Source organism: Triticum urartu, chromosome 7A (assembly GCF_056163025.1).
Source record: "Triticum urartu cultivar PI428250 chromosome 7A, HENAU_Tu73, whole genome shotgun sequence".
In the NCBI taxonomy this organism is placed as follows: Eukaryota; Viridiplantae; Streptophyta; class Magnoliopsida; order Poales; family Poaceae; genus Triticum; species Triticum urartu.
Window position 1 is genome coordinate 752,876,593 of NC_141879.1, and position 72,089 is coordinate 752,948,681.

General features: G+C 44.0%; 1 protein-coding gene and 4 pseudogenes across 4 annotated transcripts; 3 read left to right on the plus strand and 2 right to left on the minus strand.

Annotated features, from left to right (window-relative positions):
- Positions 1-9,027: 9,027 nt before the first annotated feature.
- LOC147962844 (G-type lectin S-receptor-like serine/threonine-protein kinase At2g19130 pseudogene) lies at positions 9,028-11,639 on the minus strand (annotated as a pseudogene).
- An 18,286-nt stretch (positions 11,640-29,925) lies between these two features.
- LOC147962845 (ABC transporter G family member 1-like) lies at positions 29,926-34,526 on the plus strand. Of its 4 annotated transcripts, XM_087534499.1 has the most exons (9): positions 29,926-30,422; positions 30,976-31,055; positions 31,126-31,590; positions 31,692-31,778; positions 31,978-32,109; positions 32,204-32,392; positions 32,485-32,571; positions 33,785-33,818; positions 34,020-34,526. In XM_087534499.1, the coding sequence occupies exons 1-9, from the start codon at positions 30,050-30,052 to the stop codon at positions 34,451-34,453; spliced, it is 1,881 nt and encodes a 626-aa protein (XP_087390625.1). In that variant the 5' UTR covers positions 29,926-30,049; the 3' UTR covers positions 34,454-34,526. The 4 variants fall into 4 exon arrangements, with proteins under 4 accessions (XP_087390625.1, XP_087390624.1, XP_087390627.1 ...); XM_087534498.1 differs by having other exon boundaries at positions 33,785-34,526; XM_087534501.1 differs by lacking the exon at positions 33,785-33,818 and having other exon boundaries at positions 34,020-34,150.
- Positions 34,527-39,689: 5,163 nt separating this feature from the next.
- On the plus strand, positions 39,690-42,203 carry LOC147962846 (uncharacterized; annotated as a pseudogene).
- Positions 42,204-49,122: 6,919 nt separating this feature from the next.
- LOC147962847 (uncharacterized) lies at positions 49,123-49,949 on the plus strand (annotated as a pseudogene).
- A 12,784-nt stretch (positions 49,950-62,733) lies between these two features.
- LOC125522949 (G-type lectin S-receptor-like serine/threonine-protein kinase At2g19130 pseudogene) lies at positions 62,734-65,355 on the minus strand (annotated as a pseudogene).
- Between the last annotated feature and the right edge of the window lie 6,734 nt (positions 65,356-72,089).

A 72,089-nucleotide genomic window follows, 5' to 3' on the forward strand; every position in this document is an offset into this window, starting at 1 on the left:
ATGAAAAACACCTCCCCCAGCTAACATCGTTTCTTCCTCTTCTCTCGTTGCCTCCACCCACAAACCCTAGCCCCCTCGTCAGAGGTCAGACAGCCGCCACATCCCTCACTCGTCTCTCCCTCGACAACAGAGCCGCGCCTCCAACCTCCCTTCCTCTTACCACGCCAAACCAGCTCCCATGGCGGCCACAGGGGCGAGGCGGGCGCGGCAGCTGCGGGCGGAAGCAATATGGGTTGATGGAGGGTTGGGGAGGGGCGGTTGTAGGCCGGGTCGGCGGTTGGGGGCGAGCGCCGGACAGGCAGAGGGAGCGCCTTGGTGGAGGGACAGCGAGGCTCGTCGGCTGGGCGACTTCGAGCGCTCGACAGGCAAAGGGCGACTTGCTCGAGGGACGGCCAGGCTCACTGGCTCGGCGACTGCGAGTGCCGGATAGTTAGAGGGAGTGGCTTGGTCGAGAGATCAAGGTGGGATTCACACACCTCTGCGGTACTTACGAGTTCATCTGATTACTCAAAATTTCTCAATGTGTCGTTTTCTTCTGTGATCTTACATCCATATCCTTATTCAAACAGGCCAAGGAGCCCAATGTACATCAGAACTGATGCTTTTGACAACAATATTCTGAGATTTTTTGCAATATTTGTAGGAACACAATCCATAGCTTTTTTTAGATAAAAGCTAGGCTGAGGCCCGACTTTATAAATAAAGCCACCGGGCAGAGTTAAACCATAAGACAGACGACGTGAACATAACGAGAGTAGCACCCAACACGCAAGAAAGGAGCAAGTATCGTACATGGCTCCCAGGCCAGTACACGGCGCGCAGGCCGGGAAGACAAAAGACGCCGAACATAGGGCCATCAACACCTAGCTGCCGGCGCGCAGGGGGGGGGGGATAAGGAGATAGCAGAATCCCGAATCTTGGAAACCATCATATCAAGCACGTCTCGATCCGTCTCCTTAATCAATAATCTCCACTGCTGCAAGAACACACAAGTTTTAAATAAGCAATCAGTAGGTTTAACAGGGAAAACATGCTCGATAGTAAATTTGTTCCTGGTCGTCCACAGGGACCAGCACATGGCAGCAATACAAACCCAGAAAATTCTTTTTTGGGCCCCGACCAGATTGTTGGCCAAAAGACGAAGCTCAGAAAAGGAAGATGGCCTCCAAGAAATGTGCAGCCAGGATCTGATGCAGTACTAGAATAACTTAGCTAGAACACAGGAGAAGAAGATATGCGAACTATCTTCTCTCATCCCACAGAGAGTGCAACGATCAGACCCAGGCCCATTACGCTTGCGAATCTGATCACCGGTCGGGAGCCGCCCGCGAGTAGCTTGCCAGAGAAAGATCTTGATCTTAGGAGGAATGCGCGCCCTCTAGATCCACTTAAATTTGGAAGAGACAGAACCCGAAATAAGTTTACCATAAAGCGATTTCACCGAAAACCAGCCAGAAGACGAATGAGGCCACACCACCGAGTCCTCCTCCTCCGAGAGCACAGGGAAGAAGGCAACAAGGCGCTGCCAGTCCACCAACTCTTCAGGAGAAAGAGTGTGCCGGAGATGCAGATCCCAATTATTGGAAGAGAGCACAAAGATTGAGATCTCATAATTAGGACAGTAAGAAAAAAAGTAGGAAAAGCGATAGCCAACGTGGTCGAACCACACCACCAGTCGAGCCAGAATCTAGTGGACCTAGCATTGTGAACAACAAACTTGACGAGACCCTGGAAAGTAGGTCTAAGCTTAACAAGATCTCTCTCCAAAACTGGGATGCACCGGAAGCCCGAGCGAACATTGGGCTAGAGTGAGGAAAGTACTTTGCTTTAAGAATGTTAAACCAGAGAGGTCTGTCCGAGGTAGTGGTCATGATCTTCCACCACCATTTGATAATTAAGCATTTGTTCATGACAAGAGTATTGATGATACCCAGCCCCTTAAGGCCTTTGGGTTTACAGATCAGATCCCACTTGACCAAGCGGTACTTGCGTTTATTGTCCGCCGAGTTCCAGTAAAAAGCACCTCTGTGTTTGTCAAACCCGGCGTGCGTACCAATCGAAAGAAGATAAAATCCCATAAGGAACATAGGAAGGGAGGAAAGACAAGTGTTAATCAGAGCTACTTTACCGGCCTGGGTATTGTACCTGCCCCTCCAGGGCATAACGCGATTGCCCACTTTGGCCACCATGGGAGCAAAGTCTTTAGCAAGGAGTTTATCAGTAGAGATGGGGAGCCCAAGGTATTTGAGAGGGAAGGAACCAAGAGAGCAGTTCAAGAGGCGAGCAACGCGCAAAGCCTCAACGTCCGAGACACCAGTAACAATGACCTGCTTTTAGAGAAGTTGATCTTAAGCCCGGAGAGGGCTTCGAAGGAGAGCAAAAGCAACTTGAGGTGGACGAGGCAGTGGTCGTTGAGTTCCACCATAATAATCGTGTCATCAGCATATTGTAGATGTGTAATCCCCTGGGGAATGAGATGGGAGCTAACAGGAGTGATGTGGCCGGACTCCGCTGCCCTAGATAAAATATTAACTAAGGCATCCGCAACGAAGTTAAAGAGGATAGGAGAGGCAGGGTCCCCTTGTCGAAGGCCTCTAGAGTTTTTAAAAAGTTGCTAACTTTCCCGTTAACCAAAATAGCAGTGTGGCCACCCATGACCAACTGCATGATACGATGCACAACCCCACCATCAAAGCCTTTAGCAAGCAATACTTGTCGTAAAAAGCCCCAGCTCACAGAATCGTAAGCTTTTTCAAAGTCTAACTTAAGAATGACTGCCTTACTGCCAGACTTGTGGATGTCATGAACGATCTCGTGGAGGCAAAAGATCCCATCAAGAATAAAATGCCCCATAACAAAAGCAGATTGGGTCAGCGAGAGAGTACGATGCGCCACAGGAGTGAGACGAGTAGCCAGGCACTTGGCGGGGAACTTGGCAAAATTATTGATAAGCGTAATAGGCCGGAACTGAGAGATAAGCTCCGAGCTCTTAATCTTAGGAATAAGGGAGTTGACCGCATAGTTAAGCCTAGAAATATCCACCGTCCCCAAACAGAATCCTTGAATGACAGCACAAATTAGGTTCTTAAGCTGCGGCCAGAAAGTTTTGAAGAAAGGGATCGAAAAACCATCCGGACCAGAAGCAGAATGTGCGTTAGAACTGGTGATGGAGGTAAAAATCTCCTCTTCAGAGAAAGGGATCAACAGATCGAGATTTTCCTCCAGGGAAACCCTATCCCCATGGTTCCAGAAGGCAGGGGCTAACTTGAAGCCTTGATCCGGTTTGGCAGACAGAAGGGAGGAGAAGAATTGAACAATGTGGTTCATGATGATATCCTAGTCTGACACCCTGGCCCCACCAATCAATAAGCTATCAATCATGCATTTACGCCGTCTACCGTTAGCAATAGCAAAAAAATACGCAGAAGGAGAATCTCCTTTAAGCAACCAATTGATCGAGCCGCGTTGGAGCCAGTAAGCCTCAGCGAGGCGGTGCAATTTCACCAACGAATGTTCGAGGGAGAAGCGTAAGGACCAACCAGAATCAGATAGACCAGAAGAATCAGCCCGAGCGTCTAAAGCCTCAATCTGAGTAGTGAGAAGCGCTTTGTCTCTACGAACTTGCACCGCATGATTAAGAGACCAGCCCCGCAAAAATAGTCACTCCTTTGAGCGGCCACGTGGACTTGAGGGGCTCTAGCATCCTCCCAACATGTTTCTTCTCTTTTGCAAGACAGGTTGTCCTCAATGCGTTATATCCAGGAGGCACATAGCCACCCATTTCATTATTTGCGATAAAATTGTAGGACTCCCGATAGTAAGGATTTCTTGCTAGATTGAAGGGAACCCCTATAGACAAAATAACTAGTAAACAACTATGCTTAAAAAAAGACAACAATAATTGACATTGTAATGCAAAGTTGCATACCTCCGGTGATGAACATTCTTGCAATGAGAGCATCAGCTTGTTGTCGAACCTCTGCATGAAAACTTTCTGAAATCCCAGATTGCTTTCCTGTTGCCTTCCTTTTCCTTGATGATGCCAATAAACCAGATTCCTCAAAGGGTGGTAGAGGAAGTGTGTTCCTAGTTTTACCATGTGAAATAAATAGAGCAGTTGCCTTATCTTCCTTGTGAAGTTCCTCGAAGAGAGGTGGTGTTATCTTGGTACAAGAGTTTATGCCTGCATTTAGTATCTTAAGAAGATGCGCTCTTATATATTCTTGTATAGCTGCCTGGGAAATCATGCATACAGAACTGGCAACGGAAACGTGTGTTGCCTCCTTGACCTGATGGATCTCTTTCTAGTTTTGTAGCATGCTTCCAGAATGGGTATTTCGGATTGACAACACCATTCTCAACCTCTTCCCCTGCACCATCAACCTCAATGCTGTTGCTCGCAGTACCACCGACTGAAGATTGGCTTGCTGCCATGCTACTCCCCGCAGATGACATGGTGTATACTTGTATCTTCTTTCCTGGCAATAGGAGGCAGCAGCAACATCAACAAGTAATTTTACCCCACAAACATCAACAAGCAGCAAGCTAGCAACATCAACAAGCAATTTTATCGAACAAGCAGCATCCTTAGCAAGCAGTTTTATCCAACCAACATTAGCAAAGAGGAACAAATCTAACTATTAGTCTATTATTTTGTACACCTATGACTATGAAAGTACTATTACTAGCTACATAAACGAATCAACGATACGTCAAGCCAGCAGCAGCCAAGCCCCAAGCATACATCAATGGATCAACCATACATCGGTACAACATCGGGGATCGGGGAAAATATTTACCTAGAGGCGGCGGCGGAGAAGAGCAGAAGACTAGGCAGAGTCCAGACAGTTGGGGTGGCGGCAGCGAGCCACTCCAGGCAGCAGCGGCGGCGAGTCACTGGCGGCGGCGGCAGCGGCGGTCCTCAGTCGGACCCTTCTGGTGTGGTGTGGTCGACAGAAGGTGCGAGAGAGGTTAGGTTTAGTCGCCGACTCGTCGTGGGCTATTGGGCTCGCCGGCTCGCTCGCTGCGCTCTGCCGCCTCGCCGTGTCCCGCGCGTTTCGCAGCCGTATCGCCATTTTTTTCTTTTCTTTTTAAATCAAAAAGGGGATACTTCTGCGATACCTGTATTTAAGCCGTATCTGGCGTATCGGAGTATCGGCGGCGTACTGAACGGCGATACAGAGATTTCTGCCGTATCGGTGCTTCGTAGCATATCCTTTGGTAGGATCAACTGAGGAAAGGAGGAGGAGGAGGCAACGCATACACATACATATGCAGATATTCGTACCACATAGCAAGAGCTTCAACCACCTTGCCAGCGTCGGCCGGTAGCTTCGATGATCGCGAGTATGCCACATATTTTGTCAGGATCTCCATTTCATAAATGAGCTACTGCCAGTCTCACATATTTGTCGCAAGGCATTATAAAGTACCCTCCTAACTGAATAACAGATTACCCAACATTTTTTTTGATCTGATACACGCTACAACAAAAGCATTGTTATCAGAAGCAAAACACATGCCTCTGTAGGAGCTACTGCAAGTCAGTTTATAGATCATGAAGAAGAAAGATGTCGTTAGTGAACATGGCTAACTAGCACAAGAATTTGGATGCTTTGACGCATATACAAAGTTTGGATGCGCATCTTGCTGCTCCTGGATAACAATAATTGCATATAGAAAATTTGTATACATGCACTAAATCGTTGGTGGCCACCTTGCTGACTTGCTCCCGTGGATACCTCACCTGACAGGGCTTGGATCTGGTCCGGTCGTGGTGGTCCTCCGCCTGCTCTCCTCCACCATCGGATCCAGCAAGGGCAGGCTACGGTGAGGATACCCACGGCGGGATCCAGTGAGATGGACGGCGAGGAAAGGCTCAGGGCACCACACGCGTGGCTCGACCTTGGCTGCTTTATCTGCAGCGCTGCGCCGCTGATGCAATCGCTCGCTCGAGAGATACACAGGGAGGAGATGAGGGCTTCTTGAAGAGTCATCATATTAAGTGGCCCAAAAGATCGCAGCGGACCGGTCAAAATAAGTAGGACACACCCTGAAAACCTATGCAAATGTTAACGCCCACACGTGTGGCAATGAAGCAACATGGTTTAAAAGCCTTCATTACCATTCATTTTGCCACGTCAAAACATATGACATCAGCGGGAATTTTTTTGGTTTTCGGCTTAAAAATGTTTTATCTCCTAATTAAAAAAAATTCCAATTTCACCATTATCTGTCTCGACGAGATCTTCAAAACTAGATCCCATGTTAATATGTTTTGACGATTTTTTGCTCAAAAGTTGCCTTGATGTTTACACCGTAGTTGTCAGTGTTTACACTAAAGTTGCCATGTGGCAATTTTAGTTTATAGAGCATGGAAATTTTAGTGTTTTGACCATGGCAATTCCAGTACTTTGACCATGAAAATTATTTTTTATATGAACCATGGCAATTTTAAGTGCATGTATCATGGCAATTTTAGTTTATGGTTCATGGCAAGTCTAGTTTCTTAATTCTTTGTTTTATAATATGTAAAAATTTACTTTTAAATATAGAAGAAAATAGCTAACATATCATGGCAACTTCAGTGTAAACACCATGGCAATTCATGTGCAATAGACATGACAACTTTTAACCCCGCAAAAAAGTCGTCGAAACATATTGATATGAGATCTAGTTTCGGAGATCTCGTCATGATGGATTTAATGGTGAAAACGGATCTTCAATCAAAATTTTCATTTAAGAGATAAAACATTTGAGAAACTGAAAATCAAAAAAAAATTCCCACATGCATGCATGCGGTCACATGACACATTCTGTGTGTTATAAGGCGTGTGAGCGGATGTCACTCCCACCACATGTGTGAGTGTTATCAGCGTCCAAAACCTACCCACAACGATCCCCACAAAAACTGTAGGAAAACAACTGTCAAGTTGTGGTAAATTCTAATCACCCATGTACAGTAAAAAAATTCAAAATTATGTAAAAAGTTAAACTCTACACCCTTTAGTTTCTTAGATTAGTATATGTTGCTAGCCAGTTTTCATCAACCAACAATAGGATAGTTGGGGCACCGCTAGGGTCACCTTTGTTAACCTTAATTAGTGAGAGAGTCTCTCACTGTGCCTTTTTCAATTAAATGAATAAATGGTTGTATATCATATGCTTACAACCCTAGCCACTTTGCGTCTAGAGCAAAGTAAGAAAAAGATTGAAAAGAGATTACAAAAGTGGAAATGGAAGGTTTGTGCTTCTCCTTGACCCTATAGGTAAGGAGAGGGAGAACCCAGGAGGAGGAAATTCTCTCCTTCCACTATGGAAGGAGGTAAGGATTCCCTCCTAGTAGGAATCGTCCTAGAGGCCTGCCATGCCCTATGGTGCCTCTTGTGGGCCCTATGGGGACCACTAGGAGTTGTCATCTCATAACGGCGCTTCACAATTTTCTATCACAAATAAAATCCTGAATTATTTGGATGTCTATGGTACCCATTCCGAGACCACCGAAAACATTCCATATTTAGACCCGAACTTTCCGAAATCATGTTATACCTTTCCATAATAGCTAGAACCCGGAAAGTAGTGGCTACTCTTGGGTGTAGTACACCCGAGTTAGCAAAAAAATTGAAAAAATGTGATCAAACATTGTCCAAAAAATATAAAATTTTGGGACCTGCAACATTATCAGATGTGTGAGGTTCTTGCAAAATTTCATCTAAAAATAGCATATGAGGAGCTCTCACAAAAAATAACAAAATCACTACTCAAACAGTGCACAAAACTTTCAGCAGTGATTTTGTTTTTTTCGTGAGAGCTCCTCGGATGTTATTTTTTGATGAAACTTGGCAAGAATTTCAAACATACGATAAACTTTGATGTAGCAAAATTTCAGATTTTTTGGATTTTGCTTGATAAACTTTTTTCAAAATTTTGCTAACTCGGGTGTAGTACACCCGAGAGTAGAAAATCCAATCTCCTTCCGCAACCATCTGAAACACTTACAGAACTATACGTAACTCTTTCGGTGCTCTTTTAACTCATTTCTCATTTCTCCAATAATCAGGACTAGAAACCGTTAAGCGTGTGACCGTACAAGTTTGGAAATAAGTGGACATGTCTCGGAACACCTTCTGGACAATAGTTAACAGCGGGATCTGGACACCCTTATTAACTCCCGCATATTCACAAAGTTCTCGAGTTAACCATTTTTACGAATACCATTCCCTTCGCTTCGCGGTACGTTTACAAACCTTGAGGTGAGCTAATCGATATCCCCGTGATAAACTCCTTGATCACTATAGCGGTTATCCTCGTTACTAGTTTTGTTCTCTTTACTCGTATTCATGTTCCGTATCCCGTGATCATAATCACACGTGTCTGGCCAGACGATAATGACACCCTAACACCGAGTGGTCCCAGAGAGTATCTCTCTATCATGAGAGGTGCAAACCCACTATTGATATCGAGATACACATTTCCGGTATACCTGTAAGTTACTTCTATTTAAGTCCAGTTACAAAAGTGACAATCGGTAACCCCAAAGTAACCATTTGGTATGTTGATATACAATATTCTCATGGGCTAAGGAACTATGCAACCATGAACAAGCTATATGAAATACCTATAACATAACAACGAAGACATCTTTCAATAATTCATAAGTTGGGTCTATCCAACTCCGTTGTTAGCATGACAATAATGTTCTCATATATTGATAGGATACTCACAATGCTCATGATTAGGAAAACAAGATCATCATCAATACATGAGATTGTCTTAGAGGCATGATGAGGGATGAATTGGTGTTTACATTTCCACAAATGTATTCAGGTTTTCCATTGAATCTCATATTCAAGAACCAACACACTTGTACAACAGAAATATAAACTTAATAATGAACATGGAAATGACATAATAACATTTTTATTGCCTCTAGGGCAGATTTCCATCAGTTACAAATTTATGCAAAAATAGTTGTTTCTTCAATCATAATCATTACAATTGTATAACAATTACAAATTTAGCCTTAAAGATAGTCATATATTATAACATCGCAACACAACTAGTTCCCCTGATACAAAAAGATTAGGAGCATTTTTTATGTGCGCTTCCGACCATAGCTCATAATAATTACAATTGTATAGCAATTAAAAATTTGGCCTTAAAGATAGACATATATTATAACATCGCAACACAACTAGTTTCCCTAACACAAAAAGATTAGGAGCATTTTTGATGTGCGCTTCCGGCCATAGCTTGGAGCAATCTTGGTACCGGGGGCATTGTGATCTCAACCAGGCCTTCGAGAAATTGAACTACCTGTCCCATTGTTGGCCAATCAAGCTCATCATCCTGGATGCACCAACATGCAACCTTGCAAGCCAGTTCAACCTCATCCAATTTGATGTCGCCATCTAGCTTGTGATCTACCAAACCCTTGATGTCTCCTTTGAGAAGCTTATGTGAGGCATACACAGGGAAATAAACATCAACATTGCCACCACTAGGACATGATGCACATGAGTTCCTCCTTCCAGATATTATTTCCAGCAACACCATCCCGTAGCTATAAACATCGACTTTTGGTGTAATAGGAACACCGCTTATCCATTCAGGCGCAAGGTACCCTGTAGTTCCTCTCATTGTTGTCAATACTCGGCTATAATCCCTTCCTATAAGTTTTGCCATTCCAAAGTCTGCAATTTTTGGAAGGAGTGAAGAATCAAGAAGTATGTTTTCTGGCTTGATATCACAGTGTATGATGCAGTCTCGGCAGCTGTCATGCAAGTAGGCCAACCCTCTTGCAACTCCTAGGCCTATCTGATATCTAGCAGTCCAATTCAACATGGTAGAATTGCTTCGAAATAGATGGACATCAAGAGAGTGATTTGACATGTATTCATAAACAAGCAACCTCTTGGAACCATCACAACAGAAACCAACAAGCTTAACCAAATTGATGTGTTGAACAGCTCCGATTGTGCTCACTTCGGCTCTGAATTGCTTCTCTCCTTGATAAGCACCATCGAGCATCTTCACTGCTACGGCATTGGAGCCCTTTATAAACCCCTTGAATACAGAACCAAAACCACCTACCCCCAACTTATCTATGAATTTGTTTGTTGCCCGTTGTAGATCATTGTATCCAAATGCAATGATTCCAGTACAAACTTGAGAATCACTCAGTATCTGACCAGAGTTCTTCTTTTTGTTTCTCTGGATCATTATTAAGAGGATAAGTGCAAATAGGCCTAAAACAAAAACGCCTGTACCAGTTACAATTCCAATAACAATTCCTCTTCTGTTGTTTTTCAAACTTTCTACATCTTTAGCAGAAAGACGGAGGTAAAGAGTTTCTCCGTTAGAATTGGCAGTGCCACTACATGGTAGTGCTCTTATGTTGAGCAATTTATTATGCCACATAGAACATCCATTGTCGCCAAAGGAGTAGGCTGTGCAAGAGCAATTATTCAGGCAAACTTGTGCGCACTCACTTGCACTTGCAGCAGCATCTACTTCTGGGGCATCCTTGGGCAACTTAACACATGGCATAGAATAGAACTTGTCTGTGGTATGCGTTGTGCCTCTATTGCTAATGCAGTCTAACTTAGTCTTCCTCGAGCACCCACCTGCTCGATCTTCTAGGTCCCAGTCCTTGGGGGATGTTATTGTGAAGCCCTCCATACAATTGCATTGTGAAAAATTATTATCATTGCAGATTGTGAAAGGCCCACAAATTGCATCAACGTCACACTGATCTCTTGGTTGGGCATTGATCATTACCCAATCTGGTGTGCCCTTCATCCAAATGAATGTCTTCATTTGACCCGAGATGTCAATTACATGACGAGTAAGCATATTTGGATCCATATATTGAGGCACTAATTTATATGTCCAGTACTTCTCTTTGTCACTGTGGACAAATTTTGCACTAATAGAGTGGCGGGCAGCCATCTCTGGAATTCCAGAAAAATATTTGCCGTTCCATGCACCGCTGGACCAATAGGGTATGGATGAGTTGAGTGCTACAAGCACTATCTGGTCAACAGCGGCCGGGTCTACCTCATAATAATAGACACCGGTAGCTGGGTCAGTCAAGCTTTTCCAAGAAACAAAACGGCGATTCAGGCCGGTGGCCTTATCCCATCCATGCTTGGCCCCAGGAAAAAATGTATCCGTGGGGTGATCAAAGCTTTGCCATAGAAACTCTGACAAGTTTGAAGAGTCTGTGAGTACGAGATTTCCAGTACTCAGCAGCCTAGCAGTGGTGCTATTTCTGGAGATGTTTGCTTGTGTGGACCAGATTATGGACATGGTGGACCGGTTTAAGATGACAAGGTTGCCATCGTGGGAAATGGTGAGCTCAACTGAGGTCGTGTTCTTGACTGGGTTATCCCTATTTCCAACCCATGCTGGAGTGAATTTAGGGACTGCGTTGAACCATATGCCAAGGTACCAGTTGGTGGTGCCTTCGGTCTGGAAGAAGCCGAGCGCGTACCTGCCATTGCCGGAGATGAGCTTGTCGTTGACGGCAAGTGATTGGCCGGCCAAGATGGTGTCCGTCGCTGTAGAGTTTGCTGGGGTGTGGATGCAGGAGAGCAGGGTGAAAACAATTAGGAAGGGCAGCATGGTGAACGGTGGTGAGGGCGTGCAGACTACTGCAGAATCGTGTTGTGTAGAGGCTGCAAATATAGGCTGGTGCTCAGCTCGGTCATAGCGACAAGCACTGGTGAGTCTTTTTGTGTGTGCGTGTGCGTTTGACTAAGTAAGCACTTCTGTTCAATCACAAAAAAAGAAGAAAATAATAGTATAAGTAAGCACTGTGAGTCAAGCACAACGTCCAAACTAGCACGTGGTGTTGAGAGCTTTTCCAGTGGCGATGGTGAAATGCGTCTTGCAGAGCACCAGACACATGCAGGTTGTGTTCTGGACTGATGTATTGCGTATTCTAGTTGAGCACCAGAGTGCCAGAGCACGGCAGGCGACCAATGTATTGCAGTTTTGCTCTGGACTGGGTATGCGTGGTGGAAATTGGAGAGTGTGGAGGAAGAAGAACGCCATGGGCGTGAGCGCCAGACACCTGGTTCGCCGGTCGAAATCTCGTCGTCACTGCCCACGACAGACCGGCCTGAAGAGGTCTTTGCCCACGACAGACCGTCCAGAAGAAAATTGCGCATGGCTTCGTCATTTACTCTTGTGTTCCACTTACATTTTCATAGTAAAACTTATTGTTATATCGAATATCCAGTTCTGAGCCCAGGCTCATCTGCACCCGATGCACAGTAAATTTAAAAAAACTAGAAAAATTCAAAAAAAATATTTTTTTTGCATGGAAGATATTTAAATGCGTGAGGTACGTGCCAAATTTCAAAGCATTTGGTCTTCTGAGTAGCTCTCAGAAACAAAACAAAATTGGGTCAAAATAGTGCACAAACAGTAAACTTTTTGATAGATCCGAAATTTTTCTTTTTTGCTGAGAGCTACTTGGACATTCAAATGTTCTGAAATTTGGCACGTGCATCACACACTCAGGCATCTTTCTCCACAAAAAATCAGAAATTTTTAAATTTATTTAGTATTTTTAATGATGTTTTTGTTCACTCCGGGCTCATTTGAGCATGGGAGCCAATACTCCTCACTCATTGTTATACAGTAGCTTTATTATTTTCTTTATAGATTAAACAATATGAGAGATCCTCGGCTCCCCACCACCTCCCTCCTCCCCAGCCGCCGCCGGCGCGTGCCGCCAGGCAAGGCCCGCGCGGTGCCGGCGGCGGTGGGATTTCTCTCTGGCGGCGGGCGGCTCCTCGGCGCTCTGGATCTGCATGTGGCGGCGGCTGCATGGGGAAAGCTCCTCGGTTCATGGCTGCACGGGGCAACGATGCAGCTCCACTTCCTGCATGGGCGTCCTGCTGTGGCGACTTGATGGTCGGGCGGCACAGCTCTCCCACGACGGCAAGACTGCCCTCTGCTGCTGGATGGGCGCCTTCGTGCGACGCCAGCTTGTCTCTTCTTGTGGCTTGGCTCCGGCTTGCTGCAGGGCATGGAGGCAACGAGGTCGCGGGCTCCAGCGACTCACCGACCCGGCGTGGTTGCTCAATTCAGATCTGGACGGCTTGGTGATGGTGATCCAGATTCGATCGGTCGAGTGAGGTGACTGCAGACTGTGTTGCAGTACCTCTTGCGGCTCCACGGCAACGGTGGTCACCAAGGGATCTTCGGGAGGGTTAATCTCTCTATGTCCAATGGTTGACTTCGGTGGTGAGATCTCCGGGAGGGTTAATCTCTCTATGTCCAATGGTTGTGCAGTGGCGGCGTTCATCGTATGTAGCTGCTGGGATTACGGAAAAGTGGTGGCGACAACAGTTGAGTGACTTCGAAGGTGGTGCTGTGAGCACCCGGTCGCGAGATCCGGGGTGAAAGCCTAGGTTGACCTGAGTTGGTTATACCTGGCAATGGCGATGTTTTTTTACGTCGTTACCTTGTTGAAGGCATTGCTCGAATATGCTTGCACTGATTCTTCAGGGTGAAAACCTAGATTCAGGCCTTGGTGGTTGGATCCGGTGACGGCAACACTTGAGTGTTACTCCCTTCTCGAAGGCGTTACTGTTGAAGAACCTCGTCGTCTGTATGATGTCATGAGATGGTTGGTGCGGATATGGTCGTTGATATAGTTTGCCGATCGTGGATCTGGTCGCTTCGGGTTTTTCTTTTACTCGCCTACACATAGCTTTGGTCTTATATGACTTTGCTATCTCGCGTGTTTTTTGGTGTGCGTGTGTTGGTGTTGGCTGTGTGCATCCTAGTTATGCAGAGGCCGGGTGTGTGTTCTTTGAGTTTGTATCCTCTTGATGCTCCTCTTTGAGTTAATAAAATCCACCCTTTATCGAAAAAAAGGAAATTATAAGTGGATGCTATCTATCTATCTATATCTATATCTATCTATCTATCTATCTATACCTATACTAATTACAGACTCCCAAAAAATTACCACGTTAATTAGAATTTACGAGCCGTTAATCTGATGGGACTAAATTATTACGATGTATATCAACCTGTAAACTCCAAAGCCGAAAAAACACTCGAAAGGCCCAAAATCCTTCTTGGTAGCAAAGAAAATGCAAGAAGAAAAAAAAACTAACTTAATCTAGAGGGGAGCCAGTTATTACGGTTGAGATCTTTCTATAGGTTTTAAATAGTTTTTCCATTAGATTAACCCATGTCTCTATCTAAAGCCAGGTTGAACACATACCCTGTAACAGCTAGGTCCCGCACGGCTCCTAGAGACTTTCTCTCTCTCTCCTTTTTTCTCTCGTGGAAATCAAAACGGATCTCCTATCGCCTGATCTGCTTCTTTTCGTTCGTGCTATGGTGGCGCAAGGTGGAGATGCAAATCTCTTACTGTTGCTTCCCTCTCGATCTGGTTCAGGGGGGAGTTCTATCATATGGCATCCTCATCTTTCGGCCATACAGGAGCAGCGACATTGGCATCCAGATGCGCAGCAGCTTGGACACGAGTTGAGGATCGTGTGACTCTCTCGGAACACATCCCGCCATGGGAAGTTAACGTGGCCAGCGGATGCACAAGCCTGATCGTTCCTATGACATGTTCTTCTCCTGCTGAAAGCTCTTCTCTTTCCTTGGCGTCATGTCCGAACAGAGACAAGAGATGAACGGCTGCACGTACATGGCAAGAGATGCAGTACTACGCGTAGGTGTAGAAAGGAGCCGGCAGCGACATAGTCGATCGCCATCCCCAGCAAGCAGAAGGCGAATTGTATGGCCCATGAGGCCATGAGGCGTGGAGCTTGCCAGCATGCATGTATGACACGGCTTCTACGAGGCTAGGAAGTTGCCTCCCAGTGCCATGTTGGCGCTGCCTCCTCGCAGCGCCGCTCTTCTTCTTCCTTGCGCTCTCTTCTTCTCATGGTTTTGCCTCACACAAGAACTCATCTGGGGAAAGAAGACAACACAGACACACACACACACACACACACACACACACACTTCACCAAGGAGCAGCACAAGAGCTTTGCCGAGAGCATCCTCTCCTTGGTGAACACGCAGTGCTACATTTTTCTACAGGCTCTCACCGCCTTCTTTCATTGACTCAAAGTAGAATATATATACAAGGACCAGGCACTCACGCCCATGCATGTACTCACACACAACTTGGGCACCACTACCTGGCAGCTCTCACGCCACGCCCCACATTACTTGCTCCACGACTAACTACATGCGCTAACCACGGCCTAAACTCTATCCATCCATATGGCTCGGCCAGCACATGTGACCAATCCCAACTACATGCATGCATGAACTACTTACTCAACATTCTCTCGGCTAGGACTCAACAAACTCACGCATGCACAGCTACTCCAACAAACTGAGCGATCTGCCGGTTCACCCGACCCAACTTGATGCACTCCGTCACACTCCAGTCTTAAGTCGCGTCTTGCCGCTTCTCGGGACCTTGCCGTATCTCACAGCACCATCAGTATCTCGCCGTGCTCGCCGCATCACACGGCAGCCCGGCATCTCGTCTTCTTCGCGCACAACCAAAGCTGCACTGGCCTACATCACCCTTTTACCATCTAAACTACATGCACATAATAAAACTAAATATGCGGATACATGAATCAAGATTAAACCTAACATGCCATGCGTCCTCTTTCCTGTCCTGCAGGCTCTCTTCCTCCTCCTCCTCCTCCAGTCTTTCACGATCCCAGTCAGTCTCCCCTTTGGCAGCATGGAGTTTTCACCCGGCAGGCTGCACCATGTCATTCCCCGTCTGTGAGATAAGCTTGCGTAAGTGCTTCGCAGCATCGAATCAGCAGTAGTATTTCACGTTCTTAGGTTCAATGGTGTGGCTTGGTTTACGTATGTGTACTGCTTTGACAATGATGACTACAACCAATTGGCCGTATGATCAGCTGCCTGCTCTGTTACAATGAGAAAAAGGCATGAGAGGAGTCCATGCAATTGAAGAAAACATCAAATAGGAAATTTGGGAAAAGCATATATGGAAGTTATTTCCATATCTACTCTTCTGCGCTCCCCTTTTCTCAAAGAAAAAAAACTTTTTTCACTCCGTCTGTGAAATGTCCGTGGGCCATGATGTGGTGTGTTTGTACAACAACGAACAATTTGGCTTTGCTGCATGTCTTGATTAAATTAGCTATTTTTCTATTGAATTAACAATGTTTTAGATGATATGTAGATTAGTTATTTTTCTGGTCTGTTTGTACAACAACGAACACATGCATGTCAGATTTTGATCCATTACTAATGCTCTATGTTTTCAAGGATTTGAATTTGCGAGTATTCGTGATGCCTTCCAAAGGTTCAGTGATTAGCACAATATCACAAGCCTAGGTGTTGCTTCATTTCTATATGTCCATCAGGGGGCGTGTCACGGGACAATGGCACAACAATCAAGGTTTCTTACGGCAGGTGTGCAACATTATCAAAGGAGTTAGGTTTGTTCATAAATGTAACGAAATCAGATCCTTTCCCATATGAAAACTGCGGTGTGTTGTTCTACAGTCTGCCCATTTCCCCAAGTGCATGATCTACATGATTCAGATGTGTGCATGACGATACCTTAGTCAACATATTTTAAGCTTCTTCAGGCTTTAATATAGTTGTTTGTCCAAAAACGTCTTCACGAAATATATAAGTGGCCTTGCATCTTACGATAAATAAAAATAGTCTTTCAAATATATTACCTTCGGTAAAATTGGAATTTCCATTCGGACTAGAAAAATTCTTACATAGATTATTACTTGCACCCTTGGTCTGATGTGTGATCATATATTTTTAAGCTCTGGCCTTTTGTTGTCCAATCATTGGCTCCAATTTTCCCAAACAATCATGGACTCACCAGTACGTGCCTCATAATTACTTTTTCCACACAATAGGACTAGATGTTCCTGATTATAATCTATTCAGTGAAGTTGATTGTCTAATCTTTTATATGTTTAGTTGTTCTACAATGCTCCCCCCTCCCCAGTCGTCAAAATAATCTTTGATACAGAGAGATGTATTTTTGAAGATCAAAGAAAGGTATATTTGTTGATAAAGAAAAACTTTCTAGCCTATCTTCTGATATGCATGTGTCGTTGCCTCTTCTGTCCTGCAAATTATGCTCCGACACTAGAATGAAAGGTAATCCTTTTTCTGTTCTCCATATCGCATAGTTACTGTTGAATAAATTGGTTGTCAATTGCCCATTAGTTTCCTGACAAGAATCCTCAACACTCGACTCCAAAACTACAACATACTAGTAAGGTACACGTGCATTGCACGCATGAGATTTGGCAATCAAATTATGAATACTGTAGTAAATTGTACATGCTTTGCACGCCATTTAAATATATATAAAAAGCATGAGAAAATACATTTGAATATGTATTATCTTTCCTATAGAATCAAATCGGACAAGATACAACTTGGTTCTTACCTCTATAGAATCCAGATTGTTCTAATCTCTTTTTATTAGAGTATCAGATAAGCATGTGAGTAGATGCTTCTAGAACACATGAGATGGTTGAGTTGGGGGTTCAATTAGAAGTCCACGTGGTAGAATCCTATGAGTTGAAAACTATATCCAACGGATGATAATGCTCGAATTTTCCTTCTCTTGACCGTTGGATGGGCATATCCAACGATCAATATTTGAAGCTATTGGCACACTATAAAGTGGTATAGATAAGAGCTAATTGGTAGAAGCTATTTCTACGTTTTACTTTAGGAGTAGTTGCATGCTGGTACAACTTTTTATGTCTACTTTAGTTTGTTATTACTTGCAGTTACAAAGTTGGGTGAATTGTTCATTTACTACATGGCTTTTGTTTGTCCTTCTAATAAAAGTGTCATGCATTTGGGGGCGATTTAATAGATCTTTTTTCTAATTAGGTTTAGGTTTACAGTTCATCTATACATGTCATTTAAAAAAAAACAGTAATCTGAGTCTGGTTATCTTTCTTGGTACTATATGGTCCAACTTTGTTCATATTTTATGAAGTGGTGTGCATCTCATGACACCCACATCCACTGTGATGTTTCCCATTTGTATAACAATTTGAAAATTTGGTAATAGTTCCAATTGATCTCTGGGATTACATGAAAATGTAAGTGGCTGCTAATGGTGGATTGAGTTGTACCATATTTGGATGTTGTAGTTTGTATATTTTAGAAAAATGTGTTGGTATTGAAAGTTGTACCAATCTTCTGGACTTCATTATGTTTCATAGTTAATTACAACTGCCAGAGCCACCCGAGTTTATGCGAGTCAAATAATGTGGATGAAACGCACCTAGATCATTATGTTTATGATGTCACCGTGTCCCCACCTAACAGCTATTCCACTTGGATAATATATAATGAGTATCCACCAAGAACCTATGTTTTTATGATCTTCAGAAAATCCAAGCAATTGATGGGATCATGTTTATTTACCTCTTAGTTAGAATGACATGACTGTATACATCGTATTGTAGTCCCTGTCTGCCTTCCATAATTATGACCCATATGTTTTGTATGTGGTTGTTTGTAAACATTTTAATAATATATATGTTCCTGCGACTGTATTTGGTTCTGAAACATTACAAACTATATGATTTTGTTTTTCTGCAGAACTCAGTTATATATTTAATATACTTGGGAGAGTTAATGAATGGAGAATTTTCTTCAAAGGTCTAGCGATTTTCAACATTTTGGTTTCTACATGAGCTCTTGGCACATGTCAAAGAAACTATTCATATTATATGGGGTAACAATAACAACAATGTCATGCCTTTAAATACATTCAAATGTTATCTGGGTGCGTGGTTACATGAACAAATTATTATTTTTTAAGTAATAAACTTTCAAGAGTGGAACACCAAGTATCTTACACAAAATGAATCCTTTTCAAATTGATCTACTAAGTCTATACCTACTAATAAAGCAAGGTGCGCGCTTCGCTAAATTTTTCATCCGTTCACCCATATTTTATTTTTGAGATTTGTTTTCTATCCAAGGTGTTACTATTTTTATGGCCCGTTCTAAAAATTATACAAAAAAACGTTTAGAAAAAATGCATGGTCCACATTCGCAGCGTGCACTTGAGCCTGCTCCCGCCCCACAGCAGGTTGGGCCTCAGCCTGCTCTTTGCAGCCCGTCTAGGTCCCCGATTGACACCCCACAAATGTGTTAAAAAATAAGGTCCAGGCAGGGATTCAAACTGAAGACCTCTTACTTCATATCATAGGTGATTTAATGCAACAACCAACTAAGACAACTAATTGTTGTGACTAAAACTAGGTTGTATTGTATTTCTATGAATTCGAACTGGATTGGGCCTCGGGCTGCGCTCTGGCTGCTGGGTGAGCTCCACCAGCGCACGTATATATATAGCATCAATGTACAAAAAAAGCATACCACTAAAAAATTATGCCGTGATAGAAAAAATAGTATGTATTGATGCAGTTGTTGTACTGCTGGGCCTACTCAGCATAAAACCGCTGCAAAAAAGCATAAAATGGCCGCAATAATGGGCCTTCTTTTATGCGTAGCGAGCCACACAACCATATGTTTGATGTTAAATTGTCCCACCTCGCTTCTTTAGACCAACTCTCCAGTTTATATACGTCCGCAGTTGAGTTTGAATATCAGCAAGATCACTAAAATAGACAATCAGGATCGCTGATTAAAGGAATCATGGGCTGTCTTGGAGGGTGTATTAAAGGAATGATGGATAGAGGATTGTGCAATGGAAAGATATTCACGTAGATGCAAGAATGGATTATGGACGTGCACCCTGCATGGGCAGGATTTGTGGGCTGATGTGACGGTGTAATAAAGGAAGGATAGATTGAAGGATTGTGGAATGGAAGGATATTAACATACATGCACAGCATGGATAAGCATGGATCGTGGATGTGATGCAAGGCCCTTCTGGGAAGGAATCGACTATGGAATTAATGGGATTGAGAAATCTATATATCTACCCCTATCGTGAATTTCAAAAAAAAAAATCCACCAATTTCTATAAATGTTCGTCTATTTTAGAATTGTTTGCCCATTCAAAAGAAAATGCTTAAAATCCGTTCGAAATATAAAAAAATGTTCATATATTTTTAAAATGTTTGTAAATAGTAAAAAATATTTTCAAATTTGTAAAAATGTTCACAAATGATTGAAGCTATGTAGATAAACAGTAATACTTCTAAGTCTTTGTGACTATATACCCACGTGGATTTTGAAGAATTAACTGCCGGGGTGGATCGGAATATTATAGTATGTTTTTTTAAAACGTTTCTTAAAATTCAGAATAATTCTTTGAATTACCTAGTTTTTTGACAACCATGATATTTTTTCAGAAATGTGAACATTGCTTCAATTTGTGAATAAATTTTAAAAAAGAAACATCTTTGTGCACCTGTAAACATATTTTCAAAATCATGCGATGAGATGTGAACAAACTGTGGTCATCGCCAGTGAAGATTATGAAAAAAAAAATCCTCCCATTACAACGCACGGGCACTTTTGCTAGTTACAATCTATATAACTAGCCCGTGCAGTTGCACGGGTTGAGACTAGTGTAGATAATAACTAACGTTGGTTTTTGATCGCTAGAACAAATCATCCAGGAGCTGATGTGCAGAACTTGCATGCAACCAAGCGGGCAGGCTGATTGACTGATGAACAGTAGGCACAACTGCACGTAAAGTTCCCGCCGTACACGTACACGTTAATTTGATGTAGGTAGCTTCTACTCGAGAGTGCCAATCTCGACGGAACTCTCGCGTACTTGGTGACCGAAAAACAGATCGGTTTGATGGCTGTGTACTTAGTATTGGTTTTTCACGAGTGCCGATCTCGTGTCGAGCCTGTTCCCTGTTGTAGTTTGCATTGCTTTTTCATGGGTGTGTCTTTACAACGTGGGATGACAGGATATAAACAGCAGCCAGTGTAAATGTATTACTAGCGGGGTGGATGGCACGGCGCACCCCGCTCCCGTGTTGGTGCCCGTAGTTGGTCTGGGTGCTGTTAGACACAGTTTCTATATTACTATCTAATTTTCGCTTGTTCTGGATGCCGGTTGTAAGTTGGTGGTAGCGTTTTTTGGGGTGTTGCTCTTGGACACGCACAACTGGATGTTGTCGACGCTCTAAAACAAGTTAAACAGAGAGTACTCTACGGTATACAACTTTGACACGTAGCCAGCTGGGTATATTGCTTTTACGCTAACATGTAGCGTATAGAACGATTGGCACCCAAGAAAAGAATAAGTAGGCACTGTGAGTCAAGCACAACGTCCAAACTAGCACGTGGAGTCAATAGCTTTTCCAGTGACGATGGTGAAATGCGTCTTGCAGAGCGCCAGACACCTGCAGGTTCTGTTCTTGGCTGATGTATGGTATTGTAGTTGAGCACCAGAGCACGGCAGGCGACCAATGTATTGTAGTTTTGCTCGGGACTGGGTATGCGTGGTGGAAATTGGATAGTGTGGATGAAGAAGAATGCCGTGGGCGTTAGCGCCAGACACCTGGTTCACTCGAAATCTCGTCGCCGCTCTCCTCCGGTTGCCTACGACGGACCGGCCTGAAGAAATTGTGCATGGCTTGATCATTTACTCTTGCGTTTCATTTACATCTTCATAGTAAAATTTTATTGTTATTTTTTCTTTTGAGAAACCTCATTGTACTTTATTCAGACAACGATGATCGAAGGAATAATTACAGGATCATGTGGATTAGCCGGCGCACATATGGTCCTACCCCATTTGTCCGGATCAACATATTTTCGTTTGCCTTTCTTTTCTGTTCCAGTTTTCTTTTGGTCTTATGTAATTATTCGGTTTCATCTGAAATAATATTTTCTTCGGTCTTCATTTTCTTGATGTCTTTTTTTCCCTTTTCTTCTTTCTTTTTGTTTTACATTTTATCCAAAAAAATCCTTTTATTTTTTCCTTATTCAAAATTACGTAAACTTTCTAAATAAATTTCTTGTATTCATGAATATTTTATTTTATATATACTTACCTATTATTTTCTAAGTATATGTAAACTGTTTAGTATGTGAAGATAACATTTTATGTACATGAACAAACATATAGATGAACATTTTAGTTCTTATATACGAATTGTTTTTTAAAAGTAAAAATATTAATAGATGAATATAATTTTTTATATGCATGAAATTTTAAATACATGTTGAAGTTTTAATATTATATATTTGATGTTTTTAGATCCCATGAATACATCGATAAAAGAACATAACATTGCATGGATATTGACGCCCATATCACAACACTCAAATACATATAAAAATAGCCACTAATTCTAAGTAGAATGAGAATTAGCAAAATCTTCAGCAAAAAAAAGGAGAATTATAAAAATTGTTTTTTCTTCGTTTGATGATTTAGTTGGAGCACGGTGTTTCAATGTATGCATATGATATGGTGTGCATTAGTTTTCATAAAAGTCAAACTTCACAATCTTTGACCAAATTAATAGATGGGCCGGCCCTACTGCTGCTACTACAATGAAAACGTCCTTTATATGTCCTTTCCTCCTTGCTATCCTTGAGGGGCCGGACATGCTAAAACAAGGTATAATCTGCAAGATTGGCAATGGTCAGAACACTGACATTAGGGCCGAGGCCAATCACATCTCTCATACCGAACCGAGGAAGGATTTCTTATCTATTGCTACCGGTTAATGCATCATGGAATGTTGAAATAGTTTGGTCAATCTTTTTACCTATCGATGCAGAAGCAATACTAAGAGTACCGGAATGTACTCGCAATACCATGGATTTTTGGGCCTGGGCTCCGTACAAGAAGGGGTGATTTACCATGAGTTCGGCTTATAGGTTCATGCTCAAGACCAAGCATCAGCGAGACAGCTGGCTTGAGGAGAGAAGCGGATCATCTACAGATGAAAAAGAAGGAAAAAATCTCGGGCGTCTCAATGAAAACTCACGATCCCGTCAAAGATCAAGGTTTTCATGTGGAGGCTAGCTTGGCATTCACTTCTGACGACAGATGTACTGCACAATAGGAATACATCAGTTCAAAATGCATGCCCCCTATGTGGTTGCGAGGATTCTTGGAGGCATGCGCTTATGTCATGCACTAGTTAAGATGCATATGGGCTCCTTCTGATGATGATCTTGTTTCACAGATAACGGTAAACAATGAACCAAGTGCAAAGAATTGGATGTTCGAGTTGTATGATACCATGAGTGATGACATGTTCACGAAGATGGTGGTGACACTTTGGTCAGTTTGGTATGCTCGACAGAAAGCTATCCATGAGGCTGTGTTTCAGAGCCCTTTCCGAACTATTGCTTTTGTGAACTCCTATATCAACGAGCTCAAGAAAATACCGAAGGTTGCAGGATAGTAGACATCCACCCCAACTAACGAGGAAGTTGCAGAACGGTGGCTCCCTCCACCACAAAAAATGTTCAAAATAAATGCAGATGGAGCGGTTGCACGGAATAGACATGGGTGTGTAGTTGCGGCAGTCTGTCGTGACCATAATGGTTTATATTTTGGGTCATCCGCAGTGGTGTTTCAAGGAGTTAATGATCGGATGGAAACATTCGCATGCATTGAGTCTCTCACACTTGTGGAAGAGCTCAGCATTCATAATATCGTGGTGGCATCGGATTGCCAGGGAGTGGTCAATGACATCAACCAGGGGACAGGAGGTCTTCACACTACTATCATACATGAAATAATGAGTCACAAAGCTAGTTTTCAGTTTTGTAATTTCATCCACGAGCGTAGAAACTTTAATTATGAGGCTCATATTCTCGTCTAGTTCTTGTAACCTAAGAATAGGTAGACATGTTTGGTTGGGAAACCCTCATGACCCAACTAGTGTACCTATGAATATTGCTTTGAATGAATAAAGCTTGGCCAGTTTCTAAAAAAACTGTCCTTTCCTCCACGTGCAAAGTAACTTGATTTTTTATGCAGAAAATAAATAAATTGATTGTTATCCCGCCATGTGGCTCCGCAAGACCTGGAAGTTGGAATCGAAATTATATTCTTATTAGTACACTGATATTACATTCATTTAATTCACACGTGACTGAGAATCATGGTGAAATGGAAACACGTCTCATATTAGTACACTTATGTTGGCGCTGCTCCGCTCCTTCTTCTACCTCACAATCTCTCTACTCTCTTGTTTCTCTTGAACACACACGCACACATGTGAAAGCTCAAGAAAACACACACACACACACACCTATATATATATATATATATATATATATATATATATATATATATATATATATATATATATATATATATATATATATAGGAAAATGGGTTAGTACTCCTAGGAGTATGTGCTCCCACCTCCATGCACCATCCCATCTTATCCAGACTATTTCATGCTTTTAATAATTAAATTGAATTACGTATGGATAATCACGTGGTAGTTCAAAATCGCTTAAACAGAATCCTTGTTTTTAGGGATAAACAAAACGACACCCCCACTTGCGTGAAAAACCCCAGCGTCATTTGTTACAGCCCAAACGTCGTACGGCTCTCGTCAAGCTCCGCCGCCGCCAGCATCGACGACTGCGAATGGTGGTGACAATCGTCGTCCCCGTATATACCCAGCAGGTCTCCGGCATCTAGATCAAGCACTCTCCTTCGGCGCTACTCCACCTGGTAGAATTGGCCAGATCTCAAACCGGGTACGCTGCACTTACGTCCAAGTATCACCATTGTTTTTCCCGTACAGGTAATTAGTGGACGGGAGGTAATTGGAGGAAGGGTATGCAACTATCAAGTTGTGTTCAGGTATATGTACAAGATGATGTAGGTGCGTCAAGCTTTCTTACTGTATTTTTTCTCCAGTTGCTTGTTGTAGTTCACAATAATGAAGTCAGCGGGGCTTCTCAACGAGGAAGAGGAGATGAGGCCAGCCGGCGGCTCAACAAGACGGCTCGACCATGCATGCATGCAGATGTGATGCGTCGCGATGGCTCGACGATGTAGACTAATGCATCCGGCGACGGGTTGACAACGTTTTCCGTGACAACAGACAACTCCATCGTAGTTAGCGTTTTGGTCGCTCACAGTCAAGTTACTTCATCCATGGTGTGGCCATAGATCCAATTGGACATGGATGTGGCATAGTCGAGCTTTCTTTGCACTAGTCTTCTGCGGACCCAACATGCGCGGACGTGTTGTCAGGGTGCGGAATACGTAAATCAATCTGCATCCAACTATCCAACATGTATATACTTTCTTATGGATAGCACGTGCTTCTTTTTGGGTAGCTTATATACTCCTTTGATCTGTACAAGATATACTTCATGCCAAAAATTTCAAGTATAAAGTCCATAAGGAAACAAGTACGTACATACTCTTAATGTACGTCAATGATGCCTCTTTCACATAATAAATAATGTTCGCTGCAAAAAAAACATACTAAATAATGATGCCTCATTTTTGGATGCTTGGCACATACCACTTAAATAAAAAAGTATATGCGAAGAAAATGCAGTATATACTACCTATGAAAAATCAGTACATACATACCCATTCATTAAAGATGTACATACTAATTTGGATGTTTAATATATACCACCAAAAAATCTGTATATACTACTTTAAAAAATAGGTGGTATTATATACCTCACATACACCATTTTAAAATATAGTACATACCCCTTTAAAGAGAAGTATATCTCATTAGAGAAAAGAACCATATACTCCTTCCCAACAATCAGTTATCATCTTTGCAAAGGAAAAAAAATCAGATATCAATATATACTGATCAATATTGCATGTTTCATACGAAGGATACTCCACCATAAACATACAGTAGTATATACTATGAGAATAGTAGTATATACTCCATTCAAAAAACAGATATGTATATACTCCTTTGAAACAATCAGTAAGTATGTAGACGTTTTTACATAACCCCATGTCCAGATGCCAATAAATAATTAATTCAAACTTGAATTGCATGGTTCAGTCTAATCTCTTGTTAGCTACGCATGCATGGGGGAGTTCTGGCGGGCTGGTTGTTAGATCTGTTCGGCCACCATTTGAGGAATTGGGTATAATAAAAAAACTAATGGTGGGAGTACATATCCCTGGGAGTATATATATAGATATAGATATAGGAAAATGGTTGTGTACTTCTGGGAGTACATACTCTCGCTCTTCATATACCACATAGATGAATCTTTTATAGCTTATTATTATTTTTAATATACTTCACTAATAATTACTAGATATCCCTAAAATGGATTTCATGAAAAAAATCATGCGTGCCTCATATTTTCAAAGGTTTACGTATATACTGATTTATTTGTACGTGAAAAAGGTATATTGCAAAAAGTAGGTTGTAAATGATATTTTTTTCAACAAAACTTGTATTGAGGTATCTTAGAATATTTAATGAAGTATATTGAGAATGATAAGGGGTATAATCAATGCATATACGAGATATATTGAAGATGGGAGTACATACTCTTAAGAGTACAGAAAATGAGTCATATATATATATATATATATATATATATATATATAATGTTACTATTCACCATCCAGGGTGCAGAATAAGTTATTCTTCACCCGATGTAATTTTACGATCATTTCATAATTAAATTACGTTTATATTTCAAATAGTTACATTTCTACTGATTCACTATGTAAAATTTGGCATAAGAAAATAAAAATATAGGTCATAAAATAAGAAAATTTGCAGTTTATGTGTATTTTACACTATATTTTTACGTTTGTAATTTTACATAACATAAAATATTTTTTATTATGATTATATATTTTCTTACGGTCTCTTTTTACGTTAGAAATAAGACAAAATTTACGGAACGTAAAATTACGGTGCACTGATGGCAAAATAGAGGGGGGTGAAGAATAACTATTTCCTCACCCAGGATGACGAATAGTCAATCCCTATATATATATATATATATATATATATATATATATATATATATATATATATAGACACACACACACGTATATACCAGGAAAAAAAGCCAACTTGCTTTGCGAGAGGCTCTCCTCCTTGGTCACATAAGTGCTACATCTTTTCAACTAGCCCTCACGGCCTCTTTCTCATTGACTGAAAGTAGCATATATATACAAAGGACGAAGCATTCGTGCCCATGTACTCACGCACAACCTGGGCGTCGCAACCGGCCACTAACCCAACTAATCCATGCACTCAGAAAAAGGGTTTCCCCCGCTTTATAAATAAAGCACCAACACTTACATCCAAGTAACCGATACAAACGCACGCCACACAACCCAAGGCAAGATACAAGAATGCCGGGCACCGACACACAACTTCAACGACTACCAAGAATCAACAGAAATGAGCAAAAAGAACCACCTGTAGCCGACAGAGACCACCATCAAGATGACAGATCGTCCGGGAAGAAGTGCAACGGTCCACGCCGGACCGAGGGTTCCAAGACGATGCCTCCAAAAGGGCACGACCACGGATCGTCGCCATCGTCCGATCCAAAGATCAGGTTTTCACCCGGAACACGACGGAGCCTGCAGGAAGAAACACGACATCCGCGGACGCCGCCACCGTCGACCCGTGTATGGACAGGTAAGTGATGAACCCCGGTGCTCCACCCTACCACTGCATCCTCGGTCCGCCAACCACCTGCAACCATGCCACCCAAGCGGCCGTGGTTGCACGCCCGCATCCGAGTCGCACCGTCCGCCTACGACCCACGCGACTCCCACCGCCAGGGCCGCCGCCCCGCCACCGGACCACCCCGAGAAGCCCCAAAGGTCACGTCTTGGACAAGTTCCATGAGCCCAACCACCTCAGAACCGCCGGTGACCACTGCCTCAAGGGAACCGAGCCCAGATGGCCGGGGGAAGGGGGAGGAGGAGGAGCGCCCTATGGCCACGACCGGCATCACTGTGCCGGCGCCGGGGAATGCAACGGCGCACCCGTCTCCCCTACCAGCTCCCCCCCTCCCGAGACCCTGTCTCGCCCCCGAAGCCGAATGCCCAGATCTGCAAGAGAGCGCCGGTCACCGCCCGCTGCCGAGGAGGAGGGCGCACGGAACCGCCGAGCCATAGCCATGAGAGGTCACCGGGGAGGCCTTCCCGCGCCGAGCGCCGCTGTCCAGCCGCAGGGGCCCGGCTGGACAGGGGCCGCCCACCTCCACCGCTGTCGCGCCACCCCTCCACCTGAGATCCATGGCGAGAAGGGCCGCCGAGGCGCTGCTGTGAAGCAGCCGCCGCCGCCACCCGCCGGCCTGCACCACCACCATGCCGCCTGTCGCTCGTTGCCACGCCGCCGTCGCTGGCCTACTCCGGAGCGCCGCCGCACCGCTACGCCCGGCACGAGCGCAGCATCCCCACCGGCGAGTTCAGGCCCGTGCCGCACCCCCCGCGCAAGGAGACGAGATGGCCCCACCGCCGCCGGCGACGACCGGGCTTCGCCCGCTCGTGCCCCTTGGCGGCGGCGAGGGAGGAGAGAGAGAAGGGGGGTGGGGGGGCGGTGACGGCGGCGCTAGGGTTGTCCCCCGGACGCCCGAGGGAGCATCGCGGGAGGGGAGGGGAGGGGAGTTTCCTGAGCATATCTCCTAATCCATGCACTAACTAACCTAGCTACATGCAAGCCCACGTACAACTTATTTGAACGGCCACACGACCTGGCACACTGATGCTTCTGGGCTCCAACGTAGTCATCTGTCCAACCAGCCGGTCTTGCTTCAGCCCGTCCAAGCGCTTGGCCACTCACACGACTTTGCCGCCACACGCAGCACCGCAACCTCATGCTGCCGTTGGCATCCCAACTTCTCTGAAGCTTCGCCGGACTAGCTACTTCCTAGACTTGCTACATGCATAACGAAAAGCAAACTATGCAGATACATGAATCAAGATTAAAGCTAACAACTGATAGTACCATCGCAGTGCTCCCGAGGAGGCAAGACCCCTTCCTATCGTGTGCCAGTTCCCTGCATTTCTCTGTCGAGACTCACGTTGCTCGGACTAGACTTTTCTACTCCTGCTTGAGTGCAGCATGGAGAGGGAACGACAGAAATTAAGAGGGGCATGGCCAAATTACCGGTGACCACATTTTTGGAAAGAGAGGAGCAGAAATTTAGACGGAGACCTGTCTGGTATCCATGCATTCCTTGGAACATTTTTTTTTTTGGAGAAATCAGCCTCCAAAGTTTTGCACGTACGTACATCAGCTCCTGGGTGATTTGTTCGAGCGGTCAAAAACCAACATTAGCTATTATCTTTAGCTTGAAAAATCATCTTATATTCAAAGGAAATAGGTAGCATCCACTCATAATTCCCTAGTACTGGCAAAGTCATGACCTCTCACATTGTTTAACCTATATAGAGCAAATAATAAAGCTAGTGTAAAACAACAAATTTTACTCTGAAGATATAAGTGAAACACAAGTAAATGATGAAGCCGCGTACAATTTTCTTCAGGCCGGTCCGTCGCGGGCAAAGACCTCTTCAGGCCGGTCCGTCGTGGGCATCCGGAGGAGAGCAACGAGGAGATTTCGACCGGTGAACCGGGTGTCTGGCGCTCGCGCCCATGGCGTTCTTCTTCCTCCACACTCTGCAATTTCCACCACGCATACCTAGTCCAGAGCAAAACTACAATACATTGGTCGCCTGCCGTGCTCTGGCGCTCTGGTGCTCAACTACAATACACAATACATCAGTCCAGAACACAACGTGCAGATGTCTGGTGCTCTGCAAGACGCATCTCACCATCGCCACTGGAAAAGTTCTTGACTCCACGTGGTAGTTTGGACGTTGTGCTTGACTCACAGTGCTTACTTTTACTATTCCTTTTTTTTAACAGAAGTGCTTACTTAGTGACACACACACACACACACAGGCACGACAAAAGGCACTATTTATATCACCATTGGTTGAGCCCAAGCGTAAAGGCCTAAACACATAGGCATAAGGGTTTGAATCCTCTAGATAGAAACAAAGGGAAGAAGCTTGCGGCAGTAGGACCCGTTGTACAAGCAGGGAGTATCTTTCAGCATCAGCATGGCGACCTCGCTGCTACCACGCTGGGCACCGACGCCGAGCCAGTCACAGCCGCGGTGGGGTCCTTCAGCTGCCACCGTCACAGGGGAGCTAGAGCCGCCGGAACCACCGGCCGCCGAGGTGGAAAGCGCCATGGGTAGCAGCCGCGGAATTCATTCCGAGTTTTACGACATCGATCATCGTGAAGGCCGCCCGGAGGACGCCGCTCGCTATGGCAGCGTGTGCATAACGTGGGAGGACGTGTGGGTGACGGCGGTCGACGGCAGGGCCACCATTCTGCACGGCGTCAGCGGCAGCGCGCGACCCGGCCAAGTGCTGGCCATCATGGGACCCTCCGGGTGTGGCAAGACCACACTGCTCGACACCTTGGCCGGTAACCCTATTTATTGCTAGATTTGGCACACTCACTTACAGTTGCTAACATATTAATATTGCAGCAGAAATTCAGCTAAAAATTTCTGCTAGAAGCCTTAAACATGTCCGTTGATCCGAATAGTATATCCCAGCTGCTACCAGTAATTAACATGTCAAATAGTACAGTTTACCTTGTGTTTTATAGTTTCAAAAGAGCGACGTGTTCACGTTCCCATAAGGTTGCCTCCCCCCCCCCCCCCCCCCCCCCACACACACACACCTTGACATGAATTCTAAGATATAATATGCGCCAGCGGTCACTTAACATGCCTGAATCAATATTCATGGATATATGAGTGACATACTTGACATCGGAATGTAAAAACATATTGAAACAGAGAAGTTGCAAACAGAAAACAGAATGCCTTCTTGAAAACAAAAAATATTCTTCTGATTAATTCTCAAACCTAACTGACATTCAATTGCAATTTTTGGAACTTTAACATATTGCCAGTTCTATTAGAGATTCTGTTTTATTAATAGGAGCTGTCTCGATCAATGTATATACACAGGGAGACTGGACAAGAACCTGAGAAGTAAAGGAGATATTCGGATAAATGGCCAGAGACAGAGGCTCACCTTCGGAACCTCGGTAAGATTTTAACCTTAATTTCAAATGCACAATAAGAAGATAGATTAATAACATGAAATGATCAATTCAGGCATATGTGACGCAAGAGAACATGCTGATGGCCACACTCACGGTGCGTGAGGCCATCTACTACTCGGCACAGATCCAGCTGTCTGACACCATGCTGCTTGACGATAAGCTGGCCCGCGCCGATGAAGCCATCCAGGAGATGGGGCTCACCAGCGCCCTGGAGACGCGCATCGGCGGGCGCAATACTAAGGGCATCAGCGGCGGGCAGCGGAAGCGTCTGAGCATCTGCCTCGAGATCCTCACGAGGCCTCGGCTGCTATTCCTGGACGAGCCTACCAGCGGGCTAGACAGCGCCGCCTCCTTCCATGTGATGAACCGCATAGCCGACCTCGCTGCCAGGGAGGGCATGACCATTGTGGCTGTAGTGCACCAGCCATGCAACGAGGTTTTCGAGATCTTTCATGGCCTCTGCTTGCTTGCCTCCGGACAGACAATTTACTTTGGCCCGGCCACCAATGCCAATGAGGTAATTGACGTCTTCCTTTCCTTTTGTACTACTACGATGAGACGGATGATTATAAATTTAGTTTGCTAAGAATTTTCATGCACAATACATTATATTTGCAGTTCTTCGCATCAAATGGCTACCCTTGCCCACCAATGAGAAATCCTTCAGATCATTTCCTGAGGACAATCAACAGAGATTTTGAATTGGTATGTAAGATTTATACAATCATCCACTTATTATGCTTCAATCATTAAAGGTATGGAATTAGGGAAATATATATTTAAATTAGAATGAAATACTTGTCCATATAGGCCTACTACCGCGTCGTGCATGATACTATAGTATGACTGAGATAATTTAATTCATGCAAAACAACATTTTATTGACATGGTAATTAACATACAGGAAAGTGGAGAAAGAACAATATCGTCCAAGCCATCTCTAGCAGATGAAGCAATAGAAGTTCTGGTAAATGCCTACAAATCCTCCAATACTTCTGAAAATGCCAAAAAGGAAATGCACGACATAAATGAAACGGTTAGTGTTATTCGGTATTTAATTTGTTTAAACTTTTCATGGATATGTTATCTACGTGAGATGAGATATGATATTATTTGGCTTGCTAACCCAGGGCGGAGTGATGATCAGAAGAAACCAAGCCAGTTTTGTGACAAAGGTGTTTGTACTCACCAGAAGATCGTTCGTGAACATGTACAGAGACGTCGGATACTACTGGCTACGTCTTGGCATCTATATTTCCATTAGTCTATGCCTTGGTACCATATATTACAATTTTGGATATGGATACGATTCTATTCGTGTAAGTTAATGATTAGATCTTGTGTTATTGTTGTCACATATGCACTAGGCTAATTGGAAAAGCGACTAAAGTTTATTGCTCCGCTGTTTCAGTCCAGATCATCAATGCTAATGTTCACCAGCGGCCTTCTAACATTAATGGCAATTGGAGGATTCCCTTCCTTTGTGGAGGAGATGAAGGTATCAACCTTTTATGTTTAACTCTATATACATGACACCAATTTTGTGCAGGAAGAAAATAGGAAAACACTGATGGTTTAGTAAATTTGACTGTGCAAAAACATCACAGGCTGGTATAATGGATAAAAACTTATCAACCTAGTTTGATCAGGAAGTGACATATAAAATTACGTCAACCACAGTAACCTAGTAGGAGTGATTTCCAGAATTAATAAAATATCCTAGATTTATTTACTTCTTGGCGTCCAAAACGAAGTTGTTGAATGTCAATCAGGTTTTTCAAATAGTAGGTTAATCATCTGATTTATTGCTATCTACATACCCAGTATATTACTTTATTAATTGTGAAGCTGGCACAAGACAAATACAAAAATATGTATTATATGGACTCAAGTGAAGTCGAGCGTGAAATTACCTACCAACATATCTGAAATACATTAATAGAAAAATGCCCAAGTAGAAAATTGCAAATTTGCCTGCTCTACATTGTATATTATCATAGAATCTTATATTTGACTAAAATAAAAAAAGAACTACCCTGGAATTCACTAATATATATATATAGGTTATATGTGTTTACTTTGTTGTCACCAAAAGTTTGGTTCTGATTTTCTAGCTGTTACTCTGGGATTTTTACCCTTTTTAATTAACTGTATGAGGCGGCAGATGTTTCTACCCAGCAACATAAATGTAATGGCACATGCTATTTATATCCCCATATAAGTCGCATATCTTTTACAACAAATCATATATACCTAAATAGTTGATCCCCACTATCTCAATTCTCTTAACATGGATATATGCCAGTCAACACCCACATTATCAATCTAACTAATTATATCTTTCTTAACATGCATGAAAAACAACATTTATATTTTCTCTAAACATGCACATATCCCAATGTGCCACCTCATCAATCACACTAATTTTATCTCTCTTAGCATGCGTGAGAAATTCTACTTATGTTCTATATATAACTATATAATATCAAATATAATATATAAATCTATTTTATTTTCACTCAAAACATAATGCATCAAATCCCCGCAGCAATGTGCGGGTTATCGTCGAGTTAGATATAGTTTTCCAAGTAGCATTCAAAGTTTCTCACTACTTGAGGTGAGGAGTTCATGAAAGCGATGTGCACATTCATTAAATAGTATAAAATTGAATTGGGTTCCTCTCACTTGTAGTCTTGTTTATGGTACCCCAGATATTCAGGAGAGAGCGGCTAAACGGGCATTATGGTGTATCAGCATTTGTAATCTCCAATTGGTTGTCAGCCACACCATATCTTTTCCTTATTGCTGTATTACCTGGTGCAATAGCCTACTACCTGTCTGGTCTAAAGAGAAGAGCAGACCATTTCGTATATTTTACGCTTGTCCTTTGTTCGTGCACAATGCTAGTTGAAGGCCTTATGATGACCGTAGCTGCTATTGTGCCAGATTTTCTGATGGGCATCATCACAGGTGCTGGAATACAAGTTATCATGTTGCTCAATTGTGGGTTCTTCCAAATACCTAGTAAACTGCCAAAGATAGTATGGAAGTACCCAATGTTCTACATATCTTTCCAGAAGTATGCACTTCAGGGATTTTACAAGAATGAGTTCTTAGGTTTGGTGTTCCAAAACAACACAGGAGTTGGTGAGAAAACAATAACTGGTGAACAAGTGATAAGTAAGTTTTTTGAGACAGAAATGGGGCACTCAAAATGGGTGGACTTTGCAATTCTATGTGGAATGATTGTAATATATAGGTTGCTCTTTGTAGTGATTATTAAGGTTGTGGACATGTTAAAGCCCATATCCAAGGGTGAATCATTTAGGTGCCCCGCTCATTGTATTTGTGGCATGGAAAAGCCGTGTACTCGCCTTTAATCTCTGTATGAAAATAATATTGTAAGATGATATGGGTACTACTGATGAAATAAAAGGCAAATAAAAGATTTACTGTGACATATCGGATTCATCTTTGTGTAACATTATGAGACCCCCGGTGTTAGGCGAGGAACGATGACCAACTATAGGGGTCAATTCCACCACACCAGGGTGACACCGTCTACCTGATTGTCTGTAACAACAAATTGCTAATTTTTTGTGTCCAATGGTTGTACGCTGGGAGTTAGTGAAGAATTACAGTGGAGATGAAAAGCTTGAGAACTTTGGAGAAATCACAGAAAAATTGGTGCCGTGAAATGTCGAAAAGTCAGGAAAAATTCACACAAAGTCGGAGAGAAATAAGGAAGAGTCCAAGAGAATGTGAAAAAAATTTGTGGATGCCTCTTTTCGACCCTTTGTGGAAAACAACCCTTCTACTCAGCGATCATTCCCAGCCTAGTTTCCTCTAGAATATTAAACATTTCTCCTCTCAAGAGAAACAAATATCAAAGGACGTAAGCACGGATATTTCAAAGGAGAATTAAAGATCATTAAGACTCAGGAAAATCAGACCCGCAACCACAACACTGACCATTATGAGTATGGCTCAAGGGGGCATGACCACATGTGTAACACCCCGTACTTTTTTTGGGTTATATTGTGATCATGATAAAATTATGTGGATCTTCCACCAGAAAAAAATGACATGACAGGACAACCACACTCGCACACGAAAACTGACGAGATGTGGCATACCCTCCTGCATGGCATTCCTCTCTCACCAAGAAGCATGCGGTGGTGTGGAATCTTGTCTCACACCAACAGTGACCTAATAGGCCCAGATCCATTTCTGAAATTATCTTTATTCTCCGACCTTACTATTCGCGTAGGCCTGCTAACCCAAAGATTGTCATAGTACGCGGCACATATCCCTATGAATCACATTTGAAATAGACGTCCTGGATAACCGGGTGCGCCGACACCCTGGAGCAAAAATCCACTCTCATAAAGTTGTGCCGTGCGGGTGAACAGGAAAAAACCGGTAAGACGAAGAAGAATCTTGCCATATTCTCGCTGGTGTGGTGTGGGAAGGCGAAGGTATGTCAGAAAGGGTGCATGGCATGGATTCCTGTCATCGATGGGGATGTCAGATACTCGTGGCGTGTGTTGAGTGCGTCACTGATGATGTTTTTCGAACGTTTGCTTATTCCTTTGGTGGAATTCTTTGTTTTGTCGATTTCTTAATGTGACTAGGGTGCCTTACCACGCAACATGGAGCACATCACTTCCCTCAATTTGTTGCACGTCATGGCATGCGCGAACATCCATATGATTCCAACACTGCCCAGTCAATTTAGGTCTTATCAAACACTCGGACATCCAAAGTGGCGGAAGATGGAGCAAATCCCTAGAATAACATTTAAAAAACCCAGTTAGTAAGGCTGTAAGGGCATCTCCAAAACGGACCCACAAATGTCTCTGGTATATGTACGTTTTTATGTCCGGACGTGGTTCACGGACATGTGGGACGTGGTTCGCGGACATGAGAGAGAGAGAGAGAGAGAGAGAGAGAGAGAGAGAGAGAGAGGAGGACTACGATGAGGCTTTGTGTTGGTCAAGTGCAAAACTTTGTGAATAGCGTGGACTACTAAGCGGACATATACATATCTCCGTTAGATGACAAAAGTGATCCAGACATATAATAAAGGTTTGAGGGTCCGCTTTGGAGATGCCTAACCCCAGCTAACATGTAACTATTCATTATATCAGCTTCATTTCTCTGTTACAGTCGGTTTTGACTGCTGCTGCTGTTTGTCTTGATGTTTCAGCAAGTTGGTTCAGTAGTTAGTTTGCCTGCCAGGGTGTTAAAATCTGATTTGTGATAAACATAAGCAGAATCTTATTACTAGACTGATATTATATTCATTTGTTTCATGCGTAACTGAGAATCATGGTGAAATGAAAACACGTTTTATATTATTGTGTGTCCAGACGTGCAGGCACAGCAAACCATGTGAGCTGGAGAAAGAAGGGAGCTAGTCCATCGCAGTGCTCCCAATGGGACCAGGCACCTTCCTATCATGTGTCAATTCCCAGAGTTTCACTATCGAGACTAGACTTTTCTACTCCTGCTTGAGTACAGCAGAATTTACACGCACATCTGGGTGGTATCCACGCATTCTCGGGCCCATTTTTTGGAGCAATGCACGTGAGGTTTAATTGGAATGATACACGTGGTACGAAGAATCTTCTCTCGACTAGCCAGAGCCTGATGTCCACGCCTTCGGGAATCACAACGTACATATGATGCAAAGGTGTCCGATCTGCTTACCGTAGCAAAGGACCAAAACGATAACAAACACCGGCGTTAGGGAAGGACCAATGACCGACCACAGGGGTCAATTCCACACCGCACGAGGGAGACAGATTTGCTAATTTGTTCTGTCCAGTGGTTGTACTCTTGGAGCTAGTGAAAAATTGCAGGCGAGACAAAAAAACTCGAGAAATTTGGAGAAATCACAAAAGACAGTTGCCACTAAATGCCGAAAAGTCAGGAAAATTCAACCGAACTCAAAGAGAAATCAGGAAGAGTCCAAGAAAATGTGTAGAAAAATTGTGGAGGCCTGTTTTCTACCCTTTGTGGAAGTAACCCTTACACTCAGCAATCATTTCCAACCTGGTTTCCCGTGGAAGATTGAAGATTTCTACCCTCAATAGCAACAGACATCAAAGGACGTATGCAAGGATTATTCAAAGGAGAATTAAAGATTATTAAGACTCAGGAAAATTTGACCCGCAATCACAACAATGACTATCGTGACTATTGCTCAAAGGGGTATGGCCACATGACCGTGGGAGGTTTAGCTTACGGGTGAGAGGATAAGTATTTTAGGCAGGAGATACGGGTGGTATACATTTGTTCATGGGCCCACTTTTTGGAGCAATGCATGTCAGGGTTTATTTGGATTGATCCCAACGCACTGCGAATTTTCTCGTACGAGCTTAGAGCGAGTTGTCCACACCTTCTTGAACCACATCATATGATACAAAGCCATCTGACCAGCTACAGGTAATGGCCAAAATGACAACAAAGACTGGCGTCGAGCTAGAACCGATGACCATAGGGGTCAATTCCATCGCACGAGGGTGACAACAACTACCTAATTGTTTGTAACAGAAATGTGTTTTTTTTAAACTAACAGCGATGTGTTAGTTTGACGTGTCCACTGGTTGTAAGCTGCCTATTCTATGTTTCCACAAAAGCCCAAGAGTTCATTGATAGTTGCAGTGAAGACCCTCAAAAATTGTGCAGAGGCTCTAGAATTTTGGAGATCTACTGACGCCTCACCAACATCATCACTGGAAGATCACGGGAGCAGTGTAATGCGCCAGTGCGGCTAGCATGAATCTGTGAAACCCTTCGATCTAGTCGGCTGACACCGCAACAGCTAGGCGGTCGCGACTAGGTCGATAAAATTTCTCCAAAATGTGGCATGGTATTGAGCTGCAGAATGGAGGTAAGCTGAGATCGCTTCGTTGATCGGCGCCATAGAAGCTACATGGCCCAACAAGCTGTCTCAGAAAGCGGAAGGATCTACCCGCGTTATCTTTAAATTAAAAAAACACCAAGGCTGCAAGTAAATTGCGCCCATCGGTCGAACATTTTCACCAAGTCAAGTTTGATCACTCCGCGCTCGAACTCAACTTGGCGAGGGGGCATTTGTTCGATGTGAATTTGTACCACACGAGAGAAGTTAAATGCTTTCAATAGTAATAAAAAAGGTCATGGATCCATGATTTCTTTTTTAGTATGTGACTAATCTAAATTAACTATTTGGAGTTTTCTTCTTTTGAGTGTTAATGCAGGTTACGTGGATGCATGTTTGATCAAGGGAGGTGTGCACCTTTTTTTTCTAATTTTGTACGTGCACACATTTTTTTTTGACGTTGCACACGTTATTTGATGGGTGGTCATCTTTGTATGGGTGAATTGCTAAGTATTTACGTGCTAGCCGGTGTATGCATGCATGTTGAGTTTGCCCACGTACCAACTAGCATATACCTATGATTACATGCATAGTATGAGCTACACCACTCTACGTATTTGATCATGTAGCTAGCTAACCTTGCAGTTGTAGAGGTCCGGAGCAGTTCCCATTGACGTCTCGTCAACTCGTACATATACCTGAACGTCCGCGCATCAGTTCTGAATACCCGTGTACCGGCGCACTGGCCAGCGCGTATTATACTTCTCCGAGTACCCGTAATACTTGGGTAACATGCATGTTTGTACACACATTTTCTCTTACTACTAAAACAGGTGTAGGCGCTAAGAAAGCCAGTGGAGGAGATAAGGACGCCAAGAGCAGATAAGAACGGCCTAGCCCTTGAACAAGAAGATGGGAGCAGCCGAATCGGTCGAGCTCGTACGAGAAAATCGGAACGGCCGAACGGCCGTGGCGTGGCTCCTACGCAGCCAGCGCCCCTTCTCTCTGCCTAGAAATATAGAGACACAAGGCTAGTCTCGCGAGGCCCGAGGTAGGCAGAAACAGATCGACCCACCAACGAAGAAACTCAGCACCAGGCGTCCGGCGCGACGCAAGAAGCTCTCCGAAGAACTCTCGCCGGCCGGACCAAGAACGCGGGCATCCACGCCGGCATACACGGAGAGGAGGAGGCCGGCGTTCATCCATCTACGCTCAAGGAACCTCGGCGGCATCGGCATCGACATCGTCGGAGTTTGTCTACGCCAAGCCTTTCACTTTCAGGTGCCATGTTCTTGGTTGGAGATGACTTTGGAGCAGCCAGAGCTCGCCACCGACGCTGCCCAATCGCCAGCCCCAGTGCTCTACCATGGCGCTCTATATGTCCCCGGCGAATAGGTCACAAGGCACAAGTCTTGCCGAACAGGTCACGATGCACAGGTCACAACGAACGGGTCTCTCCGGTGCACAGGTTCACGGTGTTCCGATCGTGATGCACATGTCTAGTGTCTTGCTTCCCGGAGGAGATGCCATGGCGGAACCGGAGCCCGCGGCGACGTAGCCCAAGACTTTGCCCTCCTTCGAGAGGCGCACCCATTATGGCGCATAGGTCCATCGCGTTTCGATCATGGTGCACAGGTCTGATGTCTTGTTTCTTGGGAAAGACAACGTGGCGGAACTAGAGCTCACAATGATGCAGCCCAAGACTTTGCCATCCTTCGAGGGGCGCACCCATTATGGCGAACAGGTCCATGGCGTCGCTGGCGTACAGGTCTCCCTTTCATGTAACACCAGACCAAAGCAACACGGCCTCCACAACGTCACTTTTCCACGGCCCCATGAGGCGGCGTCTTTGTCTTGGTGGACCGCCAAATACTTGGCGTCTAGCCGAGATGAGGCGCCAACCACCCCCGGCCACGCCAATGTGAGCGCGTGTCGGTTTTTACGGTGACGCCGGTCTCTCCAAACTATTACTTCCACAAGGCGTAGCCCCTTGAACACCTCGATGAAGCAACAGGTCGTCGAGAAGTCAGCCGAGCGTGACCCATGCTACCCCAACTCCAACTACTCCAACGCCGCCAAGACCGACGAGGCACGACGGCGAGGGCGGGCGCGGCCATCGCTAAGGCCACGCTACTTGCGGCGCGTGTACCGACGAGGACACGGGCTCTGCCGCCGCCCACACACGCATCATCATCATCATGCATGGAGAACGCGAAGCGAAGGCGACAAAAACGACCACACAGCTTAATCGGAGGTGTCCCGCGGAGCAACCCGCGGGAGTAATCGCCCCGGGAACCAGGAGACCGCAATCGCCACAGTCAGGGTGGCCGCGCTAGTAGGCCACGGAGCGCATTTGTTTTCTTTACGGGACCTTGTAATTTTGTTTCTCCGATGAGATTAATGAAATACCCGTTTCCCGTATCTTTTTCTTTGTGAACTACGGTACACTGACACGCCTATAATATCTTATTTTCCCTGAAGCGTTGAGAGATAATAACATAACCATCACGTTATTTTTATTATTTCTCGTGTCAAACAGACGCGGGAACGCCTGTATCGCTCCTTCATATACTAGAGAAAATAAACGAAAAGATGCAAGTCAACGCACCACAAAAAGTAGTTTTCTCTGTCTACAGTTTCGATCGCAACTATCGTCGGCTACACGTTCAAAACCAACATCTAGATGCCTCCCGCGCATCTCCACCGTTTGCAAGCACTGGCAAGGCCTCGTCACCGACTCTAGATTCCTCCGCTGCTTCTATGCACAACACCGGCACCCGCCCCTCCCCGGCGTCTTCTTCCGTCACGGCGATAAAATCAAATTCACTTCGGTCCTACATGCTCCAGACCACATCCCTGATGGGCGGCTCAGAATGCCAATCGGCGACTTGTTGGGCTGGCTGCTCAGGTGCCGCAACGGCCTTGTCCTCATCTTACACCGGTTGCGCACGGAGGTCCTCGTGTGTGACCCCATTGCCGGTAATCTGCACTGTGTGTCAATTCCACCCGAGTTCAAGTGCGTCTACGTCTATGGAGCAGTGCTCTGCGCTGCCCGTGACTGGGGGCATGTGCACGGGGGTTGCCACTCACCCTCTTAAAGGTGGTCTTGCTGCTTGTGTGTTCACTACGGATGGTCGATCCCTTGCCTCTGTTTATTCTTCCGAGACCGACAGATGGGCCGATCTCATCGAAGCAGAGGTTCACTATCGAGATTGTTTTGGCGGTTATATTAGTACCCTAGTTGGTAATCTCGTTTATTGGTCATTTAAGTATGTGAAGGAGGGTATACTTGCGTTTGATTTGGATCCGCAGAACCTTGATGTGCTCGAGGGGCCTCCCAATAGGAATCATTCCTACAGCCATCAGATCATCCAGACTGAGGATGGCACAGTTGGTGTCGCCAGGATGTCTCAACATTACCATAACATTCAAATGTGGCAGAGGAACATCAATTGTCATTGTATTGCCACCTGAGAGCTGTGGAAGACCATTGACACATATTATATTCTTGGGTTGCCTCCTCTTGTTGAAGGAGAGAATGTATGGTTGAAATTTATACGCGGATATGTTGAGGATACTGATGAAATATTTTTATGTGTGAAGGACAGTGTCTACATGGTTCAACTTAACTCAATGCAATCAAGGAAACTTTGTGAAGCCCGTAATATTAGTTCATGTCTTTCTTTCAACAGTTTCTATGCGCGAGGTAATATACTGTGCAGTAGTTACCTTATATTTTTATGTTTCGCCCGTGGATGCTCGAATATCAATGCTAGATAGACAATCATAGTCATACTGTTTAGTATATGTTCTCGTTTAATACATCTAGATAGACAATCATAAGTCATCACTACTTCCTTTTTGAGCAATGTCATCACCAGTTCATCTTCTTTTTGCATGTGTTAACATTTAATGTGGCTATTTCCATCCTTGAGAGATATAAAACCAAATATCAAATGAGTAACAGTGGAAAAATCAAATGATGAATGGTTAACTCATTCTTACTTTTAATGATACTGCTCAGAAATCTTTTAATCCCTTGGTGAATGTGTAGATTATTTGGAAAGAAACTAAGTTGATTGATAAACCTATTTAACAATGTGTTGGTATTGCCTATTGACTCATTGGCTGTGATATATCATATGATTGATGATAAAGGCTTAAACCCAACTCAACTGGATGCATGCATGCATGCATAGTCATATACAGTATCTTATCCAGTTTAAATCTTGATGTGTGCAGGTGCGAGGAAGACAAGCTAGGCGGCCCTGTTGATGGTCTTCACCCTAGTGCTCAGCTTGGTAACACCAAATTGCGTGCGTGCACGTGGATGCAACGCAGGTCCTTCATGGCAATGAAAGGGCCAGCCAAAGGCTAAAATCTGTGTTGTCATATACTATCAGATAAAGACGAGTGTCGTGTATCTTATACTATTACTATTGACACTAGTAACTAGTAAGCTTTTGTGATCGAGGAAACAATTAATATTGTAGCTGCATGGAGACTAGGAGACTATTTGTGATTTATATCTGCGTGTTGTAACCTGAAGGAAGAATATGTGAACATAATAGCAATGAGGGTCAGATTGAGTCATGTACGGTCGGGTGTTTGGGCGGACTGGATTTATGCAGTCGACTGTAGCTGCTGTTAGGATAGCTCGCTGTGTTGATATTTTTAGGAGAAGAGAAGAGTAGAGTGGGGACTGGGGAGCTGCTTGTGCTGCATTTTGCATTTTGCATTTTGGATTGGAGGGGAGTACAGTTTAATTTGTGCATGTCGGGTTGCTCTGTTCAGGGAGTAGTATTGCTTTATAAATTTCCTCGTGCTGATTCCTCTGAAGGTAAACTGCTAATTTCCTCTGAAGATAAACAGGGACAAGTGCTTCTATGTTTAAATTTCCTCTGAAGGTAAGCAGCGGGTTTTGTAAATTTCCTCATGCCGATTCCCTGCATCCTGCTCTGTATACGAAAATGTTAATTAATTGTTCGTTTTCGATATGCGTCTGACGTCAGTGAGAATCATATTGTTGCAATTAGACTGGTAGAGAAAGTGATTGAATTGTCCAAACATCAGTACCTATTCGCAATACCTCCACCTAGCATGCGTGATTTGGACAATTCAGTCACTAGCTGATGTGTGCTTTACACAAGGAAACTGAATCATCTTGAGCCTAGCTCCATCCTTTGTTTGTTATAAAATTTTGTATTCGTTCGTCTCCTTAATCAACCACTTGGACACCTTTCATCCATTTTTACCACCACTAGTTTCCGTACTGATTCTTCCATGCTGTCGAGCTAATCAACGCTGTGAAAAGGAAATATACGATAGACTTGGCCGGGATGAGACAAATTCCCTCTCTTGCGACCACCCGGGTACTTTTCGTTTATTGCACAAAGTCTCTTGTGATAATGACCTCATTGCTTTGGCATTCTTCAGTAATTTCAAACATTGGTAACTCCTCCACACGATAGTTTTGGTGTTTGTTAGTAATTGCAGTCATGACCAGCTTGCTCTGTTTTTCCCTGATGCAGTCGTTCGTAGATTTAGAATATATGCGTAGTCTAGTGTGAAGTAAAATGATCACTTGCAGTTTCTTCCACATTTTCAAAGCATTGCCCCATATATTAAGTCACTGATAGAGCAATGTGACCACAGTGAAATTAATTACTTTCATATTTGGACATGTCTAAGATATGTTCACGTTCTTGCTTATTTGGTCGATCCGTACATCCAACACATGACCAGGTTAACTTTATTGTAGCACATTGCTTATTTGTCTCATCAAAAGGCATCAATCGAATTACCGAGATTTATGTAGTCCAGTTTTATTTTATACTGTCTAAAGTGGTGATGATAGTTTTCTTACTAGTTTGTTATAAATACAAAAAACATATCTTAATAGTTGGTTATGTAATTTCAGGGCGATTTATACTGACCCACCCCCAAAGATCTATACAGATCTGTTTGTTATTAAGAAAAAACAACAGTGGTAGATCTGATTTATATAAATTTCAGACGCATTTTTTGAAAAAATATATTTTTTGAAACACGAACACCCTCATATTTGTGAATAAATTTTTGGAAATGCATCCATTGTTTTTAAATGATTTATGAACAACTTTGAAACTGGAAAGATTTTATGAAATTCTTAAGAACAATTGAAAATGTGAACATTTTTTAATCTGTCAACAATTATTTTTCTCAGATAAGTTATTGAATACAATGATTTTTTAAATTGGAAAATTTTGGAAACTCCCCCCAAAAAATAATGCGAACATTTTTAAAAATTCACGAACAATTTGTGAATCCTATATATGTTTTGGAATTGTGCACTTTTTTATGAAGTCACCAACATGTTTTGAAAATGGTAAAAAAAATGAAAATGAGAGCATTTATTGAACAATAAAAATTGTGAATCTGATTTTTTAAAAGGTGCAGAAAATTTGAAGTTCCTAAGTTTTGAAAGAATGTTTGTTTTTAAGAATTTGAACATTTTTCGTTATTTCTGTACAAAATTTAGAAATATGAATATATTGTGGGGTGAAAATGAACAATTTTCAAATTTCCAAACATTTTTTACCAAACATGACAGCAAAAAATGCAAATTCCAAAAGAATTGGATAAAGATACACATTTTAATATTTGAAAATTGACAAGTTTTTAAAATAGAAAGAAACAGAAATGAAAAAAAAAGAAAAATGAAAAAAGAGGAAAAGAAAAACAAAATAAACCGAGAAAACCCATAAAAGAAACTTAATTCGGTTCAGGAACCTTCTAGATTTTTTTTAGGGGTAAAAGCCAGACTTTATTCATCAATAACCACAACGTGTGGTATAGAGTTAGTTCTCATCATGTGGTTGACCAAACCAAAAATGACGCCCAGGACTAGAGAAATAGCAAATCTAGCTAAACTATTTGCTTCATAGTTACTAGCGCGACTCTCAAAAATGAAATTACAATCGAAAGGTAATGCTCGAGCTGACGTCTCATTTATAATCGCTCCATATCTGCCTTGTGTCCCCTGTTTAATGTCACGTATCACCTGTCTTGAATCAGAGGCTACAATGAATTGTAGCACCTCTGTAGGTCCTCAGCTAGACATAGTGCTTCCCGGCATGCCATCGCCTCAATTGTAGCAGGATCGTCGATGCCATCAATGACAAGCGTCGAGCTTCCAAGATATATGCCATTATGGTCACGACACACTGCTACCGCCACACCGCCTCTTCCTTCTAGATGGTTCCCAAAACCGGACAGGAATCTAGAAGGTTCTTAAAACTGGAACGAAGGAATATGTTAAATGGGCCAGCCCAGATGCGCTGTGGCTATCAAGACCTGTGCGTTTGGTCGATAGTTTGTCGCAAATTCTAAAAAAAGAGATAGTTTGTCGTAAAATGCGACAGACAGAAAATTCCTATATAGATATACTAGTCACTTGACCCATTTGGCAGCTACGAACACTACCATACATGATACATGGAAAGTGAATCTTGTTTCTGGCAACAAGCTATTTTTACATCGAGGAAACAATTGACAGCTGAGTGAGTCTCGTTTCTGGTTTATGCATGACAGGTGTTTGGGCATGATTCATTCATTCGGATTTGGTTGCAGCAGCTGTTAGGAATGAAATCTGGAGAAGAGCAGAGCAGAGTGGGGGAGATGACAGTAGTATCGTGTAGTAGTGTTTTGTGACAATAGCACTCCAAAGTTCGTCCTAATTTTGTGCTTGATCAGTGTTACTTTCACCATTGAGCAAAAGTATGCACGGCGAGACACTAGGATATGTTGGTTGTTCCTAGTCTACATGATAGTAGGGTTTATAGTTCGACAGTAATTAAAAATAATCATTTTAGGCTGCTGAGGAACTCTGACGAAAATGAAATCAGAAAAAAAAATCTATCTTTCATATATCAAAACGACAGGGAAAGAAGGGCGTACAGATTGATTCCCTCAAACCCCAGATCGACCGACGCCTTCCTCCCAGGACCAGATCCACCCCATTGAGGAGGGCACCGCCATGATCCGTGTTAGATTTGTGTCGAATATAGTGTACGAGTTAGGTTACAGTTGGACTCTGAGTAGTATTATCTTTAGATAGGATATGAAGTTGTGTCCTAGTAGGACACTTGTATCCTAGGCCTCTCTTATATAGCGGGGGTAGACACACGATGTAACCTATGCCAACATAATAGCACAGGCGCGCAAGGGGGAGCCGGCGGCGTGTGCCGGCGTGCGGTATTGTGACGGTGTCACGGGGAGGAGCGCCCGTAGTCAAGCTCCGGGGATGTAGCCATGATGGTGAACCTCGTTAACAAATCTCGGTGTCGTGCTCGTGTGATTGCTTGGTTCTCGAAGGATCGACGGTATGGCCTCGGATTTATTCTAACAAGTGGTATCATGAGCTAGGTTGTTTGAAGGTCGTAGTGTTGATCAAGAGGTGTCGAGCCGTGTGTTGATTTCGTTCGTCATGGACGGCGTTTGGATATCGGCGTAATCGGACAGCGGCGGAAAAGCAATCGGAAGCGGCCTCGACGTGATAACGTGCCGCAGGCTGGTGGCGCATGGCACGCGGGTACACGGCAAATCGATTCGATGCGGGCTACTGTGGCCTTCGGATCGAGGCCGACCGGGCGACTGTTGCATGCAGGCGGCAGTCAGCAGATCAGATCGAATCTGACCGGAAGCGACTCGGCGGCAGCTGGCATACCCCGCGTGCAGAGGCCCCAGCAGGAAGCTGGCGTTGTGCGGAGCTAGAGGAGTCACGTACATGATTTGTTGTTGGAAAAAAATCGGCACATGGCAGACCCAATCGGCGGAGAAGCCATCCATTGATACGGATCATAGTGCAAGGGCATGACAAAAGCAATAGCTAGTATTGGAGTTGTGCCTGGAGCGGTTACACGTGAAGACCGAGATTGGTTGGATTTTGCTATTAGTATACAGGGGTGTACCTCATCAGGTTTTGCTTGTGTACTTGGGGCATCGCGGTGAAGCTCGGTTAATTTTTTCACAAGGTCAGCTGTATGAAGAACCATGGTGTCATCGGATACTAGGTTTGAAGTGGAGAAGTTCACGGAACTGAAAACCTTGGGTTATGGCAGACACGGGTGAAAGATTTGTTGGCACAACAGGGATGCTTGAAGGCGTTGTGGGAAGTCATGACAGCTGAGATGGAAGTATCATGTGATGGATGGAAATTCACGAAGACGATTTGGAAGCCTCGAGTGTGTTGTTGCAGTCGAACAAGTTCGGCTGGGTTGGACTGGACAGTCTGACGATCGACGTGAGTCGGTTGGTACAGAAGACGGTGGTGGGATCAGCGAGGACGACATAAGAGCGTTGATGCTGATGGTGACCGACTTCTGGACGTGGAAACACGTGGCGCAGGCCCGACGGCTTGTGTGGCTTCGACAAGACTATGACGCGGGGTTGATTCAAGACGGTGCACACGGAGCTTGGAATCGACGGGGCGCAGGGTGGACTGATCATCTACCGTGGAGTCATGTTGAAGGTGGAGCTGGATTGAGGGGCTACGATGTAAGGATCCAGGGAATCGAAGCCTATTCAGCAAGGGGGGAAAAGCGAGTGGCACGCAGTTCGGACTGGAGCCCAGTGGTTTGATGGGAGCGTGAAACTCGTCATCGGTCGGTGATGACCGATGGTACTCTGCAGTGAGGGTTGAGTGGTGTGGGTTCGCGACCCTTGAGACTCGACCAGGGACAGCGGAGGCTCGACGCGGTAATAGCGGCGAGGCGTGCGGTATGCACGAGGCATGGAGACGGGCCAAGGCTCTGGTGGTCATACATGTGATGAGGCAACTGCGAATTTGACTCGGGATGACTACAAGCAATGGTGAAATTTCTTCAAGTTTCAGACAGGCAGTCAAGAAAGGAGCGATGGTGTTCAGTTCAAGTAACTATTATGTGTGACACCCAATATGTGAGTTGTTCACTTTCACGCAGGTCAGTGATCTGTGTGTGATGGCGTTGGACGGATACTCTGGAAGTTGGGAGCACAGACTAGAGTAAAGAGGAACTTAATTTTGCTTGAGTGTTGACTATGGTCAAGAAAAGAAGGGACTACAAGTTGCAGGTGGAGTCATATGGAATCTTTGGAGTAGCAGCGGTACTCATGGGATAAGCTCAAATCCAATGTACATGGAAGTTTGACGCATTGACGAATTCAAGATGGTGGAGAATATTCGCCAAGGTGGAGTTTGTTAGAGTTGTGTCGAATATAGTGTACGAGTTAGGTTACAGTTGGACTCTGAGTAGTATTATCTTTAGATAGGATATGAAGTTGTGTCCTAGTAGGACACTTGTATCCTAGGCCTCTCTTATATAGCGGGGGTAGACACACGATGTAACCTATGCCAACATAATAGCACAGGCGCGCAAGGGGGAGCCGGCGGCGTGTGCCGGCGCCCGGGTGGCCGGTGTGCGGTATTGTGACGGTGTCACGGGGAGGAGCGCCCGTAGTCAAGCTCCGGGGATGTAGCCATGATGGTGAACCTCGTTAACAAATCTCGGTGTCGTGCTCGTGTGATTGCTTGGTCCTCGAAGGATCGACGGTATGGCCTCGGATTTATTCTAACAATCCGCCACCACGTTGTGGCAGCGCTGGAAGATGACGACATGCTCGGAGAGATCCTCCTCCGTCTACCGCCCCAGCCGTCCTCCCTTCCGCGCGCCTCTGCCATCTGCAAGCGCTGGCGAGGCCTTGTCACAGACCCCACATTCCTCCGCCGCTTCTATGAACACCACCGGGAGCCGCCCTCCTCGGGGTCTTCTTCAATCACGATGCTAAGGCTGCTGCCAATGCATGGGTGCTTAGATGAGGTGCTAAGCATATTAAATAACTTAGCAACTATACTCCCCAATGCATAGGTGCTTAGCTTATGGTTGCTAAGCTTGCTTCATTTAATGATTTAGCAACTAAAGCTCTTCATGTATTGGTGGGCTCCTTTCCTTTAAATGTTTTGCCTAAGTTCACGCGCTTAGCATTGGTTCTTCCTGGGGTCACCATCCTCATCTCTCTCATCTTAAATAACTTGCCACATCAGATTTTTTACCTACGTGGAAGGCTTAGCACCTGTACAAGCTGGAGCATTGGGAGGGGCCTAAGCTCAAGTACACTCCCATCCTGCCCGCTCCTGACCGCATCCTTCCTGCACACCTCGACATGGGGGGCCGACTGCTCTGGTGCCACCATGGCCTTGTCCTCATCTTATACCGGCCGCGCTCTGAGGTTATCGTGTGCGACCTCATCACCGGCGGCCAGCACCGTGTGCAAATTCCACCCGAGTTCAAGATGGGCTACGTCAACGGGGAGGTGCTCTGCGCTGCACGCGACAAGGGCCACGTGCACGGTGGTTGCCACTCCGCCCCCTTCAACGTGGTCTTGCTGATTATGCACGCTAAGGATAGTCGACCTCTCGCCTCTATTTATTCCTCCGAGACCGACACATTGGGCGGTCTCATCTCAACAGAGGTTCCAGGTCCAGATCGTTCTGGAGCTTATATTAGCACCCTTGTTGGTAATGTCCTTTACTGGTCATTTATGTATGTGAAGGAGGGTATACTTGGGTTTGATTTGAAAAGGAAGAGCCTTGATTTGCTCGGGGGGCCTTCGGATATGGATCTATCCCACAGCCACCAGCTCATTGAGGCAGAGGATGGCACTGTTGCTCTCATCATGTTGTGTTACCGTTACCAAAACATTCAAATGTGGCACAGGAAGGTTAATCACCATGGTGTTGCTACATGGGTGCTGCAAAAGACCGTTGAAACAGATAACATTCTTGGAATCCCTCCTCGGATTGAAGGAGAGGAGGCAAGGCTGAAAATTATACTAGGACATGTTGAGTTTACCGATGGGATATTTCTATATGTGAACAACAGTGTCTATATGGTTCAACTTAAGACGTTGCAATCTAGAAAACTTTTTGAAGCCCGCAATAGATTTACTTATACTACCATTCTTTCAAGAGTTTCTATGCGCCTAGGTGATTGTTCATCCCTGGTGCTCATATTGTGGGAGTAACCTAATCTTCTTTGTTTTGTTCGTGGATGCTCAAATACCTTTGCTAGATAGATGACTATAGCCTTGTTGTTTAGATATGTCCCCTTTCTATATAGCTAGATAGACATGTGTAAGTTATCTCCAATTCTTTTTATAGTAATGGCATCACAACTCCATTGTTGATTTCCTAGATTAGAAAGCTTACAGCCTGTATCGTTTTTTGTGTGTGTTATCGTTAGTTATCTCCATCCTTGAAAGAGTGGAAGATAACAAATCAAATATCAATTGAGTAATAGTGGAAAATCAAATGTCAAATGGGTAACTCATTTGTACTTCTAATGATACTATTCGGAAACAATTTAAACTCTTGGTGAATGTGTTAGATTACTTGGAAAGAAACAAAGCTGATTGATATACCTATTAACGATATGCTGATAATACCTATTAAGTATTGACTGACTGTGTGATGATTGGTTAGGTTGTTCATTAATCATCCCATGGCATGCGTGATTTGGACAATAAAACTTGGCTGTTCTACACTAGGATATAGTTGACGACGATTGTAAACGTGATATGGGGCTTAAACCCAGCTCAACTGTGTGCATTACTATAAATCTTGATGTGTGCAGGTTCGAGGGAGACTAGCTAGTTGGCCCTGATGATAGGTTTTCGTCCGGTTGGTCAGCTTGGTAACACCAAATTGCATGGGTGAATGCCCAGTGAAGGCCTTGCCCCGGCAGTGGAGCCAACCAAAAGCTGAAATCTGTGTTGCCATATATAAGGCGAAGTAGTTATAGACAGTGAGTCTCTTATATTGTTGGCAATAGTAGGCTTAGTTTTGTGATCAAGGGAACAATTATTTATTAGTGCAGCTGCAGGGAGACTACAGACTATTTTATGATTGTAATCTGAATGAAGAATTTTGTAAACATAACGAGGAAGTGTGCATGCAAAGACAGGTGTGGGCATGATTCATTCAGTCGTAGCAGCCGTTGATGTTAAGAACATTCTACCTGGTAACACTCTAATTGAAGAAGAGATCAGGCAAATTCAGCCAACTTCAGACAAATTCAGAGACTTCAGGCAAATTCAGAGACGATAACAAGTTGAGTGCCATAGCTAGGTACATCGGTAGTTGCTCCATCCACATGCTGTTCTGCACAAGCAACGCGCGGGAGGTAAATATATGCACTTGTCAGAATTAAAACAAGGCTGTACAAATCAAAGAAAACTAGCTAGGTACTATGCAATACTACGAGACTGTGTGACCCAACGGAAATGAGTGAATATGGACGTTCGACAGATGTATCACTTAACATGTAAGAAATTAATTGAACTCCGATATGACCACACACACTTCTGTCTATAGCATTAATTTTTGGTACCTGCTACTGGCTTCTACTCCCTCCGTTCCTAAATATATGCTTTTTTAGAGATTTAGAGATTTCAATACGGACTACATACGAAGCAAAATGAGTGAACGATCAGCATGCATGATTGAGGGTCCAACCAAGTCCAACCGTGGCAGGTGGGGCTTGGACGTAACATGTAAGGATGCCAATGCAGATGATATAATTTCTACCTTGCCGAACTTGGTGAGATAATGATACCACCATGAAGCAGTACTGATGCTGCCTGCCTGTCACTGATGGAAAAAGCTCTAGCGTTTCAGCTCCTTTTCATTGCCGCCAGCAGCAGCAGCAGCACACGGAAATAAACCACTGGTGCAAAGAATGGTTGCAAAAGGTTAACATGGCTCCCCCCTATACCCCCTCTCCACCACCCTCGGCCATGCCGTTGCCGGGCATAGTAAAGCGGTTGGATAACATGTGAAATACCGATATGGGGCTAAAGCGGTGGTAGCTATGGGTCTTGTTGAATGTACATGAATAGAAATCACACTCTAACACAGCAGGCCATTTAGATCGAGATTGATTAGTAATTACGCCCCTCCGGTCCTTTTTACTCTGCACATTGGTTTTGCCGAAAGCCAAACTTTGTTAAGTTTGTCCAAATTTATATTAAAAATTATTAACATCTATAATATCTAATAAATATAATATGAAAATATATTACAAGATGAATCTAAAGATATTGGTGTAGTTATGTGAATGTTTATAATTTTTTATATAAACTTGGTCAAAGTTGAATGGGATTGACTTCGGACAAACCTAATATGCAGAATAAAAAGGACCGGAGGGAGTACTAGTGTAAATTTCCTTGAGATGTGGTAGCTAGGTCCAGTTAATTACTCAACCTTGGGGCAGGCAGGAGCTGCTTAGATTATACTGTATCTGTACAGGAGCATCTGTCGGACGAATCTGGTCAATGGTGGGTAAGGACTAAGGAAGGCAGGGTAAGAAAGTTAAAGAATTCAACAATCACCGGTGGAAGGGGAAATGATGACTGACCATGCCTAGTTCGCCGCCATGCCACGTGCGCTCCTTTGCTGTGAAGGATGGGCGAAGGGGAAGGGAGAAGGAGGCTGTATGTACTCGCTGGAATAAGATGTTAGGGGCGGGGAGGCAGCTGGGTCACCGTCGCTGGATAAACCTGGTGAGATGATGATACCAACCATGAAGCATACTAATGTCCGTGCCCTTCACCCTCAGAATGCTGAGTATTTGGTGTTGCATCTCTTTTCATAGCCGCCAGCACCAGCACGTGCAAAGAATGGCTACAGCTGAAGAGTCACTTATTCCGCGAGCGGCATTTCTTTGTGCTAAACTCGCAGCTTCAAGAGAAAGCTCAGCCTGGAATTTTTTTTTGCTTTTCATAAGTCATAACAAACTTGACCTCATGGACTTAACAAGTGATTTTACACAAACATAAACAGGAAGATAACAACAGAGACCATGTTGAGTTCAGGGTTTCGTTGCTTATTCAGAGTCAAGAAGGGTATTAAAAAGAAAAACTGAACATATTCCAATGCACAACGACCATGAGCCATGAAACCCATTAACAGTCGCGGAAGGGGCGTCCTCTGTCGCTGTCCACGTAGACATAAGTAAGGATGGCAATTTTACCCGTGGACATGGATATCCATGGATATCCGACCCGAATGGATATGGTTTGGATATGCTTTTGTGTCCATGGGCGGTGCCCAAACCCGACCCGATTACTCGTGGGTAGGGCATGGATATAATCTCGTACCCGTGGGTATACCCAAACCCGTCAGGATGGTATGACTTAATGGGCAAAAATCTGCTATCCCTACCTCATAGTCACATGTCCCTCTATAATTTGATACTTTTTTTAATCTAAAACATGCAAAAGAAATTGCACAATCCCCATCATAACTTTTATTAGTTGACATTTAATCCCCTCCGTAACATACTACAACACTCCTTATTTTTTATCTCCTTGTTAAATAACTCGTCATTCTCATCTATTACAAAAATACTAAATGATCTTAGGTTGTTAGTGAACGTTGATTTACCATAAGTTGATGTTTATCATAAGTGAGGCCTAGCCTGCCACGAGGTGAAGAATGGAAGAGCTTATGTTAATAATGTGTTATGTCTTATTTATATGTCTCGAGAGGACCCAATGGATATCCAATGGATATGGATATCCGTCGGGTTTGGACATGGACACAATTTTTCACCCATGGATTTTTTCATGGGCGGGCAAAGACTGTCTTCATGGATATGGGTATGGATTTGATAATGTTCAACCCGATCCAAACCCGACCCATTGCCATCCTTAGACACAAGGGGTTGGGCAGGTTCTGTTTCTAAAGGAGAAAAAAAAGGATGAAAAACACCTCCCCCAGCTAACATCGTTTCTTCCTCTTCTCTCGTTGCCTCCACCCACAAACCCTAGCCCCCTCGTCAGAGGTCAGACAGCCGCCACATCCCTCACTCGTCTCTCCCTCGACAACAGAGCCGCGCCTCCAGCCTCCCTTCCTCTTACCACGCCAAACCAGCTCCCATGGCGGCCACAGGGGCGAGGCGGGCGCGGCAGCTGCGGGCGGAAGCAATATGGGTTGATGGAGGGTTGGAGAGGGGCGGTTGTAGGCCGGGTCGGCGGTTGGGGGCGAGCGCCGGACAGGCAGAGGGAGCGCCTTGGTGGAGGGACAGCGAGGCTCGTCGGCTGGGCGACTTCGAGCGCTCGACAGGCAAAGGGCGACTTGCTCGAGGGACGGCCAGGCTCACTGGCTCGGCGACTGCGAGTGCCGGATAGTTAGAGGGAGTGGCTTGGTCGAGAGATCAAGGTGGGATTCACACACCTCTGCGGTACTTACGAGTTCATCTGATTACTCAAAATTTCTCAATGTGTCGTTTTCTTCTGTGATCTTACATCCATATCCTTATTCAAACAGGCCAAGGAGCCCAATGTACATCAGAACTGATGCTTTTGACAACAATATTCTGAGATTTTTTGCAATATTTGTAGGAACACAATCCATAGCTTTTTTTAGATAAAAGCTAGGCTGAGGCCCGACTTTATAAATAAAGCCACCGGGCAGAGTTAAACCATAAGACAGACGACGTGAACATAACGAGAGTAGCACCCAACACGCAAGAAAGGAGCAAGTATCGTACATGGCTCCCAGGCCAGTACACGGCGCGCAGGCCGGGAAGACAAAAGACGCCGAACATAGGGCCATCAACACCTAGCTGCCGGCGCGCAGGGGGGGGGATAAGGAGATAGCAGAATCCCGAATCTTGGAAACCATCATATCAAGCACGTCTCGATCCGTCTCCTTAATCAATAATCTCCACTGCTGCAAGAACACACAAGTTTTAAATAAGCAATCAGTAGGTTTAACAGGGAAAACATGCTCGATAGTAAATTTGTTCCTGGTCGTCCACAGGGACCAGCACATGGCAGCAATACAAACCCAGAAAATTCTTTTTTGGGCCCCGACCAGATTGTTGGCCAAAAGACGAAGCTCAGAAAAGGAAGATGGCCTCCAAGAAATGTGCAGCCAGGATCTGATGCAGTACCAGAATAACTTAGCCAGAACACAGGAGAAGAAGATATGCGAACTATCTTCTCTCATCCCACAGAGAGTGCAACGATCAGACCCAGGCCCATTACGCTTGCGAATCTGATCACCGGTCGGGAGCCGCCCGCGAGTAGCTTGCCAGAGAAAGATCTTGATCTTAGGAGGAATGCGCGCCCTCTAGATCCACTTAAATTTGGAAGAGACAGAACCCGAAATAAGTTTACCATAAAGCGATTTCACCGAAAACCAGCCAGAAGACGAATGCGGCCACACCACCGAGTCCTCCTCCTCCGAGAGCACAGGGAAGAAGGCAACAAGGCGCTGCCAGTCCACCAACTCTTCAGGAGAAAGAGTGTGCCGGAGATGCAGATCCCAATTATTGGAAGAGAGCACAAATATTGAGATCTCATAATTAGGACAGTAAGAAAAAAAGTAGGAAAAGCGATAGCCAACGTGGTCGAACCACACCACCAGTCGAGCCAGAATCTAGTGGACCTAGCATTGTGAACAACAAACTTGACGAGACCCTGGAAAGTAGGTCTAAGCTTAACAAGATCTCTCTCCAAAACTGGGATGCACCGGAAGCCCGAGCGAACATTGGGCTAGAGTGAGGAAAGTACTTTGCTTTAAGAATGTTAAACCAGAGAGGTCTGTCCGAGGTAGTGGTCATGATCTTCCACCACCATTTGATAATTAAGCATTTGTTCATGACAAGAGTATTGATGATACCCAGCCCCTTAAGGCCTTTGGGTTTACAGATCAGATCCCACTTGACCAAGCGGTACTTGCGTTTATTGTCCGCCGAGTTCCAGTAAAAAGCACCTCTGTGTTTGTCAAACCCGGCGTGCGTACCAATCGAAAGAAGATAAAATCCCATAAGGAACATAGGAAGGGAGGAAAGACAAGTGTTAATCAGAGCTACTTTACCGGCCTGGGTATTGTACCTGCCCCTCCAGGGCATAACGCGATTGCCCACTTTGGCCACCATGGGAGCAAAGTCTTTAGCAAGGAGTTTATCAGTAGAGATGGGGAGCCCAAGGTATTTGAGAGGGAAGGAACCAAGAGAGCAGTTCAAGAGGCGAGCAACGCGCAAAGCCTCAACGTCCGAGACACCAGTAACAATGACCTGCTTTTAGAGAAGTTGATCTTAAGCCCGGAGAGGGCTTCGAAGGAGAGCAAAAGCAACTTGAGGTGGACGAGGCAGTGGTCGTTGAGTTCCACCATAATAATCGTGTCATCAGCATATTGTAGATGTGTAATCCCCTGGGGAATGAGATGGGAGCTAACAGGAGTGATGTGGCCGGACTCCGCTGCCCTAGATAAAATATTAACTAAGGCATCCGCAACGAAGTTAAAGAGGATAGGAGAGGCAGGGTCCCCTTGTCGAAGGCCTCTAGAGTTTTTAAAAAGTTGCTAACTTTCCCGTTAACCAAAATAGCAGTGTGGCCACCCATGACCAACTGCATGATACGATGCACAACCCCACCATCAAAGCCTTTAGCAAGCAATACTTGTCGTAAAAAGCCCCAGCTCACAGAATCGTAAGCTTTTTCAAAGTCTAACTTAAGAATGACTGCCTTACTGCCAGACTTGTGGATGTCATGAACGATCTCGTGGAGGCAAAAGATCCCATCAAGAATAAAATGCCCCATAACAAAAGCAGATTGGGTCAGCGAGAGAGTACGATGCGCCACAGGAGTGAGACGAGTAGCCAGGCACTTGGCGGGGAACTTGGCAAAATTATTGATAAGCGTAATAGGCCGGAACTGAGAGATAAGATCCGAGCTCTTAATCTTAGGAATAAGGGAGTTGACCGCATAGTTAAGCCTAGAAATATCCACCGTCCCCAAACAGAATCCTTGAATGACAGCACAAATTAGGTTCTTAAGCTGCGGCCAGAAAGTTTTGAAGAAAGGGATCGAAAAACCATCCGGACCAGAAGCAGAATGTGCGTTAGAACTGGTGATGGAGGTAAAAATCTCCTCTTCAGAGAAAGGGATCAACAGATCGAGATTTTCCTCCAGGGAAACCCTATCCCCATGGTTCCAGAAGGCAGGGGCTAACTTGAAGCCTTGATCCGGTTTGGCAGACAGAAGGGAGGAGAAGAATTGAACAATGTGGTTCATGATGATATCCTAGTCTGACACCCTGGCCCCACCAATCAATAAGCTATCAATCATGCATTTACGCCGTCTACCGTTAGCAATAGCAAAAAAATACGCAGAAGGAGAATCTCCTTTAAGCAACCAATTGATCGAGCCGCGTTGGAGCCAGTAAGCCTCAGCGAGGCGGTGCAATTTCACCAACGAATGTTCGAGGGAGAAGCGTAAGGACCAACCAGAATCAGATAGACCAGAAGAATCAGCCCGAGCGTCTAAAGCCTCAATCTGAGTAGTGAGAAGCGCTTTGTCTCTACGAACTTGCACCGCATGATTAAGAGACCAGCCCCGCAAAAATAGTCACTCCTTTGAGCGGCCACGTGGACTTGAGGGGCTCTAGCATCCTCCCAACATGTTTCTTCTCTTTTGCAAGACAGGTTGTCCTCAATGCGTTATATCCAGGAGGCACATAGCCACCCATTTCATTATTTGCGATAAAATTGTAGGACTCCCGATAGTAAGGATTTCTTGCTAGATTGAAGGGAACCCCTATAGACAAAATAACTAGTAAACAACTATGCTTAAAAAAAGACAACAATAATTGACATTGTAATGCAAAGTTGCATACCTCCGGTGATGAACATTCTTGCAATGAGAGCATCAGCTTGTTGTCGAACCTCTGCATGAAAACTTTCTGAAATCCCAGATTGCTTTCCTGTTGCCTTCCTTTTCCTTGATGATGCCAATAAACCAGATTCCTCAAAGGGTGGTAGAGGAAGTGTGTTCCTAGTTTTACCATGTGAAATAAATAGAGCAGTTGCCTTATCTTCCTTGTGAAGTTCCTCGAAGAGAGGTGGTGTTATCTTGGTACAAGAGTTTATGCCTGCATTTAGTATCTTAAGAAGATGCGCTCTTATATATTCTTGTATAGCTGCCTGGGAAATCATGCATACAGAACTGGCAACGGAAACGTGTGTTGCCTCCTTGACCTGATGGATCTCTTTCTAGTTTTGTAGCATGCTTCCAGAATGGGTATTTCGGATTGACAACACCATTCTCAACCTCTTCCCCTGCACCATCAACCTCAATGCTGTTGCTCGCAGTACCACCGACTGAAGATTGGCTTGCTGCCATGCTACTCCCCGCAGATGACATGGTGTATACTTGTATCTTCTTTCCTGGCAATAGGAGGCAGCAGCAACATCAACAAGTAATTTTACCCCACAAACATCAACAAGCAGCAAGCTAGCAACATCAACAAGCAATTTTATCGAACAAGCAGCATCCTTAGCAAGCAGTTTTATCCAACCAACATTAGCAAAGAGGAACAAATCTAACTATTAGTCTATTATTCTGTACACCTATGACTATGAAAGTACTATTACTAGCTACATAAACGGATCAACGATACGTCAAGCCAGCAGCAGCCAAGCCCCAAGCATACATCAATGGATCAACCATACATCGGTACAACATCGGGGATCGGGGAAAATATTTACCTAGAGGCGGCGGCGGAGAAGAGCAGAAGACTAGGCAGAGTCCAGACAGTTGGGGTGGCGGCAGCGAGCCACTCCAGGTAGCAGCGGCGGCGAGTCACTGGCGGCGGCGGCAGCGGCGGTCCTCAGTCGGACCCTTCTGGTGTGGTGTGGTCGACAGAAGGTGCGAGAGAGGTTAGGTTTAGTCGCCGACTCGTCGTGGGCTATTGGGCTCGCCGGCTCGCTCGCTGCGCTCTGTCGCCTCGCCGTGTCCCGCGCGTTTCGCAGCCGTATCGCCATTTTTTTCTTTTCTTTTTAAATCAAAAAGGGGATACTTTTGCGATACCTGTATTTAAGCCGTATCTGGCGTATCGGAGTATCGGCGGCGTACTGAACGGCGATGCAGAGATTTCTGCCGTATCGGTGCTTCGTAGCATATCCTTTGGTAGGATCAACTGAGGAAAGGAGGAGGAGGAGGCAACGCATACACATACATATGCAGATATTCGTACCACATAGCAAGAGCTTCAACCACCTTGCCAGCGTCGGCCGGTAGCTTCGATGATCGCGAGTATGCCACATATTTTGTCAGGATCTCCATTTCATAAATGAGCTACTGCCAGTCTCACATATTTGTCGCAAGGCATTATAAAGTACCCTCCTAACTGAATAACAGATTACCCAACATTTTTTTTTGATCTGATACACGCTACAACAAAAGCATTGTTATCAGAAGCAAAACACATGCCTCTGTAGGAGCTACTGCAAGTCAGTTTATAGATCATGAAGAAGAAAGATGTCGTTAGTGAACATGGCTAACTAGCACAAGAATTTGGATGCTTTGACGCATATACAAAGTTTGGATGCGCATCTTGCTGCTCCTGGATAACAATAATTGCATATAGAAAATTTGTATACATGCACTAAATCGTTGGTGGCCACCTTGCTGACTTGCTCCCGTGGATACCTCACCTGACAGGGCTTGGATCTGGTCCGGTCGTGGTGGTCCTCCGCCTGCTCTCCTCCACCATCGGATCCAGCAAGGGCAGGCTACGGTGAGGATACCCACGGCGGGATCCAGTGAGATGGACGGCGAGGAAAGGCTCAGGGCACCACACGCGTGGCTCGACCTTGGCTGCTTTATCTGCAGCGCTGCGCCGCTGATGCAATCGCTCGCTCGAGAGATACACAGGGAGGAGATGAGGGCTTCTTGAAGAGTCATCATATTAAGTGGCCCAAAAGATCGCAGCGGACCGGTCAAAATAAGTAGGACACATCCTGAAAACCTATGCAAATGTTAACGCCCACACGTGTGGCAATGAAGCAACATGGTTTAAAAGCCTTCATTACCATTCATTTTGCCACGTCAAAACATATGACATCAGCGGGAATTTTTTTGGTTTTCGGCTTAAAAATGTTTTATCTCCTAATTAAAAAAAATTCCAATTTCACCATTATCTGTCTCGACGAGATCTTCAAAACTAGATCCCATGTTAATATGTTTTGACGATTTTTTGCTCAAAAGTTGCCTTGATGTTTACACCGTAGTTGTCAGTGTTTACACTAAAGTTGCCATGTGGCAATTTTAGTTTATAGAGCATGGAAATTTTAGTGTTTTGACCATGGCAATTCCAGTACTTTGACCATGAAAATTATTTTTTATATGAACCATGGCAATTTTAAGTGCATGTATCATGGCAATTTTAGTTTATGGTTCATGGCAAGTCTAGTTTCTTAATTCTTTGTTTTATAATATGTAAAAATTTACTTTTAAATATAGAAGAAAATAGCTAACATATCATGGCAACTTCAGTGTAAACACCATGGCAATTCATGTGCAATAGACATGACAACTTTTATCCCCGCAAAAAAGTCGTCGAAACATATTGATATGAGATCTAGTTTCGGAGATCTCGTCATGATGGATTTAATGGTGAAAACGGATCTTCAATCAAAATTTTCATTTAAGAGATAAAACATTTGAGAAACTGAAAATCAAAAAAAAATTCCCACATGCATGCATGCGGTCACATGACACAGTCTGTGTGTTATAAGGCGTGTGAGCGGATGTCACTCCCACCACATGTGTGAGTGTTATCAGCGTCCAAAACCTACCCACAACGATCCCCACAAAAACTGTAGGAAAACAGCTGTCAAGTTGTGGTAAATTCTAATCACCCATGTACAGTAAAAAAATTCAAAATTATGTAAAAAGTTAAACTCTACACCCTTTAGTTTCTTAGATTAGTATATGTTGCTAGCCAGTTTTCATCAACCAACAATAGGATAGTTGGGGCACCGCTAGGGTCACCTTTGTTAACCTTAATTAGTGAGAGAGTTTCTCACTGTGCCTTTTTCAATTAAATGAATAAATGGTTGTATATCATATGCTTACAACCCTAGCCACTTTGCGTCTAGAGCAAAGTAAGAAAAAGATTGAAAAGAGATTACAAAAGTGGAAATGGAAGGTTTGTGCTTCTCCTTGACCCTATAGGTAAGGAGAGGGAGAACCCAGGAGGAGGAAATTCTCTCCTTCCACTATGGAAGGAGGTAAGGATTCCCTCCTAGTAGGAATCGTCCTAGAGGCCTGCCATGCCCTATGGTGCCTCTTGTGGGCCCTATGGGGACCACTAGGAGTTGTCATCTCATAACGGCGCTTCACAATTTTCTATCACAAATAAAATCCTGAATTATTTGGATGTCTACGGTACCCATTCCGAGACCACCGAAAACATTCCATATTTAGACCCGAACTTTCCGAAATCATGTTATACCTTTCCATAATAGCTAGAACCCGGAAAGTAGTGGCTACTCTTGGGTGTAGTACACCCGAGTTAGCAAAAAAATTGAAAAAATGTGATCAAACATTGTCCAAAAAATATAAAATTTTGGGACCTGCAACATTATCAGATGTGTGAGGTTCTTGCAAAATTTCATCTAAAAATAGCATATGAGGAGCTCTCACAAAAAATAACAAAATCACTACTCAAACAGTGCACAAAACTTTCAGCAGTGATTTTGTTTTTTTCGTGAGAGCTCCTCGGATGTTATTTTTTGATGAAACTTGGCAAGAATTTCAAACATACGATAAACTTTGATGTAGCAAAATTTCAGATTTTTTGGATTTTGCTTGATAAACTTTTTTCAAAATTTTGCTAACTCGGGTGTAGTACACCCGAGAGTAGAAAATCCAATCTCCTTCCGCAACCATCTGAAACACTTACAGAACTATACGTAACTCTTTCGGTGCTCTTTTAACTCATTTCTCATTTCTCCAATAATCAGGACTAGAAACCGTTAAGCGTGTGACCGTACAAGTTTGGAAATAAGTGGACATGTCTCGGAACACCTTCTGGACAATAGTTAACAGCGGGATCTGGACACCCTTATTAACTCCCGCATATTCACAAAGTTCTCGAGTTAACCATTTTTACGAATACCATTCCCTTCGCTTCGCGGTACGTTTACAAACCTTGAGGTGAGCTAATCGATATCCCCGTGATAAACTCCTTGATCACTATAGCGGTTATCCTCGTTACTAGTTTTGTTCTCTTTACTCGTATTCATGTTCCGTATCCCGTGATCATAATCACACGTGTCTGGCCAGACGATAATGACACCCTAACACCGAGTGGTCCCAGAGAGTATCTCTCTATCATGAGAGGTGCAAACCCACTATTGATATCGAGATACACATTTCCGGTATACCTGTAAGTTACTTCTATTTAAGTCCACTTACAAAAGTGACAATCGGTAACCCCAAAGTAACCATTTGGTATGTTGATATACAATATTCTCATGGGCTAAGGAACTATGCAACCATGAACAAGCTATATGAAATACCTATAACATAACAACGAAGACATCTTTCAATAATTCATAAGTTGGGTCTATCCAACTCCGTTGTTAGCATGACAATAATGTTCTCATATATTGATAGGATACTCACAATGCTCATGATTAGGAAAACAAGATCATCATCAATACATGAGATTGTCTTAGAGGCATGATGAGGGATGAATTGGTGTTTACATTTCCACAAATGTATTCAGGTTTTCCATTGAATCTCATATTCAAGAACCAACACACTTGTACAACAGAAATATAAACTTAATAATGAACATGGAAATGACATAATAACATTTTTATTGCCTCTAGGGCAGATTTCCATCAGTTACAAATTTATGCAAAAATAGTTGTTTCTTCAATCATAATCATTACAATTGTATAACAATTACAAATTTAGCCTTAAAGATAGTCATATATTATAACATCGCAACACAACTAGTTCCCCTGATACAAAAAGATTAGGAGCATTTTTTATGTGCGCTTCCGACCATAGCTCATAATAATTACAATTGTATAGCAATTACAAATTTGGCCTTAAAGATAGACATATATTATAACATCGCAACACAACTAGTTTCCCTAACACAAAAAGATTAGGAGCATTTTTGATGTGCGCTTCCGGCCATAGCTTGGAGCAATCTTGGTACCGGGGGCATTGTGATCTCAACCAGGCCTTCGAGAAATTGAACTACCTGTCCCATTGTTGGCCGATCAAGCTCATCATCCTGGATGCACCAACATGCAACCTTGCAAGCCAGTTCAACCTCATCCAATTTGATGTCGCCATCTAGCTTGTGATCTACCAAACCCTTGATGTCTCCTTTGAGAAGCTTATGTGAGGCATACACAGGGAAATAAACATCAACATTGCCACCACTAGGACATGATGCACATGAGTTCCTCCTTCCAGATATTATTTCCAGCAACACCATCCCGTAGCTATAAACATCGACTTTTGGTGTAATAGGAACACCGCTTATCCATTCAGGCGCAAGGTACCCTGTAGTTCCTCTCATTGTTGTCAATACTCGGCTATAATCCCTTCCTATAAGTTTTGCCATTCCAAAGTCTGCAATTTTTGGAAGGAGTGAAGAATCAAGAAGTATGTTTTCTGGCTTGATATCACAGTGTATGATGCAGTCTCGGCAGCTGTCATGCAAGTAGGCCAACCCTCTTGCAACTCCTAGGCCTATCTGATATCTAGCAGTCCAATTCAACATGGTAGAATTGCTTCGAAATAGATGGACATCAAGAGAGTGATTTGACATGTATTCATAAACAAGCAACCTCTTGGAACCATCACAACAGAAACCAACAAGCTTAACCAAATTGATGTGTTGAATAGCTCCGATTGTGCTCACTTCGGCTCTGAATTGCTTCTCTCCTTGATAAGCACCATCGAGCATCTTCACTGCTACGGCATTGGAGCCCTTTATAAACCCCTTGAATACAGAACCAAAACCACCTACCCCCAACTTATCTGTGAATTTGTTTGTTGCCCGTTGTAGATCATTGTATCCAAATGCAATGATTCCAGTACAAACTTGAGAATCACTCAGTATCTGACCAGAGTTCTTCTTTTTGTTTCTCTGGATCATTATTAAGAGGATAAGTGCAAATAGGCCTAAAACAAAAACGCCTGTACCAGTTACAATTCCAATAACAATTCCTCTTCTGTTGTTTTTCAAACTTTCTACATCTTTAGCAGAAAGACGGAGGTAAAGAGTTTCTCCGTTAGAATTGGCAGTGCCACTACATGGTAGTGCTCTTATGTTGAGCAATTTATTATGCCACATAGAACATCCATTGTCGCCAAAGGAGTAGGCTGTGCAAGAGCAATTATTCAGGCAAACTTGTGCGCACTCACTTGCACTTGCAGCAGCATCTACTTCTGGGGCATCCTTGGGCAACTTAACACATGGCATAGAATAGAACTTGTCTGTGGTATGCGTTGTGCCTCTATTGCTAATGCAGTCTAACTTAGTCTTCCTCGAGCACCCACCTGCTCGATCTTCTAGGTCCCAGTCCTTGGGGGATGTTATTGTGAAGCCCTCCATACAATTGCATTGTGGAAAATTATTATCATTGCAGATTGTGAAAGGCCCACAAATTGCATCAACGTCACACTGATCTCTTGGTTGGGCATTGATCATTACCCAATCTGGTGTGCCCTTCATCCAAATGAATGTCTTCATTTGACCCGAGATGTCAATTACATGACGAGTAAGCATATTTGGATCCATATATTGAGGCACTAATTTATATGTCCAGTACTTCTCTTTGTCACTGTGGACAAATTTTGCACTAATAGAGTGGCGGGCAGCCATCTCTGGAATTCCAGAAAAATATTTGCCGTTCCATGCACCGCTGGACCAATAGGGTATGGATGAGTTGAGTGCTACAAGCACTATCTGGTCAACAGCGGCCGGGTCTACCTCATAATAATAGACACCGGTAGCTGGGTCAGTCAAGCTTTTCCAAGAAACAAAACGGCGATTCAGGCCGGTGGCCTTATCCCATCCATGCTTGGCCCCAGGAAAAAATGTATCCGTGGGGTGATCAAAGCTTTGCCATAGAAACTCTGACAAGTTTGAAGAGTCTGTGAGTACGAGATTTCCAGTACTCAGCAGCCTAGCAGTGGTGCTATTTCTGGAGATGTTTGCTTGTGTGGACCAGATTATGGACATGGTGGACCGGTTTAAGATGACAAGGTTGCCATCGTGGGAAATGGTGAGCTCAACTGAGGTCGTGTTCTTGACTGGGTTATCCCTATTTCCAACCCATGCTGGAGTGAATTTAGGGACTGCGTTGAACCATATGCCAAGGTACCAGTTGGTGGTGCCTTCGGTCTGGAAGAAGCCGAGCGCGTACCTGCCATTGCCGGAGATGAGCTTGTCGTTGACGGCAAGTGATTGGCCGGCCAAGATGGTGTCCGTCGCTGTAGAGTTTGCTGGGGTGTGGATGCAGGAGAGCAGGGTGAAAACAATTAGGAAGGGCAGCATGGTGAACGGTGGTGAGGGCGTGCAGACTACTGCAGAATCGTGTTGTGTAGAGGCTGCAAATATAGGCTGGTGCTCAGCTCGGTCATAGCGACAAGCACTGGTGAGTCTTTTTGTGTGTGCGTGTGCGTTTGACTAAGTAAGCACTTCTGTTCAATCACAAAAAAAGAAGAAAATAATAGTATAAGTAAGCACTGTGAGTCAAGCACAACGTCCAAACTAGCACGTGGTGTTGAGAGCTTTTCCAGTGGCGATGGTGAAATGCGTCTTGCATAGCACCAGACACATGCAGGTTGTGTTCTGGACTGATGTATTGCGTATTCTAGTTGAGCACCAGAGTGCCAGAGCACGGCAGGCGACCAATGTATTGCAGTTTTGCTCTGGACTGGGTATGCGTGGTGGAAATTGGAGAGTGTGGAGGAAGAAGAACGCCATGGGCGTGAGCGCCAGACACCTGGTTCGCCGGTCGAAATCTCGTCGTCACTGCCCACGACAGACCGGCCTGAAGAGGTCTTTGCCCACGACAGACTGTCCAGAAGAAAATTGCGCATGGCTTCGTCATTTACTCTTGTGTTCCACTTACATTTTCAGAGTAAAACTTATTGTTATATCGAATATCCAATTCTGAGCCCAGGCTCATCTGCACCCGATGCACAGTAAATTTAAAAAAACTAGAAAAATTCAAAAAAAATATTTTTTTTGCATGGAAGATATTTAAATGCGTGAGGTACGTGCCAAATTTCAAAGCATTTGGTCTTCTGAGTAGCTCTCAGAAACAAAACAAAATTGGGTCAAAATAGTGCACAAACAGTAAACTTTTTGATAGATCCGAAATTTTTCTTTTTTGCTGAGAGCTACTTGGACATTCAAATGTTCTGAAATTTGGCACGTGCATCACGCACTCAGGCATCTTTCTCCACAAAAAATCAGAAATTTTTAAATTTATTTAGTATTTTTAATGATGTTTTTGTTCACTCCGGGCTCATTTGAGCATGGGAGCCAATACTCCTCACTCATTGTTATACAGTAGCTTTATTATTTTCTTTATAGATTAAACAATATGAGAGATCCTCGGCTCCCCACCACCTCCCTCCTCCCCAGCCGCCGCCGGCGCGTGCCGCCAGGCAAGGCCCGCGCGGTGCCGGCGGCGGTGGGATTTCTCTCTGGCGGCGGGCGGCTCCTCGGCGCTCTGGATCTGCATGTGGCGGCGGCTGCATGGGGAAAGCTCCTCGGTTCATGGCTGCACGGGGCAACGATGCAGCTCCACTTCCTGCATGGGCGTCCTGCTGTGGCGACTTGATGGTCGGGCGGCACAGCTCTCCCACGACGGCAAGACTGCCCTCTGCTGCTGGATGGGCGCCTTCGTGCGACGCCAGCTTGTCTCTTCTTGTGGCTTGGCTCCGGCTTGCTGCAGGGCATGGAGGCAACGAGGTCGCGGGCTCCAGCGACTCACCGACCCGGCGTGGTTGCTCAATTCAGATCTGGACGGCTTGGTGATGGTGATCCAGATTCGATCGGTCGAGTGAGGTGACTGCAGACTGTGTTGCAGTACCTCTTGCGGCTCCACGGCAACGGTGGTCACCAAGGGATCTTCGGGAGGGTTAATCTCTCTATGTCCAATGGTTGACTTCGGTGGTGAGATCTCCGGGAGGGTTAATCTCTCTATGTCCAATGGTTGTGCAGTGGCGGCGTTCATCGTATGTAGCTGCTGGGATTACGGAAAAGTGGTGGCGACAACAGTTGAGTGACTTCGAAGGTGGTGCTGTGAGCACCCGGTCGCGAGATCCGGGGTGAAAGCCTAGGTTGACCTGAGTTGGTTATACCTGGCAATGGCGATGTTTTTTTACGTCGTTACCTTGTTGAAGGCATTGCTCGAATATGCTTGCACTGATTCTTCAGGGTGAAAACCTAGATTCAGGCCTTGGTGGTTGGATCCGGTGACGGCAACACTTGAGTGTTACTCCCTTCTCGAAGGCGTTACTGTTGAAGAACCTCGTCGTCTGTATGATGTCATGAGATGGTTGGTGCGGATATGGTCGTTGATATAGTTTGCCGATCGTGGATCTGGTCGCTTCGGGTTTTTCTTTTACTCGCCTACACATAGCTTTGGTCTTATATGACTTTGCTATCTCGCGTGTTTTTTGGTGTGCGTGTGTTGGTGTTGGCTGTGTGCATCCTAGTTATGCAGAGGCCGGGTGTGTGTTCTTTGAGTTTGTATCCTCTTGATGCTCCTCTTTGAGCTAATAAAATCCACCCTTTATCGAAAAAAAGGAAATTATAAGTGGATGCTATCTATCTATCTATATCTATATCTATCTATCTATCTATCTATCTATACCTATACTAATTACAGACTCCCAAAAAATTACCACGTTAATTAGAATTTACGAGCCGTTAATCTGATGGGACTAAATTATTACGATGTATATCAACCTGTAAACTCCAAAGCCGAAAAAACACTCGAAAGGCCCAAAATCCTTCTTGGTAGCAAAGAAAATGCAAGAAGAAAAAAAAACTAACTTAATCTAGAGGGGAGCCAGTTATTACGGTTGAGATCTTTCTATAGGTTTTAAATAGTTTTTCCATTAGATTAACCCATGTCTCTATCTAAAGCCAGGTTGAACACATACCCTGTAACAGCTAGGTCCCGCACGGCTCCTAGAGACTTTCTCTCTCTCCTTTTTTCTCTCGTGGAAATCAAAACGGATCTCCTATCGCCTGATCTGCTTCTTTTCGTTCGTGCTATGGTGGCGCAAGGTGGAGATGCAAATCTCTTACTGTTGCTTCCCTCTCGATCTGGTTCAGGGGGGAGTTCTATCATATGGCATCCTCATCTTTCGGCCATACAGGAGCAGCGACATTGGCATCCAGATGCGCAGCAGCTTGGACACGAGTTGAGGATCGTGTGACTCTCTCGGAACACATCCCGCCATGGGAAGTTAACGTGGCCAGCGGATGCACAAGCCTGATCGTTCCTATGACATGTTCTTCTCCTGCTGAAAGCTCTTCTCTTTCCTTGGCGTCATGTCCGAACAGAGACAAGAGATGAACGGCTGCACGTACATGGCAGGAGATGCAGTACTACGCGTAGGTGTAGAAAGGAGCCGGCAGCGACATAGTCGATCGCCATCCCCAGCAAGCAGAAGGCGAATTGTATGGCCCATGAGGCCATGAGGCGTGGAGCTTGCCAGCATGCATGTATGACACGGCTTCTACGAGGCTAGGAAGTTGCCTCCCAGTGCCATGTTGGCGCTGCCTCCTCGCAGCGCCGCTCTTCTTCTTCCTTGCGCTCTCTTCTTCTCATGGTTTTGCCTCACACAAGAACTCATCTGGGGAAAGAAGACAACACAGACACACACACACACACACACACACACACACACACTTCACCAAGGAGCAGCACAAGAGCTTTGCCGAGAGCATCCTCTCCTTGGTGAACACGCAGTGCTACATTTTTCTACAGGCTCTCACCGCCTTCTTTCATTGACTCAAAGTAGAATATATATACAAGGACCAGGCACTCACGCCCATGCATGTACTCACACACAACTTGGGCACCACTACCTGCCAGCTCTCACGCCACGCCCCACATTACTTGCTCCACGACTAACTACATGCGCTAACCACGGCCTAAACTCTATCCATCCATATGGCTCGGGCAGCACATGTGACCAATCCCAACTACATGCATGCATGAACTACTTACTCAACATTCTCTCGGCTAGGACTCAACAAACTCACGCATGCACAGCTACTCCAACAAACTGAGCGATCTGCCGGTTCACCCGACCCAACTTGATGCACTCCGTCACACTCCAGTCTTAAGTCGCGTCTTGCCGCTTCTCGGGACCTTGCCGTATCTCACAGCACCATCAGTATCTCGCCGTGCTCGCCGCATCACACGGCAGCCCGGCATCTCGTCTTCTTCGCGCACAACCAAAGCTGCACTGGCCTACATCACCCTTTTACCATCTAAACTACATGCACATAATAAAACTAAATATGCGGATACATGAATCAAGATTAAACCTAACATGCCATGCGTCCTCTTTCCTGTCCTGCAGGCTCTCTTCCTCCTCCTCCTCCTCCAGTCTTTCACGATCCCAGTCAGTCTCCCCTTTGGCAGCATGGAGTTTTCACCCGGCAGGCTGCACCATGTCATTCCCCGTCTGTGAGATAAGCTTGCGTAAGTGCTTCGCAGCATCGAATCAGCAGTAGTATTTCACGTTCTTAGGTTCAATGGTGTGGCTTGGTTTACGTATGTGTACTGCTTTGACAATGATGACTACAACCAATTGGCCGTATGATCAGCTGCCTGCTCTGTTACAATGAGAAAAAGGCATGAGAGGAGTCCATGCAATTGAAGAAAACATCAAATAGGAAATTTGGGAAAAGCATATATGGAAGTTATTTCCATATCTACTCTTCTGCGCTCCCCTTTTCTCAAAGAAAAAAAACTTTTTTCACTCCGTCTGTGAAATGTCCGTGGGCCATGATGTGGTGTGTTTGTACAACAACGAACAATTTGGCTTTGCTGCATGTCTTGATTAAATTAGCTATTTTTCTATTGAATTAACAATGTTTTAGATGATATGTAGATTAGTTATTTTTCTGGTCTGTTTGTACAACAACGAACACATGCATGTCAGATTTTGATCCATTACTAATGCTCTATGTTTTCAAGGATTTGAATTTGCGAGTATTCGTGATGCCTTCCAAAGGTTCAGTGATTAGCACAATATCACAAGCCTAGGTGTTGCTTCATTTCTATATGTCCATCAGGGGGCGTGTCACGGGACAATGGCACAACAATCAAGGTTTCTTACGGCAGGTGTGCAACATTATCAAAGGAGTTAGGTTTGTTCATAAATGTAACGAAATCAGATCCTTTCCCATATGAAAACTGCGGTGTGTTGTTCTACAGTCTGCCCATTTCCCCAAGTGCATGATCTACATGATTCAGATGTGTGCATGACGATACCTTAGTCAACATATTTTAAGCTTCTTCAGGCTTTAATATAGTTGTTTGTCCAAAAACGTCTTCACGAAATATATAAGTGGCCTTGCATCTTACGATAAATAAAAATAGTCTTTCAAATATATTACCTTCGGTAAAATTGGAATTTCCATTCGGACTAGAAAAATTCTTACATAGATTATTACTTGCACCCTTGGTCTGATGTGTGATCATATATTTTTAAGCTCTGGCCTTTTGTTGTCCAATCATTGGCTCCAATTTTCCCAAACAATCATGGACTCACCAGTACGTGCCTCATAATTACTTTTTCCACACAATAGGACTAGATGTTCCTGATTATAATCTATTCAGTGAAGTTGATTGTCTAATCTTTTATATGTTTAGTTGTTCTACAATGCTCCCCCCTCCCCAGTCGTCAAAATAATCTTTGATACAGAGAGATGTATTTTTGAAGATCAAAGAAAGGTATATTTGTTGATAAAGAAAAACTTTCTAGCCTATCTTCTGATATGCATGTGTCGTTGCCTCTTCTGTCCTGCAAATTATGCTCCGACACTAGAATGAAAGGTAATCCTTTTTCTGTTCTCCATATCGCATAGTTACTGTTGAATAAATTGGTTGTCAATTGCCCATTAGTTTCCTGACAAGAATCCTCAACACTCGACTCCAAAACTACAACATACTAGTAAGGTACACGTGCATTGCACGCATGAGATTTGGCAATCAAATTATGAATACTGTAGTAAATTGTACATGCTTTGCACGCCATTTAAATATATATAAAAAGCATGAGAAAATACATTTGAATATGTATTATCTTTCCTATAGAATCAAATCGGACAAGATACAACTTGGTTCTTACCTCTATAGAATCCAGATTGTTCTAGTCTCTTTTTATTAGAGTATCAGATAAGCATGTGAGTAGATGCTTCTAGAATACATGAGATGGTTGAGTTGGGGGTTCAATTAGAAGTCCACGTGGTAGAATCCTATGAGTTGAAAACTATATCCAACGGATGATAATGCTCGAATTTTCCTTCTCTTGACCGTTGGATGGGCATATCCAATGATCAATATTTGAAGCTATTGGCACACTATAAAGTGGTATAGATAAGAGCTAATTGGTAGAAGCTATTTCTACGTTTTACTTTAGGAGTAGTTGCATGCTGGTACAACTTTTTATGTCTACTTTAGTTTGTTATTACTTGCAGTTACAAAGTTGGGTGAATTGTTCATTTACTACATGGCTTTTGTTTGTCCTTCTAATAAAAGTGTCATGCATTTGGGGGCGATTTAATAGATCTTTTTTCTAATTAGGTTTAGGTTTACAGTTCATCTATACATGTCATTTAAAAAAACAGTAATCTGAGTCTGGTTATCTTTCTTGGTACTATATGGTCCAACTTTGTTCATATTTTATGAAGTGGTGTGCATCTCATGACACCCACATCCACTGTGATGTTTCCCATTTGTATAACAATTTGAAAATTTGGTAATAGTTCCAATTGATCTCTGGGATTACATGAAAATGTAAGTGGCTGCTAATGGTGGATTGAGTTGTACCATATTTGGATGTTGTAGTTTGTATATTTTAGAAAAATGTGTTGGTATTGAAAGTTGTACCAATCTTCTGACTTCATTATGTTTCATAGTTAATTACAACTGCCAGAGCCACCCGAGTTTATGCGAGTCAAATAATGTGGATGAAACGCACCTAGATCATTATGTTTATGATGTCACCGTGTCCCCACCTAACAGCTATTCCACTTGGAT

Coding starts and splice junctions, on each gene's coding strand:
- LOC147962845 (XM_087534498.1), top strand. CDS start 30,050: ATGGCGACCTCGCTGCTACCACGCTGGGCACCGACGCCGAGCCAGTCA. Junction 30,423..30,975: donor ACTGCTCGACACCTTGGCCG/GTAACCCTATTT, acceptor GTATATACACAG/GGAGACTGGACAAGAACCTG. Junction 31,056..31,125: donor GGCTCACCTTCGGAACCTCG/GTAAGATTTTAA, acceptor TGATCAATTCAG/GCATATGTGACGCAAGAGAA.